The sequence below is a fragment of the Abramis brama genome, assembly GCF_963993115.1.
Source record: "Abramis brama genome assembly, chromosome: 2".
Taxonomy (NCBI): domain Eukaryota; kingdom Metazoa; phylum Chordata; class Actinopteri; order Cypriniformes; family Leuciscidae; genus Abramis; species Abramis brama.
Genome location: NC_139964.1, coordinates 11,007,097 through 11,079,185, shown reverse-complemented (window position 1 = coordinate 11,079,185; position 72,089 = coordinate 11,007,097). Strand labels below are relative to the sequence as shown.

The 72,089-nt window shown below is 40.8% G+C and overlaps 1 protein-coding gene across 2 annotated transcripts; it reads right to left on the bottom strand.

Annotated features, from left to right (window-relative positions):
• Nucleotides 1–13,888: 13,888 nt before the first annotated feature.
• LOC311078343 (B-cell receptor CD22-like) lies at nucleotides 13,889–55,247 on the bottom strand. Of its 2 annotated transcripts, none has more exons than XM_084107110.1 (11): nucleotides 55,180–55,247; nucleotides 41,416–41,751; nucleotides 41,069–41,317; nucleotides 34,000–34,254; nucleotides 18,596–18,853; nucleotides 18,261–18,503; nucleotides 18,072–18,177; nucleotides 17,892–17,937; nucleotides 15,708–15,785; nucleotides 15,567–15,633; nucleotides 13,889–14,647 (listed from the first exon to the last, which is right to left on the bottom strand). In XM_084107110.1, exons 1-10 carry the CDS (start codon nucleotides 55,241–55,243, stop codon nucleotides 15,601–15,603), a joined length of 1,668 nt encoding a protein of 555 aa, XP_083963236.1. In that variant the 5' UTR covers nucleotides 55,244–55,247; the 3' UTR covers nucleotides 13,889–14,647; nucleotides 15,567–15,600. The 2 variants fall into 2 exon arrangements, with proteins under 2 accessions (XP_083963236.1, XP_083963237.1); XM_084107111.1 differs by lacking the exons at nucleotides 34,000–34,254; nucleotides 41,069–41,317; nucleotides 41,416–41,751; nucleotides 55,180–55,247 and adding exons at nucleotides 20,659–20,907; nucleotides 21,006–21,353; nucleotides 25,907–25,979; nucleotides 26,249–26,299.
• Nucleotides 55,248–72,089: the final 16,842 nt, after the last annotated feature.

The window sequence follows — 72,089 nt, the reverse complement described above, 5'->3', positions numbered from 1 at the left end:
CAAGACATAGATGAGAGAAAAAAAAATAAAAAATATATATATATATTTTTTTTTCTTACAAATGTTTGCGGTCGTACTGACCCTTGTAAGTTTACATAGACACCTATAGACACCTTACATAAATATACTGTCGCCCTCTAGAGGAAGATTTGAATAATGCAGATTAATTATGTTCAGTGTCATTCGTCCTTCTATAGAGAAGATGAAGCCTGTATGAGCTCTCAGTCTCAGACACTGTAACCTCCACTAGGTGGCGCTCTTTCAGTGTGATTAATGTAATATTCAGTCAGTGCTGATGGTGGGAGGAGCCAGTAAAGCTGATCATTACTGATAAAGAGCTGAAGAAAGAGGAAGGAACTAAAGCAGACAGATGTAGAGACAGAGAGATTCACACAGAGAACATTCAGCATAAAGAAGACTGAACTCAACTCACAATGAAGATCCTCCTCATCTTCTTCACTTTCTCCCTGATCTCAGGTCAGAGCTTTTCTCTTTCATCACTGCAGTAATGATGCTGTTTTCTGTTCATGAGGTTTCTGATCACAGTATCAATCTGATTGACAGGTGCAGTGAGATGCGTCAGTGTCACTGGATATTCTGGAGGAAGTCTTCTTGTTGATTCTGGGAAAACATGGCTCAGTAACTCTGCTAAATATATGGCCAAATTACCTGAGTTTACAACAATAATAAATGATAAGAAACATGATAAATGGATTAGTGAAGGACGATTCACACTGTTTAAAAACAATGAGGGAAAACTCATGATCTTCATCAGAGAACTGAACCAACATGATGCTGGAAGATACGCAATTGAAGTCGTTCACAAGTGGCGTATATATATGACTTTGAATGTGGAAGAAGGTCAGTCATTTTAAGAAGACTTTGTGTTGTAAAACTATTTCAAAGTTTTTATATTCATAAAATAGATTTATTATGTGAATCACAGATTCCTGTTGTAAAGTGTCAAAGAGAGTGATGGTGAATATTGGAGAAACTGCAACCTTCAGCTGTGAATATTCACAGAACCAAATTAATGATCCCAAGATCATATTCAAAGAAGTAAAAGACTCTATTGAGACGATCTACAACACCTCGAAGAAGACCAAAAGATTCAGTGTTTCTGATGACAAACATAAAAACCTCTTCAGTGTGAGAATTACTGCTGTGACTCCAGATGATGGAGGAGTTTATTTATGTGGAGTTTGGATCAAGATGCACTTGTACAGTTACTCCATTATTAATACTGTTCAGCTTCATATTAGTAGTAAGTAAAACAAACTCTCAGTCAAATCTTTCATAAAAGTTTCTAAAATCAGTGTGTGTTGTACATTGTAACTGTCAAAGGACATGTTTTTGTTGATATGTGTATTTATGTTTTTTGTTATAAATTAATGTCAATTTGAGTTCATTCAATTTGAAACAATTGCGTTATTCAGAAGCCCATATTTATAATGTATGCCCTTTGAGGTGTTTAAAATTAGGGGTTCTTTAAGATTTACGTAGAAAACGTGATGTGTCATGTGACCCAGTCATTTTTGGGTCAGAACGAATATGGAGGCAGAGAAACGACATGTAGTCTGAGAAGGAATTGCGTGATCTGCATGGTTTGAGAGGCGCACACGTTTTCACGGTGTCTACGGTGTTTACTGAAGAGAGAGAGATACAAAATAAACTACAAAGACATCTGTATGAAGCGTGGCCTTTATTTCATCAGACCAATGCAGCTATAGTGAAAACGTGACGCCATTACAGTCGACAGCTTAGAGAGTGGAACGGCATCGGCTGGATGAGAAGAGGAAACGAGATCGCGGGCGCATCGCGTATAGAAGAGACGTCGAATACGAAGAGAAAGCACGATCGCGGGACTATCGCGTGGAGAGAGAAGGCGTCAGAGACGAGGCTTGCCGCTGTGCACGCAGTTATCACCGTCAGGGAAGTACCGCGACCCGACCAGTAGAGGGAGACATTTAACCGCGTAGACTACAGCTTCGCGAGTATCCTTTCTGCAGGCTTCAGAGAACAGTGTTTGTTTACTTCATTACTGGTAAGCAGAAGAGTGCTGCTCTGCAATTAACAGCAGGTTAGACTGTGCTGCTTTTACATCTTTATGGACATCAAAAGAAGAAGAAAAAAGTAAAGAAAAACTATTTGTATTCATATTGTTTGATTTTACAGCCTAATGGTGTATGCCTTATAATTGACGTAGTGGTGAATAGTTACAAGGTTTTTTGATCTGAGAGTAGTAGTTAAGTAACACTAAAGTACTTTACTAAAAAACTTTTGCAATGTCGGTTCGTGGAGAAAAATCACAATATGATGAATCAAGTGAACAAACTGAGTCCCTTCAGGTAGAGTTGACTAGCTTAACTGAACAGTTAAAATTTCAAACTGATGATGCTGAAAGGGAAAGATTAGAGTCACTCGTAGCTGATATTCATGCTAAAATACTTCAAATAGCAAAACCTACTGCTTCCACTTCAAGAAGAGATGAACCCAGGAAATCTTCACGAGAGAGAAAATTAACTCCAAAAATGCAAGAGCTTAAGCAGCAAGAAGTTTCTCAGAAGGAGAGTAAATTCATCAAGTTGTATGAAAGCTGGAAAGATCAAGTAAGAACTTCCCGTACCAAACTTAAGGATGAGTGCTCTGACCAAGACTTGGGTGACATGATGGACAGTGTTGAAGGGCTGGAAACTCAAGTAAAAAATGTGTACGAACTTATACGATCTCAATCAGTACCTTCAACTGAGATTAGAAGAAAAATTGATTCCTGTACAGCAGTAACAACAGATTTGATGGGGCTGATGAAAGTACGTATGAGTGAAGTGGGGCAGGAGGAATTTGATGCTAGTGCTGAAGATGCAAGAATTCGTATGGTGCTTGACAAAGAGTATGCTAAGTCAATATTTTCAGCTACAAGCTCCAAGTCTACAATTCGTAGTCACCGTTCAAGCTGCTCATCAGAACAGCAAAGCATCTCCGCAAAAAGAGCAGAGTTTGCCGCACAGTTGGCTGCAAAGCAGGCAGAGATAAAGATGGAGGAGGCTATTGCTGCTCAAAGACAAGAACTTAAAAGATTGGAAAATGAGCGTGATCTTCAGGTAATAGCTGCAAAGCTCAAAGCATACTCTGAAGCTGACTCCGGTGAATCTAATAACGAAAGTAGAATAGCACGCAGTGAGGTAGCTAATTGTCCTCCAGTATCTTTTAAGGAAATTAAAGAGGAACAAATAACCCATTCTGATAGGGAAGCCTCAGTAGTACAAGCCATACATAACACAATGGTTCTCAGCAGACTTCCTGCACCTGAGCCCTCAGTTTTCTCAGGGGACCCACTTAAGTTCTTAGAGTGGAGAACAAGTTTCAAGGCATTGATAGAACAGCGATGCACAAATTCAGCTGATAAGTTGTTCTATCTACAAAAATATGTCAGTGGTGAGGCACGATCTGTATTGGAAGGAAGCTTCTACAGACAGGATGATAAAGCCTATGATCAAGCATGGGAAGCTTTGAATTCTCGGTACGGCCATTCATTTGTAATTCAGCGAGCTTTTAGAGAAAAACTGAATAACTGGCCAAAGATTGGTTCAAGAGAATCAGTTAAACTGAGAGAGTTAAGTGACTTTCTGACTGCCTGCAGCAGTGCCATGCCACACATCAAAGGGCTTCAGGTGTTAAATGACTGTGAAGAGAACCGAAAAATGCTACAAAAACTCCCTGATTGGGTGACGTCTCGTTGGAATCGCCATGTTACAATGCAGTTGAGACAAACAGAGGAATACCCTAATTTCAAGGAGTTTGCTGAATTTCTGGCACAAGAAGCAGAAATAGCCTGCAACCCTGTAACATCCTTTCACGCCTTGAAGCTCTCTGAAGAACGTCCATCTAGAGAAGTTAAGCGCTCAAAGGCTAATGCATTCATCACAAATGTGAAAGCATCAGACAAACCAAATACAGTGCTGAAAACATACAGTGTTGAGAGAAGCAACTCAGTGGTTCCAAACAGACCCAATAAAGTAAGCGCAGCGCCTTTATGTTCATACCTAGTCACATGCAGGTGTTGTGGGGAAAGTCACTCCATACACAAATGTCAAACGTTTGCCAGTAAGTCTGTGGAGGACAAGAGAAAGTTCATATTTGACAATAACCTGTGCTTTGGCTGTCTTAGGAAAGGGCACAATTCAAAGGATTGCAAGAGTAAAGCTACTTGTAGTATATGCAAGAAACATCATCCAACACCACTTCATGAAGACCGTCCGTCTTCTGCAGCACTTTCTCATGTTATGCAAACAGAAGAAAACACATCTTCCCTTTCCTGTTGTGTAGACCGTAGTAACGGTGGGAGCACATCAATGATAGTGCCTGTATGGATTTCTTCAATTGACAATCCTGAAAGAGAGACCTTAGTTTATGCCCTACAAGATACCCAGAGTAGCAACACCTTTGTAGACCAAGAAGTGTGTGAGAGGATGGGGGTAGTTTCAGAGCCTGTCAAGTTAAAGCTTACTACAATGATGGGAAAGGATTCTGTCGTTCAAAGTGAAAGAGTTAGTGGGCTCAGAGTTAGAGGGTTTTCCTCTCATGGCCTAATTAATTTGCCACCGTCTTATACCAGAGATTTTATCCCACTTGAACATTCCCACATTCCTACCTCTGAAACCGCAAGAAGGTGGATACATCTGAATAAAATAGCACAGGAAATACCAGAGCTGTTGGATTGTAAGGTTGGACTTCTGATTGGTTACGACTGCTCAAGAGCTTTAGCACCTCGACAAGTCATCACAGGAGGTGATAATGAGCCGTATGCCATCAGGACTGACCTGGGTTGGAGTATTGTTGGTAGTTCACCAGAGGTTGTAAAATCGAGAGAAGTCACTGGTCTGTGTCATCGTGTATCTGTTAAGGAACTTCCAATACTGACTCCTGTTGCTGTCATCAGAGCCCTTGAATCAGACTTTAAAGATACAAACCCAAAGGAAAAGAGCATATCGCAAGACGATATACAGTTCATGCAATTACTGAACGAAAAAATTCATCAGAATACAGAGGGACACCTGGAGATGCCACTTCCCTTCAAGACACGCCCACAATTACCAGAAAATAAGCGGCTGGCTCTCGTGCGGCTGAAACGTTTGAAAGGAAAATTTGAGAAAAACCCCAAATTCAAGAGTGACTATGTTAAATTTATGGAAAGTGTCTTCAATGATGGTGATGCGGAGAGAGCTGAACATCAACCCAAGGCAGGAAACGTCTGGTATATTCCTCACCAAGGGGTGTACCACCCTAGAAAGCCAGAGAAGATTAGAGTTGTGTTCGACTGCTCTGCCAAGTATGATGGCACCGCTTTAAATGATCACTTGCTATCTGGACCTGATCTCACTAATGGGCTTACAGGAGTACTCTGCAGGTTTCGCAAACATCCAGTCACAGTTATTTGTGATGTAGAAAGGATGTTTCACAGATTCCATGTGAGCCAGGAAGACAGAGATTACTTGCGGTTCCTGTGGTGGGAAAATGGCGATACAAATTTAGAGCCAAAGGAGTATCGCATGAAAGTCCATCTTTTCGGGGCAGCATCCTCACCTGGCTGCGCAAATTATGGAATGAAGTACCTTGCATGTCAAAATGAAAGAGAGTATAATGCAGCAGCCAGTTTCATCAAAAAGAATTTCTATGTTGATGATGGGCTCATTAGTGTAGAAAATGTGGACGCAGCTATCAAACTAATTCAGGAAGCCCGAAATGTGTGTGCAAAAGGAAAATTGCGTCTACACAAGTTCATGTCCAACAACAGAACGGTTTTGGAGTCAATTCCTGTCAGTGAAAGAGCCAGCGAAGTTCAGGATGTGGACCTTGGTTCTGGTGAACTCCCAGTTCAGACTGTGCTAGGAGTAAAGTGGAGAGTAAATAGTGATACCTTTTCCTTTAAAGTTGCCCTGGATGAAAAACCAGCAACACGGCGAGGAATCCTCTCCACTGTGGCTTCTGTGTTTGATCCACTAGGCTTCCTGGCTCCCTTCCTCCTATTAGGTAAAAAGGTACTACAGGAGATGTGCAAAAAGGGCATTGGATGGGATGAACCTCTGCCTGAAGAGTTAATGCCACAATGGACATGCTGGCTGAACGAGCTGAAGAACCTGCAAAATCTCCAGATTATGAGATGTTTTGCTCCTGAACACCTAGGGACTGTTCAGAGGATCGAACTCCATCACTTTTCAGATGCGAGTAGCCATGGCTATGGTCAGTGCTCATATATCCGAGTGTTGAGTGAGGACAAAGTGCACTGCTCCTTTGTTATTGGCAAGGCAAGGGTTGCACCCACAAAAGTCGTGACCATACCAAGGCTTGAGTTGACAGCTGCGGTGATCTCTTCAGCGGTCAGTAGCATGTTGAAGGAGGAGCTGGAGCTCCAAATTGATGAAGAATATTTCTGGACGGACTCAAATGTAGTCTTAGGCTACATTAACAATGAAGCACGTAGGTTTCACGTGTTTGTGGCGAATCGAGTTCAAAGAATTCGTGAAACAACTGACCCTGCAAAGTGGCATCATATAAACTCGGATCAAAATCCAGCGGATCATGCCTCCAGGGGCCTCAAGGTGTCAGATCTGATTCACTCAAATTGGCTAACGGGACCCAAGTTTCTTTGGGAAAAGGATATTTTCACACCTAAGACAACTCCAGAGCTGCTTGTTGGTGATCCTGAAATCAGAACGACACAAGTACTACAAACAAAGGTAGTAGTAGATGAGAATTTTTTGGAGAGGTTTAAGCGGTTTTCAAAATGGCACACAGCATTGAAAGTTGTTGCTCGTATCCAGCAATTGGCAAAATACAAAACCGTTCAGCCCATAAATGTTGAAGACATGAGAAAGGCCAGTATCGTGCTTGTAAGATTGGCACAAAAGGATGCCTTTAAAGATGAGATGCAAAAACTGAGTCATGGCAAATTGCCACATTGTCATCCATTGTTCCAACTTGACCCAGTACTGCATGATGGTGTTCTGAGGGTGGGAGGGCGATTGATGAAAGCTTCCTTACCTCTTGACTCGAAACACCCAGCAATCCTCCCGAGAGATAGTGTAGTCACACGTCTTATCTTGGACTACTGCCATGAAAAAACTCAGCACCAAGGCAGAGGACAGACCCTCAATGAATTGAGAGCGAACGGTTACTGGGTTGTTGGTGGCAGCAAAGTTGTGGCAAATCACATTAAGCAATGTGTTCCATGCAGGCGAAATCGCAGGTCAACAGAGATGCAAAAGATGGCGGATCTACCAGCTAGCCGTGTTGATCCCTCGCCACCATTCTCTTATTGTGGGATGGATTGTTTCGGACCATTTCTCATAAGGCAAGGTCGTAAAGAGCATAAGAGATATGGTCTCATAATCACCTGTTTCTCCTCAAGAGCAGTCCACATAGAGATGCTGGAAGATCTCACAACTGATGCTTTCATAAATGCCTTGCGGTGTTTTATAGCTATCCGTGGAGCTGTAAGAGAAATCAGATCGGATCAAGGGACAAATTTTGTTGGGGCGAAAAATGAGCTAACAAAAGCTTTGAAAGAATTGGACAAGGACAGATTGACTGCTTACCTATCCCAGAAGCAATGTGACTTCATAATGAACGTACCTGATGCCAGTCACATGGGAGGGGTTTGGGAAAGGCAGATCAGAACAGTTAGGAGTGTTCTAAGCTGGGTTCTTTCGCAGAGCTCGGGAAGATTGGATGATGCCTCCTTGAGAACTTTCTTCTATGAAGCCATGTCAATCATTAATAGCCGCCCACTCACCACAGATACAATCAATGATCCCAAGGGGCTAGAGCCACTTACCCCAAACCATTTACTCACCATGAAAACCTCTGTTCCTCTGCCTCCACCAGGGAAATTTGTGCAAGAAGACCTGTACGGAAGAAAAAGGTGGCGCAGAGTACAATATCTGACAGAGCAATTTTGGAGTAGATGGAGGAAGGAATTTCTGACAAACATCACTCTCAGACAACGGTGGCATACTCCGAGACGCAATGTGAAGATTGGGGATATCGTCATCGTCAAGGAGGAAGGGGTTCCGCGCAATGAATGGAAACTTGGAAGAGTGCTTGATGTTTGTGAAGATGAAGATGGCCTAGTGCGAAAAACCACAATACAAATAGGAAATAGAAAGTTAGGGAAAGAGGGTCAGCGACTTACTAATCCATCCATTCTTGAACGTCCTATTCACAAATTAGTGGTACTTGTAGAAAACAATTAAATCTTATGTAATGTAACTAATCTCTTTACTCCTACACAAATTGAGAGTTTGAAGTATTAAGAGTTTAAATATTAGACTTGATGCCAAGAGTCAGAGAACATTCTATTTAGTTCTGAAATTTGGTTTGTGAAATTACTAAATTTATTCAAACTTTTGCAAGTTTACAAGTTCATAATAAATTATAGTAATTTGGTGGGAGTGTAACTGTCAAAGGACATGTTTTTGTTGATATGTGTATTTATGTTTTTTGTTATAAATTAATGTCAATTTGAGTTCATTCAATTTGAAACAATTGCGTTATTCAGAAGCCCATATTTATAATGTATGCCCTTTGAGGTGTTTAAAATTAGGGGTTCTTTAAGATTTACGTAGAAAACGTGATGTGTCATGTGACCCAGTCATTTTTGGGTCAGAACGAATATGGAGGCAGAGAAACGACATGTAGTCTGAGAAGGAATTGCGTGATCTGCATGGTTTGAGAGGCGCACACGTTTTCACGGTGTCTACGGTGTTTACTGAAGAGAGAGAGATACAAAATAAACTACAAAGACATCTGTATGAAGCGTGGCCTTTATTTCATCAGACCAATGCAGCTATATACATAAATACAGAAATATTGTATAAGCACCATAATTAATGTAAAATATTACTGTTCTTTGTTTGCAGTGGCTCCAGTAGTGAGACGTGAAGGAGAATCTGCTGAGATCTTCTGCCCTTATGATTCAATCTATAAATCAAAGTCAAAGTCTCTCTGTAAGGGGAAGTGCTCCACTAGAGATAGAAATACTCTCAATGAGACTGTGAGAGAAGAGAAAGAGACCAAGACTGACAGATTGACTCTGAATGATGACGTCACTGCAAGTGTCTTCACTGGGACCATCACTGGACTGACAGCAGAGGATGCTGGGAAATACTGGTGTGCAGTGACATTAGAGAGAGACGTGAATTATCTTTACACTCATCTGATCGTCATCATGAACGAGGGTGAGGAAGGTTTATACATCTGAATATGTGAAACTATGGCTGTGAATTGATGGTCTTATATTATATCATATTTCCAGAGCTGAACTTGACTAAGTATGAAGGAGACGACGTGTCAATCCAGTGCAAACATCATGATGAACATCAGAAATGCTTCTGCAAAGCACATGAACCCTCCATGTGTGTGAAGGATGGAGTTTCATTGGAGACGATCAGAGATGATCGATTCTCTTTCAGTGATGAAGCTTCTACTGGAGTCTTTACTGTAAACATCACTGATCTGAGAGAAGAGGATTCTGGGATATACTGGTGTGGATCTCACATCACCACTAAAGTGCATTTAAATGTCAACAATGATAAGAATAAAGGTAAGAGCGTTTATTTTATTTGCATTGTCAAATATGAACACTATTTTCTGCATTTGCTCAGTTTGTGTGTTATCGTGATTACTGGTAATCTCATAAAATTATTCCATACAATTCCTCTATTTAGCTCATTTTGTGACATTGCTCATGAGTGCAGGAGGTGTTTAGTGTTTGTGGTGAATAGAGTGTTTTCATTTCACATCAAAACCACAGAAATGAGCTGAAGGTTCAGAGTCTCAGTTTAGTTTAGCTCTGAAGAATTAACAGTCTTATTCAGGAAACCCACAGTGAGAGACATGAGACTCAGAGACAAGGCAAGGCAAGTTTATTTATATTGCACATTTCATACACTATGGCAATGCAAAGTGCTTACAGAAAGGAATTAAAATAATCACAAAATAAAAGCAAGGAAAATTAAAACAGTTATAAAAGAAATGAACAGAGATATATGATAGTTATAAAATGAATTAGAAGAGTAAAAAGATGATACATAGATAAACTTCAGATATCACGTCAGTCACACCAGATACTGACTGGTTTCCCCCTCCCCCCTCGGCTGGCATAGTAGCTAAAAGCGAACTCGCCATGCTTAGAGTTAATTTGCCTGTATCAGTATTTAAGCGAATATCGTTTATTATCTTTATGAGCGCTGTCTCTGTGCTGTGGTGCGGTCGGAAACCAGACTGAAATTTGTCAAAGTATCCATTTGAGATTAGGAAGTTGTTCAGCTGATTGAAGACAACTTTTTCAATGATCTTGCCTATGAAAGGAAGATTTCAGATTGGTCTGTAATTGCTCAATATGTTGTTATCCAGATTGCTCTTTTTCAGGAGGGGCTTGACTGCAGTTTAATACACTTTTGAAAAAGGAGGTGGGGATTGTGTCAAGAGTGCAGGTTGATGTTTTACATCAGACAGATAAAGTAGAAAATATAGTATGTGTAAGACTGCAGAATAGGGATTAAAATGTGCACATTTTTCACATAATTTAGTTTCATTCGATCAATCAATAGTCTATCAAACGTATTTCCTAATGTGTGAATGTTAATTAACACTAATATGTGTTTGTGTTTTATTTTCAGGTTTCTCCATGATCATCATTATTTGTGTGTGTGTGAGTCTGCTGCTAATTGGTGGATTCACTCTGACTATGTATAAATTAAGACACAAGAGACGAGGTGACGCTCACACACACACTTCAGTTCAGTCTACTGCACAGTTACCCACAATCCTCTCTGATGAGCTCCTGTACGCATCTGTCAGTTTCCAGAAGCATGAAGAGTCTCTCAGTGAAGCTTCAGTCACTGTTAGTAAGAACGAGCTTTACTCTGATTACGCCACGGTCAATCACCGCATGAGTCTCAACTAACTCACTTATAACAGTTCACAGATCAGCACACATTACACCAGTATTTAAACAAATAGACTATGATATATATATTTTTATATTTACGCTTATACTCATAGTTTAAATGAAAATGTACTTAATCCATAATTTAGTGTTAAAGAGATGTTTAACTGACAGGGTCGTTCAGTTCAGTCTCTTGAATCGTGAGACACTTTATAAATTCTGCTCATGTTTCTTCTTTCACATGTTTAAAATAGCAGTTGTGTCAGAGGTTTATTGGTGTGTGTAAAGCAGGGGTGGGCAAACTTTTTGGCTCAAGGGCCACACTGGGTTTTAAAATTTGTCAGAGGGCCGGCCCAGTAGCAGATTATGAAACACGATCTCATTAAATTGCGTATCTATACCACGAATTTTATTTCTCGTGCCATTTATACGCCAAAAATATATTTTTTTGCGTGCATATGCTGCGCACTGTAAACCCTTTGGTTAGGATTAGGGGTGCGGAGTGCGTGCCTATTACACGCCATTAAAGGGATAGTTCGCCCAAAAATGAAAATTCGGTCATCATTTACTCACCCTCAAGTTGTTTCAAACCTGTATGAATTTCTTTTTTCTGCTGAACACAAAAGAAGATATTTGGAAAATTTCGTTAACCAAACAGTTGATGGACCCCATTGACTTCCATAGTATGAAAAAAAATACTATGGAAGTCAATGGGGTCCATCAACTGTTTGGTTTACCCCACATTTTTCAAAATATCTTCTTTTGTGTTCAGCAGAAAAAAGAAATTCATACAGGTTTGAAACAACTTGAGGGTGAGTAAATGATGACCGAATTTTCATTTTTGGGCGAACTATCCCTTTAAGTGCGTATCATATGCACGCGAAAACTGCGGTTCATAAGAACTACAAATACAATTCGTGGTATTCGCACTTTCATGAGATCGGGCGAGGCAAACACATTTACGTTGTGGCAACGTCTGCGCGAAATTCAACAACTGAGAGACGACATTCTGACAATACATTTTTTTTATGCTAGATATCCCCCATTTAGCATGTTATGTTTTGAGGTTAATTTTTAAAAAACGAAAATTTGGAAAAAAACGAAATAAACGAATATACAAATTTATTTTAATAAAATAAAACATAAAAAGCAAATGCAGATCAGAACATTTAATGAACAAAACCGGGTTCTGTACATGGCAGACGTCAGGGGAGCGTAGTCGAAAGCCGGGCGATAAAGGTTTTGTAAACGGAATCAGTCAGGAGGATACATCCACAAATCCAGAGTAGCAAAACTAAATAGCAGAAAAATCAAAGGAAAAACTAAACGTGTGCAAGCGGTTACCAAACATTTTTTTTTCTGTGAGTTTTCAAAAAAAGGAAAAAACATTAACGTGCACCAAGTCTATGCGCTTAAGTTGCTGTCTGTTTGGTTTCCATGGTGACGCGTCTAGCTTGTTATGTGACACACCGCAGCCACAACAGCGCTGAATGAATGATGATCTGCTTTTATGTCATTTTTCCTTTTTTACATTTGTTAGCTATGGCATGAAATATCTGATATTCCGATTGTCAAATATATGCAACGCAATTTATACATAACGCAAAGTATTGCAAGAAAAAGGCAAAATTAATGCGATCTTAAGACAATTTTTTAAATACTCGACGGGCCGGATTAAACAGCCTAACGGGCCGTATGTGGCCCGCGGGCCGTAGTTTGCCCACCCCTGGTGTAAAGAGTTTGTCATCTCAGTTTATCTGAGGGTGTGAATAAAACAGGAAATAAAACCCACAAGTGACACTTCTAGAAAATACTGTCAAGTTTCCAGTCCAAATGCAGAGACACGTTTGTTAATAAAGGCTTTTTAACAGCAGCTCTTAAAGCAGTTTGGTTTACTGTTTCTCTTTCTCATCTCTCTGAATATTGATTGTGTTTGATCTGCTTTAGATTTGTACATGCAAGAGACTTTTGCAAATTTTTTCTTTTCTTTTTTTAGTTCATTCTTGCTCTGTTGGGACTGACGTCATTTTTCTGATGTATAGTTTTACTGTATTGTTTTACTGTACTGTTTTATTAATTGAAAAATAAACATTGGGAAACAATATATATACAGTGCAATGCATAAGTGAATACACCCATGCTAAAGTTGACTAAAAAGAGGAATAAAAAATCATATTTTGGAAATTGAACTTAATGCCTTAATTTAAAAAATTAGGAAAAATCCAACCTTTAAGGACACCAATTTTCTTTGTGAATGAATAATGTATCGTAAATAAATAAATGTTCTTCCTTAAAATACATGGTGCATAAGTGAGTACTCCCCTATGTTAAATTCCCATAGAGGCAGGCAGATTTTTTTTTTTTAAGTATTTTTTTATTTATTTTTTTAGGATACTATGCATCCTGATTAAGTTCCCTTGGCCTTTGGAATTAAAATAGCCCCACATCATCACATAGCCTTCACCATACCTAGAGATTGGCATGGTTTTATTTCAGTTAGCCTAAAAGCTAGTTTGATTTGCATTGAGAGATGATCTTATGGAAAGTACCCCATGCCAATTCTTGGCCCTATTTTGTTTTCCTTCTTCATGCTACCTTTAGGCTCAATATTCCAGAAATATAACATAAACTATCACTGTTACACTGAAGACCTCCAACTATATCTTCCAATCAAACCATGAAATGACTTTTCATTAGATAATCTCTTCACATGCCTCGATGAAGTCCAGACCTGGATGACAAATAACTCACTGCAACTGAATGAAAATGTAACGACAATCACTTCTGGGGAATAATTAACTCAGGAATATTCATGAGTTTATGAATATGATTTGCTTATCGATTAAATAACCCGAAAAGGGAATATTTGATCAATTTGTCAGGGTAACTTTTACCAGAATTAATTTCAGTTATCTAAACATACTGTTTGTCCCACAAACTTTATGTAAGATTTCCTTATCAAATATCAATAAAAGTACCCTTCTTACAAACTCCAAGAAAGATTAATTTTCTGGCCATGAACATTAATTTTCCTGTGTTCATAAAATTAAACTACTCAACGTAGTAAATAATAAAAGCTTTGTAGCTGAATCGTACTTCTCATTGACTTTGTAATATGAGCATTTAGACAGAAGCAATCAAGAATATAATGGTTTTAATAAAATGAAACTACGAATACAGAATTCTACATTTACACATGGAATACATGTATATACAGAGTACAGCCAGTAAGACCGTATTGTATGAGCGCATCACTAATACAACTGATCACTTAAAGGGAAAGTCACAGGAACACAAAGACAGAATAACAGAAGCTGATAATATTGACCATAAAATGATAGAGTGTCTGTTGTGAAGTGGCACAATTATGATTTTGTTCAGTATATTAGGGTAAAATGATCAATTATCATTTAAAGCTGAGAAATGCACATGTATCCACCAATGAACATCACTTTAGGTGATTTACTCCTCTGACTTAATTTTAGCATTTATATTTATATTTTTTTACAGAGTGACAATTCACCAGCTTTTAACCTTTATTTAATTCCACTGTTACATCATTTGTTTTAACTATACATAAATAAATCTATTTAGTGACTCATCACTGATGATCCCTGTCAATCATCAGTGGCTCCGCCCACAGAGCTCAGGATTGGTTCATTTGTGCTCCGCCTCTCACTGCAGAATCTTCCTGTTGATCTGAACAAACAATACGATGAAGAAAGACTGACTTAAAGGCAGGGTAGGTAGAAATGGTCTAAAAATTTTATTTTTCAAATTTGTTTAAACTTTATGTACATATCAATACATAATTAAAATGTAAGTACTCTGAAAAAGAAAGTATCAAAATCGAGTGTCTGTAGACCTCTCACGACTGTTTTAAAGACATCTCATTATTTCCATTCACTCCAACCCCTCATTTCTGTGCTTCTTCCAAAGCCACGCCCCCAAAACACATGAACGCGCGACTCCGACCGCTGAGCTAGAGGACGCATTATTTACCTGAGACAAGCGGAGGGGAAGGGGCATTTTTTTGCCTGGTTTGCCTTCACTAACTGCATATGCCGGTACTGTAAATTTAGATTGCTCTTTCTCTGCCATTGTTTTGGTATTCCTAGGTTCAGTGCCTTCTTCTTCTTCGATAGATTTTATTGGCAGCTTGCAAACATAGTGCATTACCGCCATCTACTGGACGGAGGTGTGATCAGGTTCCGTGCCTCTCGCACTCCTCAAATCAAACGGTCGCGCGCAAGTGGGCAGGTGCTGTGTGGCAAAAGGGTGGTTGCCATGGTTGCGAGAGAGTGACAGTCGCCTAAGCCAATCCTTTGATTCGTCCCGAATCGAAATAATGAGCTGTGTTTAATACAGATTAAACGGTCTAGAGTCACTTGATTTTTATACTCTTTTTTTCAGAGTTCTTACATTTTAATTATGTATTGATATATATAGAAAGTTTTAACAAATTTGGATCTTTAATTTTTAATAAATCCTACCTACCCTGCCTTTAAGTTCATCAACAACATTATAAACCCTTTCACAAGATACATAAAACAATCACACTATACTGAAGAGAGTGTTATTGATTATATTGAGAAGAGCTGCAGTTTCTGACACTTACTGATGGATTCTCATGTTTAGAAAAGCTCTGAGGATCAAGAGTCTTCAGGAGGTCTGTGATCAACGGTCTGTGTGAAAGAGAGCGAGAGATCAGTCATGTGATCATCAGTGATGGAGTATCTGACTTTGACGTCTCACTTACTGTGAGTGTGTCGTACAGGTCAGAGGTCGTGGACTTGAGCTCAAGAGCTGTATACGTGTCTTCATTGGGATCAGAGATCTACAGGAGAGACAGAAGGTCTTACACCACAAAATATCACAATCACAATAATAAATATACATTTTTAAAAACATAATCAATGATAAACTTTGGAATATACACAATTTTATGGAAACACTATCAAAAAAGTTCCCTGACAATGTTCAAAGTAAAGGGCTTTTTCATATGTTCGTAATTTTAACAGTAAAAAAACTGTAAAAAAGCAACGGAAAAGACATGTTAATTGCAGAGATACCCTTACTATATACAGTGAAAAACTGCAATAGCTCTCACAGGACATTTCATGTAATTTTACAGTAAAATACTGTTAATTGTACGGATTTTGGAAGTACACTGTAAGAAAAAAAAAAAAACCTTACCGTTGCATTTACCGTACCTTACCGTAAAAAATACAGTAGCAATTGTTATGTTTTACATCATTGAACAAAAATTTACGGTAAAAAAACAGGCAGCTGTGGTTGCTAGTACTTTACCGTAAAAAATACGGCAGTAATATTTTAGGTTTTATGGCATTGAACCATGTTTTAAAAAAAATAAAAAAATAAATAAATAAAAAACTGCCAACTGTGGTTGCCTGTAATTTAAAAATATTGTATTACAAACCAGTTTGTCATAAAAGTTATTATTGAGAATTAGCAGAGGTTTTGAAGTTGATGTTTTATTGAAAATAATACAGTTTGAAGTCACCATTATGGAGATCAGTGTTTGCTTTAGTTGGGCTCTTGACCCTTGATTTTCTAACGTCAGATTTACTCTGACTGCTTTAACTGTGTTTATAAAACACATTCGTTATGACATGAAAATCTGAGAGAAAATGTGATCAGGTGTTGATGGCTATTTATTGATGGTGACATAATTGTCATGTAGTGGCTGATCTCATAAAGAGTCTTATCTTTCATTATGTTTATTACTAATATATTTTTCATTTTTGAGTGTAATAGTTCTGTGTCACTACCACATGCGAGCCAGCAGTGACAAAGAAGTAATCTTAAGAACTTTAAAAACACATGGTGTAAAAAAAAGGTTTTGAACTACTGTATGATGTAGACCAACACAGACATCAAGAATCAGCGTATGAATCTCAACAATGGTGACAATCAACACAATAATCAGATTAAACTCTGAACATCACAAAACAAGCTACGAAAAAGCTGCAACAAAAACAACATCAAAAATAAAAGCAGATATAATAATAAAAGAAAATACTAAGGCAATTCAGCATAATTTATTCATGCTGCAATGCATGCTGGGAGATATTGATGAGTTTTGATTAAATGCTCCCATCATGCACTGCACTTTTATCATCACTGTTGTTGAGATTCTGAGTGTGTCTGAAAGATACAGTAGTTCAAACCTTTATTTTGCACAATGTTTTACAATTCTTCAGATTATCACAACACTGATGGATCACATGCTGTAGAATCTTAGAGCTACTACAGTCAATAATGTAAAATTATTAATATGAAAAACTTCTCCATTCACCTGAAGTGATAAGGTGCTCAGAAGTGTGAGCGTTTGCTGCGGTAATGAAAAATGGCGAGATGAGATGATTACCGAATAAATATTTTACTCCATGTTTCATGTAAGTAAAAGCTATATAAAATTAACAAAATAAAATAACATGAATTTCTTCAAAGTTTGGTCTTAATGTGGATTTTATAGTTTCTGCAGTTTTTCTCACTTTGCTTTCTCTTAATTTGAGCATATAGCTGAAACTAATTTAAGCCACGACACAGAGATTAGACCATGTTTTTTGACCAGATAAAATATAAATCAATGAGAAATGATTGCACATGAATGAAGTAATCTCTGATTGGTCATGTATCTTGTACAAAACCCTTAATGGCTTGAGTCATCATAAATCTAACAGTAAATTATAATTAAAAACTTAAGCAGATTGGTTAAATTCACTAAAAAAACTTCAACCAAGGCCATTCACAACTGCCCACTAAAATCACTAAAATCTTTAATATTATAGTACAAACTGGTTACCGCTGGATTGGGAAGGTTTGAATCCTGTCACTTTGTACATTTACAGTCTGAAACACAGATAACGGCTGATCGATTCATTCTCTGCGTTTGTGAAGTCATGTTTAGATGATTTACCTGTTTCACTGTGCGATCTTCAGATTTAACACTCCTTCGTTTCTTTCTGTTATAATGAAAGACATTAGCAGCATATGGATTTATTTTAAAGATTACTAATAATCAAACACAAATTAGCCATTTCCTACATTAGACCAAAAGTGAATTTATACAATTATTGCAGTTTTTTATTGAGCTCACATTATAAACAGGATGAAGATGATGAAGATGATGAAGATGATGATGATGAATAATCCTCCAGATGCCGCTGTGATCACAATCACATTCCCACCAGCAACATGATGAACTGAAAGAGGAAGATCATCATGATTAACTCTCCAAACTGATGAATGATGTGAAGATACAGGAGTGTGTTAATAAAAGCTTCACCTGTGACAGTGACAGCGTCTGATCTCTGAGATCCATGTTGATTGTGAGCCTGACAGTAGAAGCGTCCACTCTGTAGTGCACTGAAACTCTGTCCAGATCCAACAGCTGAGGGTTCATTCTCCTTAAACCAGCTGAAGTTCAGAGCAGGAGGGTTTGAGTCACTGATGCAGTTCAGAGTCACTGAATCTCCCTCCACTATTACACCAGATCCATTTATCAACACTGAGACATTCCTGGGAGGATCTAATAACAGACAAAAATGAAAATTCACAATAACTATTACAAAATTATGTGTTTGGAAATTTTAAACAATGTGCAGATGATTATTAACTCACACATGACGTTTAAAGTCACAGCATCAGAGAATTTCTCTCCATGTTCATTGATGGACTTGCACTTGTATTCTCCACTGTCATCAGAGCTGATCTTTGAGATGCTGTAGATTCTTCCAGATCCTACAATCGTTCCTCCTTTAATCCAGCTGAAGTTCAGAGCAGGAGGGTTTGAGTCACTGATGCAGTTCAGAGTCACTGAATCTCCCTCCACTATTACACCAGATGGACTGATGGACACTGAGATGCTCCTGGGTGGGTCTAAAACAGACAAAAATTAAAGTTCAGTGAATATGATGATGGCTGAGGTGTCTGAGCACCAGGTCCCTGTGTTCGCACAACTGATCTCGCGAGTGGGCCAAGAAGAGGGCGGCCTCCGCGACCTTCGTAAATATGCGGGGCGACAGGGAGGACTTTGTACTGGTATGCCCGTCCCTCGAACTCAAAGCGTAGGAACAGTCTGTGTTGAGGGAGAATTGAGACATTAAAGTATGCGTCCTTCAGGTCGATCGCTGCGAACCAATCTTAGGGGCGAACACATTTGAAAAGGTGTTTCTGCATTAGCATTTTGAACGGAAGCTTGTGAAGGGCCGATTCAAAACACGCACAAGATTTGATGTAACCCACCACTCTTCTTGGGAACAGTGAAGTAGGAGCTGTTAAACCCTGACCTCACAATCTCGCAATCTCCGCATGCAGAACAAGGGGCCACTACGTTCGCCGCTGTACTGAATCGCATAGCCAAATCTGAACGTCCCAATAAGCCAGCGTGACGGGCGCTAGCCAGGCTCCCAGCGACCGAACCAGCAGGACAAATGGGACCACAGACGTACCCGTGGAGGACAGGGACCCGTCCCGGAGTGGGGTCTGAGTGTGCAGTGCAACACTTACCTGGCTCCACAGTTTGGCAGGGGGTGCGTGAGAAGGCATACAGCTTGATAACTGAGACACTGCTTATGATTTATGGGGATTGAAAAAGGTGGTTGTGTACACACACTGCCGACACATTTATGTTCAAACACTGTGTAAAAGTTAATTTTGCATAATAGGTGCCCTTTAAAAACCTTGTTAAAAATCCAAAATACTTCAGAGCACAGACTTAAGTTTGGAATCTTTTTAAAGGGAACACTTCACAGATTATTGTAGAAATATATATTTTTTTTAAGTTGTATATTTTATATAAAATATATATTTTACAAAAAAATTTCAACTAAAACTTTAAGAAAATTAAAGCTAAATATCTGAACAAATTATGTGATAAAATGTAGGTTGATATCAAAAAAAAAAATAAATAAAAAAAATTCAGTATGATTTTTTGAGCGCAGTACCAAACTTTTCCACTAGATGACATCCAGACTCCTCTGGTGACCATATAATAGGTGCCTTTAAAAACCTTGTAAAATTAAAGTTTACAAAAACGTCATAGAAGTTTATAAAAATGTAAAATATATATTTTTTAATTTTATATAAAATATATATTTTACAAAACATATTTAACTCTAAAACTTCAAGAAAATCAAAGCTAAATATCTGAACAAGTTCTGTGACAAATTTTTGGTTGATGTCTCAAAAATATTTTCATCAAGTTTTTTTTAGCGCAGTACCAAACTTTTCCACTAGATGACATCCAGACTCCTCTGGTGACCATATAAAGACTCTTCGATTTCCATATATGGATTGAGTGATTTAACTACAGTCTGAACGCTTTCAAATGCTATATAGTTGGTCAAGATTACTTTAGGTTTAGACTAAGATATTATTGTTATAAATGTATAATGGCAAATGTCCCACGGGTGTCGGGGAGGGGCAGTCTTAAAAATAGTGGTTAAAACATTTTTATAAATCATAAATTCTGAAATGTATTCTTTGTAATGTGTGAAAAGTATTGATATTAAAAGTTCATTATTTGTACCTGATTGTAATTATTATCTTTTTTTTTTTTTTTTCATAGTGTGATTTTTGGGGAATTGAATACAATTAGGGTCAGTTTGACCTGGACCACACAGACTGTAACCAGAAATCTAAAGTGCATGAGGGTTAAAGAGAGAAAGTCAATCTGTACTCACACATGACATTGAGCTGAACAGCAGGAGAGATGTGAGTGTGTCCGTCTACAGCACAGCTATATCTGCCTGAATCCTCTCTTCTGACTGACTGCAGCAGGAGTTCATTGTTTCTGTCTCTTCTCTCAGTTAATGGCTGTGAGTTTCTGTACCAGATGAATGTTGCTCTGTCAGTCAGAGCGCAGCTGCTTTTACATCTCAGAGTGACTGAATCTCCCTCTGTCACTCTCTCAGGAGACTCCACCTGAAGATCTGAACACAACACACACATTATATCTAGTGCTGCTGTCATACACTGATTATTATTCAACATAATGCACAGAAGAAGAGATAAACCTCATCAAAGTCACCTGTGACAGTAAGAGTCACTCCTGGATCACCAGTATATCTTCCATCAGGTTTATTAGTGATGAATCTGAAATAGTACATGTGTGAATCCTTCAGTGTCACATGACTCAGTCTGACGGTGCAGTTCTGCTGTTTATCTCCCAGATACTGAAGCCTCTGACTGTATTCAGGGTCCTTAGACAGATCTAGAGGCTCTTCGCCCTTTTTTACAAAGCGTTTGGTCCAGAACACTTTCTTGATCTGATGTCCAGTAGGGTATGTATAAGTGCAGCTCATTATCACTGTTGAGTCCTTTAGTGCACAGATGTGTGAAGGATTGTAACTCACACCCCAATCATCACTAGAAACCCCTGAAACACAGAATTCATCAAACTGTAAATGCTGTTTTATCTGTTATATTGGGCCATGAAAACATGACAATACTTTATTACTATTTGAAAACAGCGACTTCCTCTTCCTCCTCTTATACTCACACTCTTCCTCCTCTTATACTCACACTCTTCCTCCTCTTATACTCACACTCTTCCTCCTCTTATACTCACACTCTTCCTCCTCTTATACTCACACTCTTCCTCCTCTTATACTCACACTCTTCCTCCTCTAACTCACACTCTTCCTCCTCTTATACTCACACTCTTCCTCCTCTAACTCACTCTTCCTCCTCTTATACTCACACTCTTCCTCCTCTTATACTCACACTCTTCCTCCTTTTATACACACACTCTTCCTCCTCTTATACTCGCACTCTTCCTCCTCTTATACTCACACTCTTCCTCCTCTTATACTCACACTCTTCCTCCTCTTATACTCACACTCTTCCTCCTCTAACTCACACTCTTCCTCCTCTTATACTCACACTCTTCCTCCTCTAACTCACTCTTCCTCCTCTTATACTCACACTCTTCCTCCTCTTATACTCACACTCTTCCTCCTCTTATACACACACTCTTCCTCCTCTTATACTCACACTCTTCCTCCTCTTATACTCACACTCTTCCTCCTCTTATACACACACTCTTCCTCCTCTTATACTCACACTCTTCCTCCTCTTATACTCACACTCTTCCTCCTCTTATACTCACACTCTTCCTCCTCTTATACTCACACTCTTCCTCCTCTAACACGCACTCTTCCTCCTCTTATACTCATACTCTTCCTCTTCTTATGACAACATTATCCACACCTTCCTCTTCCTCTTCCTCCTCGTTCATCGCCTCTTTCACACACTCTTCCTCCTCTTATACTCACACTCTTCCTCCTCTAACTCGCACTCTTCCTCATCTTATACTCATACTCTTCCTCTTCTTATGACAACATTATCCACACCTTCCTCTTCCTCTTCCTCCTCGTTCATCGCCTCTTTCACACACTCTTCCTCCTCTTATACTCACACTCTTCCTCCTCTTATACTCACACTCTTCCTCCTCTTATACTCTCACTCTTCCTCCTCTTATGCTCATACTCTTCCTCCTCTTATACTCTCACTCTTCCTCCTCTTATACACACACTCTTCCTCCTCTTATACTCACACTCTTCCTCTTCTTATACTCACACTCTTCCTCCTCTAACTCACTCTTCCTCCTCTTATACACACACTCTTATAGGTTACTCCCTTGGATCACGGCTGAACGCGTCTTCTCCACACTCACGCGAGTCAGGTCTAGACCAAGAAAACTCTCTCCGACCCTCCCGGTTTTCGAGATATCCACCCAAAACCGCTTCCCCCCTCTTCGCGAAACTGAACGCGATGCTGTGATCATCGGCGATTCCATCGTTCGACACGTACACGCTACGTTAGGTAAAAGTAAGGTGCATAGTCACTGCTTTCCTGGTGCTCGTGTTTCTGAAATCGCTGCTCGCGTTCCCGAGATTCTGAACGGTGACAAGCGTGTCGGAACTGTGGTCCTGCACGCGGTAGGGGCCGACATCAGGCTGCGCCAGACGGAGGTTCTGAAGAAAGACTTCAGGAATCTGATCGATACGGTACGCAGCACATCGCCTGAAATAACGATCATCGTGTCAGAACCGCTTCCCAGGTAACGACTTGGACGTGAAAAGTTTAGTAGATTATTCGCGCTAAATGAATGGTTAATATCATGGTGCAATGAGCAGAAACTGCTCTTTGTAAATAATTGGAATCTGTTTTGGGAGCGTCCTAGGCTTTACCGTGCTGATGGCTTACACCCAAGCAGATTCGGATCGGATCTTCTGTCGGATAACATCTCCAAAATGTTAAATACCTTTTGACTAGTAACCAAAAGTCCAAATCATAGTCTCTGCTGCACCAATTTAACTGATATAAATACTAGTGTTGAACATTGCATAGAAACTGTGTCTATTCCTCGTTTAGTGAGATCAAATAATAAATCTACTGCAGGATCTAGGAAAAATCTAATTGTTATTAAACCAGAAAATGTTGCTATTAGTAGCTAGGTCTTCTAAACATTAGATCACTCACACCTAAGGCAGTTATTGTAAATGAAATAGTCACAGATAATAGCTTCGATGTACTTTGCCTTACTGAAATGCAATGGTCTCATTTCAAAAGCATTGGTCAATATGCTTGCGTCGACTTCACTGTAGCCTATATGTGCCCAGCTTCCTTTCCGTGAGTTCTGACCGAAAAATGGAAAATATCAAGCGCTTCCGTTTCAGAGTCCCTGTTTCATGTTTGTTAGCCCAGGACATTTTACAAATCCAGACCAAAACGATGTTCTACGGCCATGTCCGGAATAAAGAGTAGCCTATCCATGTCACACAGTAAGATTTAGGATTTTGACCATATACCTCGCAGTCACAGACCATATCAACGTCAGTGAGCTATACTTATTGTATTTCGCCACAGGGTGTCACTGTGGCCTCAACCCTTTGCCTTTGCTTACTCTGAGCTCGATTGCTATGTCTGAGGTAAACCACGCCCTCCTCATTACCCTACGCAGGAAGAAATGTAGGAAGAAATAAATGAAGAAATAAATAAATGTAGAAATAAATAAATGTAAAAATAAATAAATGTAGAAATAAATAAATGTAGAAATGAATAAATGTATAAATAAATAAAAGAATAAATAAACAAATATGGAAAAATATATACATAAATAAGGAAATAAATGTATAAATAATTATTTATTTTCGTTTTTTTGCTTTTCTGTGTATATTTATTTATATATTTATTTATTTATTTGTATTTTTTTACATTTATTTGTATATTTATTTATGTATTTATTTATTTTTAATATTGGCAGCTTTGGAATTCCATACTACTGTTAGTGTTTACTATTAGTGTAAATGATACACACCTTGTAACTGCGTCATTATTTTACATAGCTCGATGAACACCAACACACCGCATTTTTTACAGTCTATGGTGCACGCGCGCTCTTTTGCATCAGTAAAATGCGATCGTTTAATTTGAGTGACAAGTTGTAATCACGCATTGAATCGAAGCAAGATTTTATCAGCTGTTTCATATATATAATATATAACTCGCGCTGCATATAATTTTGCCTCAGATACAGGATTACATTTGCAACAAGCAGGTTGTTCATTACCACGGCAACCGCTCGCGTGTCATACTGAATGCAAGTTTCATGTTTAAAAAGTAACTATACATAAGAGACAGAAAGATGATAACCATACATTATTTAAGGTTATTTATATTCGTTACGATATTGACATATGAACTGTTGTTGTCAAGTAAGCTTCATGCTTTCCCCGTTGCGATCGTGCACTCATCTAAACTGTAGGCTATTACGGGTGCTGCACTGCTCTAGTTGACTGCTGCGCCTTTTTCTCGAAAATATCACGTTAACAACAACCCTTTAGAAAACGTAATTCCTTTGTGGATCCTCTTGATCTGCTTTCTCCATGTTTCTTTAACAAATCTCATTGTCTCATGCATGCGAGTTAACCACGCCCACTTATTTGCGGTATCACAGAATAAAAAAATCTGTTATGGTTGACCTTTTCTACCGTGTTAACGATATATACCGTCATACCGCCCAGCCCTAATCCAAATTAATTGATATTGAATCAAGATCGGAATCAAATCACTAGAATTGAATTTGTGATAGAGATTGAAAGAATTGAAATCATGAAATTTGTGTCAAGCAATAATAATAATTAAATAAAACAGTAGCCTACCAGTCATTGTACCATGTAAACATTTTAAGATGTTGTCACTAAACTTCTAAAATTCTTCTGTTATTTTAAATAATACAATTCTGATGTTTTGACAATCACAATAAACTTATTGTGATGCAAGTTTTTTCTTTTCTTTTTTACACCCCATCAATCTCCCTTCCATAATTCTCCCTTTAAACTGAACTCAGAAGTTGTCCTACAGTGATCTTTTGATGAGCTTTGATGGAGGGTGTTGCAGAAAAGCAGAAGTAAATGTACAGAGACAGAGGAGTGAAGAGAGAACCACGAACAACATGATGCACTCTCAAATAATGAAATATATGACAAATAAGACGAAGAAAATAATCAAAGTTGATTTATTAAAAACCCAATGACATCAAAATATTAGTTTTGTGGCTTTTAGTTCTTATCTATCAGCTCAGAGCTCATTTATGCTAGTGAATGATAAATATTTTACATGTACACATTCACTTCCGAGAACATGAGCCAAACATATTCATGATCTGCTGCTAAAGTGATTTTTGTCCAATCAAATGCTCTGAACATTGAGAAAGTCCCTCCCCCTAAACCATGTGACACTGACTAGCAAGTAGCAAAAGACTATTGGACATTTCTAAAAGGAGCGTTTGACAAGTTCAACAGAAACTTCCTGTTTCAGAGAGAAATATGTGAGAACAGGACAGAAGAAAGTGCAGATCAGCCGCTCATGAGGCCTTAAATAAAACATCAGAGTGTTTCTAATGTGAATGTAAGAGAGACTCACCGTGAATCATGAGCAGAAAGAAGATCAGAGGAAGAGGAGGAGCCATTCTGACCCACATCAGCATAACATATATCTATAATACATATATACATATAAATATACATATACAATACACATCTTTTCAAAGCAGCTTTACAGAAAATACACAAGTCCACATTACAATTTAGAGTGATCTGTTATCAGAGGAAACTGTCTAAGATATGCATTTCAGAAATGTACATATACAAAGTCACAGTTAGCTAAAAATGTATTAATTTAAACAATGTAATAATTTCAAGCAGAAACAATGTTATATGAGCAATAATCATCAGTTTCATTTAAGCAAGAGTGTGTTTGTCTTACCGTGTTGAAGCTCATCAGATCAACAGCAACCAAATGACAGACTGTTTTAACACAAGCACTTTAGCTTCACTTTAGTGAAGGACGTTGTGACTTTGTGTGGTTAACACGGTTTATTAATAACCATCGACGGAAATATCACAGTCCCTCCCTCAACAAGAGAACAACATTACTGAACTAAACCTACTTAAAGAAAAATGATGATCTTTATCTGTAAGTTGAAGATGTATAATTGTGAAGATGAATGAAGATGAATGATAGTGATTTACAGGTGAGGCTCATCAAGGTTGATGTCAGACACAGGAGATGGTGACCTCTGGTGGCAGTTTGAGGGACTGAACTCAGTGCATATTTCTACTGAAATATATACAGTAGATAGATAGATAGATATAGATATATAGATAGTTATAACTGCCTAAAAAAAACGGGGTTGAATCTAAACATGTTCACCATGGTCAATGGGCTTTATGCACAGCTGCACTACTTCCTGAACTTCAGCCAGCACCTTTGTTTCCTGTCTGCCATTATTGGACAAACTGATTAATTCAGGTGTGCCTGATAAAGTCTAGAGTATTTACTAGCCTATGTAAAATCACATACTAGTAACATATAAGTCAACATTTTCAGTAGTATATATTGTGTTAAAGTGGATGTTGTTGTGAGGACTTTTATTATGACGGGGGGACAGAGAGGAGAGCAGAAGAGAAATTTAATCAAACACACCTGAACCAGCCAATCAATGTCTTCAGGATTACTAGATAGCTGCAGACAGGAGTTTATCAGGGTTGGAGCTAAACTCTGCAGACACCCGATTCGATTGTGATCACACGATTGAATGGGCGTTATCAGCGGTTATCAGCTGGGTGCTGCAGAGCTGTGGCCCTCCAGGACTGAGTTTGAAGACCCCTGATCTAGGGTATTAATCAGTATTTATCCTCCTACATATTAAAGGATTTGAATGATTTGTTCAGGCGTATGAGATTTACTTAGTTTTACATACATGTCTGTTTACTGGAATGCGCTCTCCATGTTTTAAAGACAGAGAGACACCCAACATGTGTTAAAACATATATTTAATCTTCTAGCTGAAGACATCCGAGGTCACTGGGGTCTTCAATCAGTCGCCTACGTGATCACTTCTTAGTTAAAGCATTTACTTTACTTTTAATCTTCAGTCACTAGAGAATAATGATGAATATTGTCTGAACCTCTCACTGAGAGAAAGAACATCATCATCATCATCATCATCAAAGCTTTATTAAAGGTGCTCTAAGCGATGCCACGCGTTTTTTAGGCCAAAACATTTTTTCCACATACAGCAAACATCTCCTCACTATCCGCTAGCTGCCTGTCCCCTGAACACACTGTAAAAACACGCGGTCTCTGTAGACACCACAGGCTCCACAAACAGCAAGAAAAACAAACTGGACTCACCCGTACCATGAAACACAGCAAACAGTGCTCCAGCCAATCACCGACAAGAAGTATTTGAGGGTGGGGTTTGGGGGGTTAGTGCGCGTGCACATGAAGTGGGTGTGGATTATGTTTGAATTTTGAATTATGGCCGAAACACGACCAAAGAGACGACGTTCCGAATTGCAAAGAAGAGGGACGAGGATAAGGAACGCGTGAAATACCGAATTTACATCGGAAAAACCTTTGAAAGGTGGCAAGAACTCCGGCGGCAGAACGGCTTTCGATCCGACATTCAGTTGCTCTGTTTTTGCTGAACAGGATAAATCCATATTTCTTTCTAAACTGACGTTCATATTCGCCAAACCAACACAAGGATGTAATTAGCTAGAACTATGCAGTCAGCGTTAACTTTGGTGAATACAACATATAACTTATGTTTCTAGCAGCTAGCGATCAATCTCTAACTTATTGAAAACCTCAATATTTAATGGATCTTTTGACTCCGTACAGTTCATCCAGAAACCTGAGATCCTCTGACCTTGGCCATCTTACAGTCCCTAAAGTTAAACTTAAAAAACGTGGTGATCGTGCTTTTGCCGCTGCTGGGCCGAAGCTGTGGAACAGCCTTCCTCCTTCTATTAGGCATGCTCCATCTAAGAATGGCAGAAGTTAAACCAAATTCTGTCATTGATTTACAAATAAAAACCTTTCACAAGGCGTTCGCTGGAAGAAAAAAAACGATAAAGGATCTCCGACCGGACCAACCCGATTTACAGGCCAGTGACAGAGGACGAAGCTAACGCTACATCCGGAGCTTCACCCGCGCTTGTTATGAGAAACGGAGGTGGCTGGCTTTATTTGCTTACTTGTTAACTTATGCTGTTCAATTCATTGCATTTTAATGTTCATGTCATGTATTTGTACTCAATATATAATCTAACTGTACATATCTGTTCTGTTACAGTTAGTAACTGAAGTGTAGATCACATTTGTACAATTATATGAAAAAAAGATGATTGAAATAAATGATAAACTCTAAAATGTCAACTTTTATCCTTTTCAGGTTTGATTCTAATCATAATGTAACATTATTTGAAAAAACAAAATTTCAGTACAAAAAAAAACATTTTTATTGTTAGAATTGTGATTTCATAATATTTAGATATGAATCCAACTGGAAAATCTTGTGAAAAGATATCTTTCAGTTAGTCAAATAGCATATAGTGGAGCTCTATAGCCATCTAGTAGCTAAAATCATCATTTTTTACTTTTAAAACTACATTTTACCAAATATAGGTAAAAAGTTTACACTAAACCATGTAAAATTATCCATGTTATCCCCATGAATGAAAGTTAGAAATATGGGTCTTTTATAAAGTGAATTTTACATAAAATGCTGTTTTTTGTAAAAAAAAAAAAAAAAAAAAGCCTATTTAAATAAATATTTATTTATTTAAAGAAATTTAAAATGTATCAAATCTTCCAAAAACTGCACAAATGTTTAGTAAAAACATTAATAAACAGTGTAAAATTACATTTGTAAAAAAAAAAAAATATATATATACATCCTCTTTTTCCTGGACATGTCCGGCCGTCGAGATCGTCCAAAATGTCCGGGATTCAGCTTTTGCTTTCTGGGGTCGCCATTCATTGTTTACATGCACACCTTTTGTTTCAATCTAGCTGAATTCATTTCGATTGGTGAATCTGAATGTAGTTTACATGAACGCTAAACAAGTGATCGGTTGATGTGCGTTTTAACATTGCTAAGAAAATTCCCGCTCCTCCGTGAGAGATTCGAGACCCGGCACGTCTCACAGGTGTCGCTCATCAGTAATCACGCCACCGGCCTCGCATCGTTCTCCCGCACCCCTCAGCCTCGTCCTGCTCGCCACAGTAAACATGATTAATGATTAATGACGACTGTAGAGCGGAAAAGCCAAATCCCAGACATTTTGGGCGATCTCGAAATCCTGGGCAGACTCGTCACGGAGACTCACGATAAAACGGTGTATTTTCAGTTTTGAGTCAACTAGTAGCTGAGCTGTCCTCTGTTACCGGTAGGCGTGGCTTGGGAGTGGCCTCGTAGGGCAGCAAAGCAAGTGCATTCTGGGAGTTGTTGTCTTTCATCCACATGAGCCAAAAATACATTTTCTGGCTTTTCTTAGAAAGCTCCAAATTCAAAAATAATTTCACATTTCTACTACATAAATGACCCATTTTAAATACACATTCCTCTTTCCAGAGGTGAAGAATCCCTTTAAGGTTTGTACAAGCAAATATGGGACAATTACAAATAAAACTGAACATTTAACGGGAGAGTTACAGGAACACAAAAGACAGAATAACAAAAGCTGATTGATTATATTGAGCACTTTGAGAGCAAAAAAAATATACATTTTCCATAGTGAATGTGCAGAATTATGATTTTGTTCAGTATATCAGAAAAAAATGATCAATTATGATTTAAAAGCAGGAAGATGTTGTAGAATGAGAGAGCATAGATTGTTTGCCACAACTGAACATCACTTTAGGTGTTTTGACTTAATTTTAACATGTGTTTAGACAATATCAATTCACCAGCTTTTAACTATCATTTAATTCCACTGTTACATCATGTTTCTTAAACTATACAGAAATTAATCTCTTGTGACTCATCACTGATGATCCCTGTCAATCATCAGTGGCTCCGCCCACAGAGCTCAGGATTGGTTAATTTGTGCTCCGCCTCTCACTGCAGAATCTTCCTGTTGATCTGAACAAACAATAAGATGAAGAAAGACTGACTGAAGTTCTTCAACAACATAATAAAACCTTTCACAAGATACATAAAACAATCACACTATACTGAAGAGAGTGTTATTGATTATATTGAGAAGAGCTGCGGGTTCTGACACTTACTGATGGATTCTCATGTTTAGAAAAGCTCTGAGGATCAAGAGTCTTCAGGAGGTCTGCGATCAACGGTCTGTGTGAAAGAGAGCGAGAGATCGGTCATGTGATCATCAGTGATGGAGTATCTGACTTTGACGTCTCACTTACTGTGAGTGTGTCGTACAGGTCAGAGGTCGTGGACTTGAGCTCAAGAGCTGTATACGTGTCTTCATTGGGATCAGAGATCTACAGGAGAGACAGAAGGTGTTACACTACAAAATATCACAATCACAATAATAAATATACATTTTTAAAAACATAATCAATGATAAACTTTGGAATATACACAATTTTATGGAAACACTATCAAAAAAAGTTCCCTGACAATGTTCAAAGTAAAGGGCTTTTTTTTTTTTTTAAGATTTGTTTTTATTAACATAATTACTTACAAGATGTAAATAGAGTGTACAAAGGATCTACAGTTTGATACATTACTTACATTAAGTACAAAGAATGAATAAGTAAAGGGCTTTTTCATATGTTCATAATTTTAACAGTAAAATACTGTAAAAAAGCAACGGAAAAGACATGTTAATTGCAGAGATACCCTTACTATATACAGTGAAAAACTGCAATAGCTCTCATAGCTCTGCAATTTTTCAACGGATTTTGGAAGTACACTGTAAAAAAAAAACCTTACCGTTGCATTTACCGTACCTTACCGTAAAAAATACAGTAGCAATTGTTATGTTTGACATCATTGAACAAAAATTTACGGTAAAAATCAGGCAACTGTGGTTTACTAGTGCTTTACTGTAAAAAATACGGCAGTAATATTTTAGGTTTTATGGCATTGAACCATGGTTAAAAAAAAAAACTGCCAACTGTGGTTGCCTGTAATTTAAAAATATTGTATCACAAACCAATTTGTCATAAACGTTATTGTTGAGAATTAGCAGAGGTTTAGAAGTTGATGTTTTATTGAAAATAATAAAAACTGAAGTCACCATTATGGAGATCAGTGTTTGCTTTAGTTGGGCTCTTGATCCTTGACTTTCTAACGTCAGATTTTCTTTATGGCATGAAAATCTGAGAGAAAATGTGATCAGGTGTTGATGGCTATTTATTGATGGTGACTTTATCATCATGTAGTGGCCTGATCTCATAAAGAGTCTTATCTTTCATTATGTTTATTACTAATATATTTCTCATTTTTGAGTGTAATAGTTCTGTGTCACTACCACATGCGAGCCAGCAGTGACAAATAATTAATCTGAAGAACTTTAAAAACATATTGTGTATAAAAAAGGTTTTGAACTACTGTATGATGTAGACCAACACAGACATCAAGAATCAGCGTATGAATCTCAACAACGGTGACAATCAACACAATAATCAGATAAAACTCTGAACATCACAAAACATGCTACGAAAAAGCTGCAACAAAAACAACATCAAAAATAATAGCAGATATAATAATAAAAGAAAACACTAAGGCAATTCAGCATAATTTATACAATGCATGCTGGGAGATATTGATGAGTTTTGATTAAATGCTCCCATCATGCACTGCACTTTTATCATCACTGTTGTTGAGATTCTGAGTGTGTCTGAAAGATACAGTAGTTAAAACCTTTATTTTGCACAATGTTTTAAAATTCTTCAGATTTTCACCACACTGATGGATCACATGCTGTAGAATCATAGAGCAACTACAGTCAATAATGTAAAATTATTAATATGAAAAACTTCTCCATTCACCTGAAGTGATAAAGTGCTCAGAAGTGTGAGCATTTGCTGCGGTAACGAAAAATGGCGAGATGAGATGATTACCGAATAAATATTTTACTCCATGTTTCATGTAAGTAAAAGCTATATAAAATTAACAAAATAAAATAACATGAATTTCTTCAAAGTTTGGTCTTGATGTGGATTTTATAGTTTCTGCAGTTTTTCTCACTTTGCTTTCTCTTAATTTGAGCATATAGCTGAAACTAATTTAAGCCACAACACAGAGATTAGACCATGTTTTTTGACTAGATAAAATATAAATCAATGAGAAATGATTGCACATGAATGAAGTAATCTCCGATTGGTCATGTATCTTGTACAAAACCCTTAATGGCTTGAGTCATCATAAATTTAACAGTAAATTATAATTAAAAACTTAAGCAGATTGGTTAAATTCACTAAACAAACTTCACGGCCAAGGCCATTCACAACTGCCCACTAAAATCAGGTTTATTTCATAATTTTATTATATTATAGTACAAACTGGTTACCGCTGGACTGGGGAGGTTTGAATCCGGTCACTTTGTACAATTACAGTCTGAAACACAGATAACGGCTGATCGATTCATTCTCTGCTTTTGTGAAGTCATGTTTAGATGATTTACCTGTTTCACTGTGCGATCTTCAGATTTAACACTCCTTCGTTTCTTTCTGTTATAATGAAAGACATTAGCAGCATATGCATTTATTTTAAAGATTACTAATAATCAAACACAAATTAGCCATTTCCTACATTAGACCAAAAGTGAATTTATACAATTATTGCAGTTTTTTATTGAGCTCACATTATAAACAGGATGAAGATGATGATGAAGATGATGATGATGAAGAATAATCCTCCAGATGCCGCTGTGATCACAATCACATTCCCACCAGCAACATGATGAACTGAAAGAGGAAGATCATCATGATTAACTCTCCAAACTGATGAATGATGTGAAGATGCAGGAGTGTGTTAATAAAAGCTTCACCTGTGACAGTGACAGCGTCTGATCTCTGAGATCCATGTTGATTGTGAGCCTGACAGTAGAAGCGTCCACTCTGTAGTGCACTGAAACTCTGTCCAGATCCAACAGCTGAGGTTTCATTCTCCTTAAACCAGCTGAAGTTCAGAGCAGGAGGGTTTGAGTCACTGATGCAGTTCAGAGTCACTGAATCTCCCTCCACTATTACACCAGATCCACTCATCAACACTGAGATGCTTCTGGGTGGGTCTAAAACAGACAAAAATGAAAATTCACAATAACTATTACAAAATTATGTGTTTGGAAATTTTAAACAATGTGTAGGTGATCAATAACTCACACATGATGTTTAAAGTCACAGCATCAGAGTATTTATCTCCATGTTCATTGATGGACTTGCATTTGTATTCTCCACTGTCATCAGAGCTGATCTCTGAGATGTTGTAGATTCTTCCAGATCCTACAAACGTTCCTCCTTTAAACCAGCTGATTTCTGCAGGAGGGTTTGAGTCACTGATGCAGTTCAGAGTCACTGAATCTCCCTCCACTATTACACCAGATCCACTCATCAACACTGAGACGTTCTTTGGAGGGTCTAATAACAATCACCAAATTATTTAAGACCTCTGACACATTTTTAAAATGATTAATATGAACCAAATTACCCAAAACAGAGAATTAGCATCTTATGTTTTATAATAAACTCACACATGACGTTTAAAGTCACAGCATCAGAGTATTTCTCTCCATGTTCATTGATGGACTTGCACTTGTATTCTCCACTGTCATCAGAGCTGATCTTTGCGATGCTGTAGATTCTTCCAGATCCTACAATCGTTCTTCCTTTAATCCAGCTGATTTCTGCAGGAGGGTTTGAGTCACTGATGCAGTTCAGAGTCACTGAATCTCCCTCCACTATTACACCAGATGGACTGATGGACACTGAGACGCTCCTGGGAGGGTCTAAAACAGACAAAAATTAAAGTTCAGTGAATATGATGATGGCTGAGGTGTCTGAGCACCAGGTCCCTGTGTTCGCACAACTGATCTCGCGAGTGGGCCAAGAAGAGGGTGGCCTCCGCGACCTTTGTAAATATGCGGGGTGACAGGGAGGAGTTTGTACTGGTATGCCCGTCCCTCGAACTCAAAGCGTAGGAATGTCATTAAAGTACACATCCTTCAGGTCGATCTCTGCGAACCAGTCTTAGGGGCGAACACATTCTGCATTAGCATTTTGAACGGAAGCTTGTGAAGGGCCCGATTCAAAACACGCACATCCAAGATTTGATGTAACCCTCCACTCTTCTTGGGAACAGTGAAGTAGGAGCTGTTAAACCCTGACCTCACAATCTCGCAATCTCCGCATGCAGAACAAGGGGCCTCTACATTCCCCGCTGTACTGAATCGCATAGTCAAATCTGAACGTCCCAATAAGCCAGCGTGACGGGCGCTGGCCAGGCTCCCAGCGACCGAACCAGCAGGACCAATGGGACCACAGACGCACCCGTGGAGGACAGAGACCCGTCCCGGAGTGGGGTCTGAGTGTTCAGTGCAACACTTACCTGGCTCCACAGTTTGGCAGGGGTGCGTGAGAAGGCATACAGCTTGAGACTGAGACAATGCTTATGATTTATGGGGATTGAAAAAGGTGGTTGTGTACACACACTGCCGACACATTTATGTTCAAACTATGTAAAAGTTAATTTTGCATAATAGGTGCCCTTTAAAAACCTTGTTAAAAATCTTAAATACTTCAGAGCACAGTCTTAAGTTTGGTATCTTTTTAAAGGGAACACTTCACAGATTATTGTAGAAATATATATTTTTTTAAGTTTTATATTTTATGTAAAATATATATTTTACAAAAAATGTTCAGCTAAAACTTTAAGAAAATTAAAGCTAAATATCTAAACAAATTCTGTGACAAATTGTAGGTTGATATAAAAAAAAATAATAATAATAATTCAGTATGATTTTTTTGAGTGCAGTACCAAACTTTTCCACTAGATGACATCCAGACTCCTCTGGTGACCATATAACTCTTCGTTCCCTTTCAAGGGAACTCGCGTTGCGTCGAGATTGACGCTATGGGGAACGCTTTGCGTGATGACGTCTTGAAGCACATGTAAAATCAGTCTAATGGTGTGGCGGAACGTCAGAGGCGGGTGACGTCACGTACCAGGAAGCTATAAAGCCTGCCCGAAAACAGAAAATGAAAGCTTTCTGAGTCTTCAGTTGCGCTCTGTGTTGAATCTGTCCTCGTTATTTGGTGTTGTCTGTGTATATTATATATATATATTCAGTATGGCGGATAAGCAGCAGCAGTTTAGAATGTGTGTTCAACCCTGCCCGCGTTATTTAACGGGTGGGGACACTCACACTCTTTGTGTTGTCTGTTTGGGTGAAGAGCATGCCCAGTCAGCACTCGAGGGTGCTGGCTGTGAGCATTGCGACGCGCTTCCATTGCGTACGCTCAGATCCCGCCTGGCTTTATTTAACCAGGAATGCGTTCCCCAGGGCTCTGGTACTGCCGCTGCCGAGGCACGGCGTCGATCTCAGACCTGGGGTTCGCAAATGGATCTATCAGTGGATGTTGAGACGGGCTCTGCCTTATCTCAGCCTCATTCTGATAGATCCAGTGCCTCTCATCAGGGTGTGGAAGCACGCGTTGCGGTTTCTTCCCCCCCGATGGAGGCACCAATACTGCAATTGTCCAGCTCTGAGGAGTTGGACGTTGTTAGTATTGACGCTGAGTCTGAGGATTCGCCACCTCAGTCTCATGCGTTTGAGGAATTACTCGACGTAGTTACAAGAGCTGTCGAGAGATTATCTATTGAGTGGCCAGAAGATAGGCAGGGCGCTCGCTCGAAAAGTAAGCTCGACGAACGTTTCCTGCCATCTCGTGCACAGCCTCAGCGCAGAAGCCTTCCGTTTTTCCCCGATCTCCCCACTGAGGTGTCGAGATCGTGGGGGAAACCAGTTTCATACAGAGTATATACTTCACAAACATCCCACTACTCCACTATACACAATTATAAAGAGCATGGGTATGGAGAGATGGCGAAGGTGGAGGAGACGCTTGCGAGCTATCTCTCTCCAGCAACGGCATCTTCTCTGAAGGCTCCTGCATTACCATCCAAACCAGTAAAATTCACTTCTTCCCTGGTTCATAAGTCGTATGCAGCTGCTGGTCAAGCTGCAGCGTGTTTGCACACCATGTCATTAATGCAAGCATACCAGGCAGAATTATTGGGTGATTTAGAGGAGGGCGGGGGTATTGGTCCCGACACTGTATCCGAACTGCGTAGAGCCACAGATTTGTCTCTCAGGGCCACCAAGGAGACGGCTAAATCCATCGGCCGCTCTATGGCAGCCCTGGTGGCCACTGAGAGGCATCTGTGGCTCAATCTAAGTGATATAAAGGACAAAGAAAAACATGTTCTTTTGGATGCTCCGGTTTCCACTGCAGGTTTATTTGGAGATGCAGTTAATAGTGCTGTAGCGAAATCACAAGAAGCTTCAAAACAGGCAGCTGCACTTCAGAAACTTCTCCCCCGCCGTTCTTTCTATGAGGCTGCTGAGCGGGAGCAGCCTCACTCCTCTAAAAAGAGCGCTGAGCACCGTGCCACTCAGAAACAGAGCGGTTCCTCCCGTGCTCCCCCACAAAAATCTCGGGGACACGGGAAGCACGCTCAAACCCAGCAGCCTTCGAGGGGTAGAACGGATCTGCGGACCGCCAAGAAGGCTGCTGGGAAAAAGTCCTGATGTCCGAGGGCTCAGGACAAATGAGGGTAGTCCCCCCCGAAGCAGAGCGGTCAACACCTCTTTTTACCTCTTTTTACGGTGCCCGTCTCTCTTCGGTGCCCTCAGGGGACCGTTCTGCCAACCCTGCCGCCTCCGGTGTTTCAGGGCGCAGCGGTCTCCGGCGAGCACATATCTCAAGGACCACCCGGAAACGTAGTGGCCTCAGGATGCCCACTGCCTCTGAGGAGGGTGTTAGAGCAGTCCGTTCAGTCGTTCCCTGCCGGTGCGCCGTTACAGGGCGACGAACCGACTACTCAACAGCAACAAAATCCAGAAACCAGTCTCGAGAGGCTGGTACCTCTAGTAGAATCTTTGACAGCGTGGAAGCTACTGTCAAATGTTTCTCGTTGGGTCCTGCAGACCGTAGGAAAAGGGTATCAAATACAATTCAAGAAATGCCCACCTCGGTTTATGGGGGTCCTACCCACAGTGGTGGGCCCCGAGCAGGTTCTGGTTATGGAACAGGAAGTAAACACTCTGTTAGAGAAAGGGGCCATAGAATATGTACCTCCCTCCAACAGGTAAACCCTTTTACAGCCGGTACTTCATAGTTCCAAAGAAGGACGGGGGATTGCGTCCCATTTTAGATCTTCGAGTTCTGAACGAGTCAGTCATGCAACTCAAGTTCAAAATGTTAACATTGAGACAAATCGTGCCACAGATCAGGTCCGAGGACTGGTTTGTCACGATAGACCTCAAGGACGCATATTTCCATATTTCCATCCGTCCATGTCATTGGAAGTTCCTGAGGTTTGCTTTCGGGGGCAAAGCATACCAACATCGAGTTCTTCCATTCGGCCTGGCTTTATCACCCCGCACTTTCACCAAATGCGTGGATGCAGCTCTGGCGCCCCTGCGCCTCCAGGGTATTCGCATCATGAACTACATCGACGATTGGTTGATTTTAGCTCAGTCGCATCAGTTGGCGGTTCAACATCGAGATGTTGTTCTCGCCCATATGAAAGAGTTGGGGTTACGGCTGAACGCTGAGAAGAGTGTGCTTTCTCCGCTCCAGAGGACCACTTTCTTAGGCGTGGTTTGGGATTCAGTGTCGATGCAGGTGCGCCTGTCACCGCCACGTATAGAGTCCATCCTTGCAGCTGTGAAAAGTGTAAAGCTAGGCCAGCTACTCACTGTCAAACAGTTCCAGAGACTGTTGGGTCTCATGGCGGCAGCTTCCAACGTGATACCTTTTGGACTGCTGCACATGAGGCCCCTGCAGTGGTGGCTCAGGACCAGGGGGTTTTCCCCGAGGGGCAACCCATTTCGCACGATCAAGGTCACACGGCGATGCCTGCGTGCCTTGGTTATGTGGAAGAAACCTTGGTTCCTGTCCCAGGGCCCAGTGTTGGGAGCTCCTTGTCGTCGCAAACTGCTAACGACGGATGCTTCCCTCACGGGTTGGGGAGCGATCCTAGAGGGTCGCTCATCTCAAGGTCTGTGGGAAGACCATCATCGTTCTTGGCAAATCAATCGCCTAGAGATGTTAGCTGTCTTCCGGGCTCTGAGGAGCTTTATCACAGATCTCAGGGGACACCATGTGCTAGTACATACGGACAACACGTCGGTAGTCGCCTATATCAATCACCAAGGGGGTTTGCGCTCGCGCCCATTATGCAATCTGGCACGCCATATCCTCTTGTGGTCCCAGGGGAAGCTGCTGTCACTCAGGGCAGCTTACATCCCCGGGGTCCAGAATATAGGAGCAGACGCTCTGTCGAGACAGGGGCAGAGGCCCGGGGAATGGAGGCTCCACCCCGAGGTGGTGGAGCTGATATGGAGGGAGTTTGGCCAAGCTCAAGTGGATCTGTTTGCGTCTCGAGAGACGTCTCACTGTCCACTTTGGTTCTCCCTCACGCATCCAGCTCCTCTGGGACTGGATGCTATGGTGCAGACGTGGCCGAGGCTACGTCTGTACGCCTTTCCCCCAGTTGCTCTGCTCCCGGGAGTTCTGGAGAGAGTTCGCAGGGACCGGGTTTGCCTGCTTCTTATAGCCCCGCGCTGGCCGGGCAGAGTATGGTTTCCCGACCTTGTGTCTCTCCTCGACGGGCCTCCTCTGGAGCTACCCGTCAGGAGGGACCTTCTGTCCCAAGCGGAGGGCTCGATATTACACCCCCGACCAGAACTGTGGAACCTGTGGGCTTGGCCTCTGAGGGGGCCCAGCTCATAGAGTCAGGTCTCTCAATTGAGGTTGTTGAGACCATTCTACAGTCCAGAGCTCCCTCCACGAGGAAACTTTATGCCCTGAAGTGGAGAGTATTCACTTCTTGGTGTAGTGACCGTCGGTTGGACCCAGTTAACTGCCCAATTGGTACAGTGCTGGAGTTCCTGCAGGACCGGTTCACTGCAGGTCTGACCCCGTCCACTTTAAAGGTTTATGTGGCGGCCATAGGTGCTTACCACATTCCTTTGGGTGGAATGTCTGTGGGGAAAGACCCCTTGGTATCTCGTTTCCTTCGTGGCACCTGGAGGCTGAGGCCTGCAGTTCGCTCTAGGGTGCCACCTTGGGATTTGTCCATTGCGCTGCAAGGCCTTTCCCTGGCCCCCTTTGAGCCCATTGAGGAGGTTCCTGAGAAGTTCTTAACTCTGAAAGCTCTGTTCCTTCTTGCTATCTCTTCTCTCAAGAGAATAGGGGATCTTCAAGCATTTTCGGTTGCTCCGTCATGCTTAGAGTTTGCACCGGGTATGGTTAAAGATTTTCTACATCCGAGACCGGGCTATATCCCCAAGGTCCCCACTAATGTGGCTAGACCCATTGTACTGCAGGCCTTCTGTCCTCCTCCCTTTCGAAATGCGGACCAGGAGGCGAATAATTTGCTTTGCCCAGTTCGGGCGTTAGACGCTTATGTCCACAGAGCTGCCCTGTGGCGTAAAAGCGATCAATTGTTTGTGTGCTTTGGGTCCCCTAACAAGGGATCTCCAGTGTCTAAGCAAAGAATGAGCAAGTGGGTGGTTGAGGCTATTTCGCTTGCTTATGAGGCAGCCGGGCAGCCTTCTCCTATGGCTGTCCGGTCGCACTCTACAAGGAGTATGGCGGCCTCTAAGGTCTTTACAGGACGTTTGTGATGCGGCAGGTTGGTCCTCACCGCACACCTTCGTCAGGTTTTACTCTTTGGACTTAGACTCTACTCCAGGGTCTCAGGTTTTGTCTTTCTAATGCTGCTCACTCGATTTCACACAGGACAGACATTTGTAGCTATGGTGGCGTTGGTATAGACGTTCCCCATAGCGTCAATCTCGACGCAACGCGAGTTCCCTTGAAAGGGAATGCCTCGGTTACGACTGTAACCTCGGTTCCCTGAAGAGGGAACGAGCGTTGCGTCACCTTGCCATATCTCCTTCATGCCTGTCAGCGACTACTTCAGACTTTACGAAGCTTTCATTTTCTGTTTTCGGGCAGGCTTTATAGCTTCCTGGTACGTGACGTCACCCGCCTCTGACGTTCCGCCACACCATTGGACTGATTTTACATGTGCTTCAAGACGTCATCACGCAAAGCGTTCCCCATAGCGTCAATCTCGACGCAACGCTCGTTCCCTCTTCAGGGAACCGAGGTTACAGTCGTAACCGAGGCGATTTCCATATATGGATTAAATGATCTTAACTACAGTCTGAACGCTTTCAAATGCTATATAGTTGGTCAAGTTTACTTTAGGTTTAGACTAAGATATTATTGTTATAAATGTATAATGGCAAATGTCCCACGGGTGTTGGGGAGGGGCCGTCTTAAAAATATTGGTTAAAACATTTTTATAAATCATAAATTCAGAAATGTATTCTTTGTAATGTGTGAAAAGTATTGATATTAAAAGTTCATTATTTGTACCTGAATGTAATTATTATAATGTTTTTTCATAGTGTGATTTTTGGGGAATTGAATACAATTAGGATCAGTTTGACCTGGACCACACAAACTGTAACCAGAAATCTAAAGTGCATGAGGGTTAAAGAGAGAAAGTCAATCTGCACTCACACATGACATTGAGCTGAACCTCAGGAGAGATGTGAGTGTGTCCGTCTACAGCACATCTATATCTGCCTGAATCCTCTCTTCTGACTGACTGCAGCAGGAGTTCATTGTTTCTGTCCCTTCTCTCAGTTAATGGCTGTGAATTTCTGTACCAGATGAATGTTGCTCTGTCAGTCAGAGCGCAGCTGCTTTTACATCTCAGAGTGACTGAATCTCCCTCTGTCACTCTCTCAGGAGACTCCACCTGAAGATCTGAACACAACACACACATTATATCTAGTGCTGCTGTCATACACTGATTATTATTCAACATAATGCACAGAAGAAGAGATAAACCTCATCAAAGTCACCTGTGACAGTAAGATTCACTCCTGGATCACCAGTATATCTTCCATCAGGTTTATCAGTGATGAATCTGAAACAGTACATGTGTGAATCCTTCAGTGTCACATGACTCAGTCTGACGGTGCAGTTCTGCTGTTTATCTCCCAGATACTGAAGCCTCTGACTGTATTCAGGGTCATTAGACAGATCTATAAGCTCAACATGGTTTTTGAACCAGAACACTTTCTTGATCCAATATCTAGTAGGGTATGTATAAGTGCATCTCATTATCACTGTTGAGTCCTTTAGTGCACAGATGTGTGAAGGACTGTAACTCACACTCCAATCATCACTAGAAACCCCTGAAACACAGAATTCATCAAACTGTAAATGTAGTTTTATCTGTTATATTGGGCCATGAAAACATGACAATACTTTATTACTATTAGAAAACAGCGACTCATTACAGGAAATATAAGATAAATGTAAATAAATAATCTCAGTATGAATTACTTTAAGACAGAGGAGTGAAGAGAGAACCAAGAAATCAGCCAAAAACAACAAGCTGCACAATTACAGTTTTTCTGAAGTGCTAAAACACATTTCTTGAAACCATCACTCACTTTCTCAAAACCTTAAACACAAAAGCAAATGTTCAAAACTCATTCAGAGAATCTCTGACTCTTCTGGCAAAATCAAACAATGCTTTCAGATCTTACACACATCAGTCAATATTAGAAACACTGCAAATCATTCGTTAGACACTACAAGAAAAATGGAGAACACTGAATCCAGAGCATGCAGTTACAGGAGAAATATTTATTTATATATTGTAACAAAGTAAACACATTTTGCAATTATGTAAAAAAGTAGTACTGACACCTGACAGTGGTGAGGTGAATAAATACTGTATATACAGGGGCGGAGTGGCAATCAGGAGAGTCAGGACTTTTCCCGGTGGGCCGGTAGTGTTTTGAGGCCGCGAGGGTCTGATAATAGTTATACATTGCAAGTTCTTAGCAACACCATCGGGTCAAACTGTGCAGGCTCTCTGCTCAACCCGTACGGCGGGCCACAGCAGCCTCTTATTTCAATAGAAACACAGGCTAATCAGAAAGCACTAACGAAGGGCAGGTCCAACCATGTCTAGGATTTTCAAAAAAATAGGGGGATCAGTGAGCGGCCCCTCCCCAAATGACATAGCCTGTCGGCCTATGACGTAAATTAACACCTCTTTTTTTTTCCTCGTAACGTTTTGTAAGTCTAACGTTAACAGACAGTGTGTGAGTGAGTGGGCTGTTTACACCTGGCCACTTAATGCGTTTTCTGTAATCGGATAGCTATCCGATCATAAAAAAACAGGTGTAAATGCCCTCCGATACGCATTCGAGACGGATTTGAATCTGAATCCGATCGCATCTATTCATCTATTCAAGCCAACGCGCAAACTAAGTGAATCAAAGTGAAAGTAAAGCCTGGTTCACACGGCAGGATAATTAGGCCGATTTTAGCCCCGATTCACCCCTTCCGACAATCTTAAGGATGCTCCGATTATCGTAAAATATTCTGATCAGATATTCCTGCCGTGTGTGGTGTGTTAAAGCTGCTCTCGTCTGCTCGGAAGGACGTCGGGACCGCTCCGATCTCAAATCGGGGATATCCAAAATGTTGGATTTATTTCTCCTCGTGTGTGTGGTGTCCCCAGGGAACAAACGAGCACGCAGCCTGTGGACTGTGGCGTGTAGCCAATCAGAAAGCGAGGTGACGAGGTGGCGAGGAAGCACCGGGAAACAAAATCAAAACAGCCGGCGGCATGGCGCACCAGAAAGTCCGGAGGACGTCGGAGATCATCGCCTTTTCTTTTGATAACGTTTTTTTTTTCGGTTAAAGACAAACTACAAACTATCGCCACTGCATCCTCTTCGTCCGCCATGATTGTTTACTCTGAAGTCACGTTTGATCTCAAGGGATTTTGCGAGATTTCCCGTCTGACCTGGGAATGCTCGGGAGTCAAATCGGTTCGTGTGTGATGTGTTGATTTTGCCGTGTGGCTGCGCACCACACACTGTACGACCAAAACTGTTAGATCTATGATTTTTTATCGCTGTGTGTGGGGTCTCTCAGGTTTGGAAAATCGATTGACAATTTTAAAATCATCCCGTGTGAACCAGGCTTTAGTCACAGACGCTTAACACAATCATCTTCATTAAAAGTAAAGAACTGAAATGATCTTACCAGGACTGTTGCCGCTCTCTTATTGCAGTCTTTGAGTTTGAATTTTTAGCTGATGATCAATGAAATGCAGTTCATATCTGTTGCTTTCGGTGACGTGCACTCCATTAAATCGCGTGGGAATTGAAGATCGGATTTAAATCCGTTTTGCAAAAACATGTTTATGTGACCAGGTGTAAATGGAATCATTTTGATAAATCAGATAGCTCTCCGATCTGAGAAAACGCATGAAGTGGCCAGGTGTAAACAGCCTCAAATGATGGAAAGACAAAAAAGAAAAGGTGGCGCTGAGAAGGTCAGACTCAATAGGCGAAAAATTATGGAGGAGGAGGCAGCAAAATGCTCCAAAATAACCGACATGTTCTGGGCATCAACGAGAAAAGTGTCACAGCTTAGCACAGATGGGAAATAGCACGAGCTACCATCCATCCAAAAGCTTGTGAAATTTGAAAGTAGCTCGATGGTAAATATGAGACAAAAATGAATGGTTTACTATTGAGCGGCTCTCTTTTTCTGTTATTATTGTATGTTGTTGTTGTTGACTTCAAGATCTTTTAAATAATAATAATTACACTTGGCATTTCACGTTGTGCAGTCATTTTATTGTGATTTTAGATTTCAGCACTTGCTTAATTTCCCGATAGATTTTTTGGTCCCACTCCGCCCCTGCTGTATGCACTGCAAGTACTGTATAGTATTGTACTGAATATTGTATAGTATCGAATGCCTGTATATTCAGCATTTGCATACTGTGAAATACAGTGACCAACTGCAGAAGCCCAAAAGGTTACAGTAAAAAACTGTAAATGAAAAGCATGTTACTGTAAAGTACAGTCAGAAGAGTTGAGCAACTGCAGAATCAAGGTCAGTGAGAGAGATTTATTCTGCTTCAGCTTCACGTCTTCATGTCGGTCCGGCCGGAGAATATCATCTCTGCAGGAGAAGAGAAAATCCCTGAAGCAGATCCAGCCTTGACAACATTCTCCACACCTTCCTCTTCCTCTTCCTCCTCGTTCATCACCTCTTTTACACACTCTTCCTCCTCTAACTCACTCTCTTCCTCCTCTAACTCACACTCTTCCTCCTCTTATACTCACACTCTTCCTCCTCTAACTCACACTCTTCCTCCTCTTTCACACTCTTCCTCCTCTTATACTCACACTCTTCCTCCTCTTATACTCACACTCTTCCTCTTCTTATACACACACTCTTCCTCCTCTTATACTCACACTCCTCCTCCTCTAACTCACACTCTTCCTCCTTTTATACACACACTCTTCCTCCTCTTATACTCACACTCTTCCTCCTCTTATACACACACTCTTCCTCCTCTTATACTCACACTCTTCCTCCTCTAACTCACACTCTTCCTCCTCTAACTCACACTCTTCCTCCTCTTATACTCACACTCTTCCTCCTCTAACTCACACTCTTCCTCCTCTTTCACACTCTTCCTCCTCTTATACTCACACTCTTCCTCCTCTTATACTCACCCTCTTCCTCTTCTTATACACACACTCTTCCTCCTCTTATACTCACACTCTTCCTCCTCTAACTCACACTCTTCCTCCTTTTATACCCACACTCTTCCTCCTCTTATACTCACACTCTTCCTCCTCCTTTTATACTCACACTCTTCCTCCTCTTATACACACACTCTTCCTCCTCTTATACTCACACACTTCTTCCTCTAACTCACACTCTTCCTCCTCTTATACTCACACTCTTCCTCCTCTAACTCACACTCTTCCTCCTTTTATACACACACTCTTCCTCCTCTTATACTCACACTCTTCCTCCTCCTCTTATACTCACACTCTTCCTCCTCTTATACACACACTCTTCCTCCTCTTATACTCACACTCTTCCTCCTCTTATACTCACACTCTTCCTCCTCTAACACACTCTTCCTCCTCTTATACTCACACTCTTCCTCCTTTTATACTCATACTCTTCCTCCTCTTATACACACACTCTTCCTCTTCTTATACACACACTCTTCCTCCTCTTATACTCACACTCTTCCTCCTCTAACTCACACTCTTCCTCCTTTTATACACACACTCTTCCTCCTCTTATACTCACACTCTTCCTCCTCCTCTTATACTCACACTCTTCCTCCTCTTATACACACACTCTTCCTCCTCTTATACTCACACTCTTCTTCCTCTAACTCACACTCTTCCTCCTCTTATACTCACACTCTTCCTCCTCTAACACACTCTTCCTCCTCTTTTACTCACACTCTTCCTCCTTTTATACTCATACTCTTCCTCCTCTTATACACACACTCTTCCTCTTCTTATACACACACTCTTCCTCCTCTTATACTCACACTCTTCCTCCTCTAACTCACACTCTTCCTCCTTTTATACACACACTCTTCCTCCTCTTATACTCACACTCTTCCTCCTCCTCTTATACTCACACTCTTCCTCCTCTTATACTCACACTCTTCCTCCTCTTATACTCACACTCTTCTTCCTCTAACTCACACTCTTCCTCCTCTTATACTCACACTCTTCCTCCTCTAACTCACACTCTTCCTCATTTTATACACACACTCTTCCTCCTCTTATACTCACACTCTTCCTCCTCCTCTTATACTCACACTCTTCCTCCTCTTATACACACACTCTTCCTCCTCTTATACTCACACTCTTCCTCCTCTTATACACACACTCTTCCTCCTCTTATACTCACACTCTTCCTCCTCTTATACTCACACTCTTCCTCCTCTAACTCACACTCTTCCTCCTCTTAAACACACACTCTTCCTCTTCTTATACACACACTCTTCCTCCTCTTATACTCACACTCTTCCTCCTCTTATACTCACACTCCTCCTCCTCTTATACACACACTCTTCCTCTTCTTATACTCACACTCTTCCTCCTCTAACTCACACTCTTCCTCCTCTTATATATTTATAATCTTCCTCCTCTTATACTCACACTCTTCCTCCTCTTATACTCACACTCTTCCTCCTCTTATACACACACTCTTCCTTCTCTTATACTCACACTCTTCCTCCTCTTATACTCACACTCTTCCTCCTCTTATACACACACTCTTCCTCCTCTTATAATCACACTCTTCCTCCTCTTATACTCACACTCTTCTTCCTCTTATACACACACTCTTCCTCCTCTTATACTCACACTATTCCTCCTCTTATACACACTCTTCCTCCTCTTATACTCACACTCTTCCTCCTCTTATACTCACACTCTTCCTCCTCTAACTCACACTCTTCCTCCTCTTATATATTTATACTCTTCCTCCTCTTATAATCACATTCTTCCTCCTCTTATACTCACACTCTTCCTCCTCTTATACTCACACTCTTCCTCCTCTTATACTCACACTCTTCCTCCTCTTATACACACACTCTTCCTGCTCTTATACTCACACTCTTCCTCCTCTTATTCTCACATTCTTCCTCCTCTTATACTCACACTCTTCCTCCTCAAACTCAAACTCTTCCTCCTCTTATACTCATACTCTTCCTCCTCTTATACTCACACTCTTCCTCCTCTTATACACACACTCTTCCTCCTCTTATACACACACACTTCCTCCTCTAATACACACACTCTTCCTCCTCTTATACTCACACTCTTCCTCCTCTAACTCACACTCTTCCTCCTTTTATACACACACTCTTCCTCCTCTTATACTCACACTCTTCCTCCTCCTCTTATATTCACACTCTTCCTTCTCCGGTCGGCAGAAAATATTTATGCCGCCGAATGCAAATCACTCTGTTTGTTCCCCGAGAGGCAACTGCAGACGTGTTTTTTGCTGGCCACGAGCACGTGGTACACGCCTGCAAGCAAACGCCAGTGTTGATAATACTCGCGCTGATTTTGTCTATGTATCTTCACTGTGGTCCAGTGGTAGATTCTTAGACTTGCACGCGGGCGATCGGAGGTTCGAACCTCAGGCCGGCCGGCAGAAAATATTTATGCCGCCGAATGCAAATCACTCTGTTTGTTCCCCGAGAGGCAACTGCAGACGTGTTTTTTGCTGCCCACAAGCACGTGGTGCATGCCTGACAAGCAAACGCCAGTGTTGATAATACTCGCGCTGATTTTGTCTATGTATCTTCACTGTGGTCCAGTGGTAGATTCTTAGACTTGCACGCGGGCGATCGGAGGTTCGAACCTCAGGCCGGCCGGCAGAAAATATTTATGCCGCCGAATGCAAATCACTCTGTTTGTTCCCCGAGAGGCAACTGCAGACGTGTTTTTTGCTGTCCACGAGCACGGCCAATGATGCTATATGTGTAGAGAAGATGCCCACTGCTAGTGCCCATTCCTACACACTAGCACATTCCTTCACACAGGGCCCGCGCTCATATATTCAACTCGGGTCGATCACGCACGCAACATAGTGAACGTGCCCACTGCCTAGTGCCCACAAACACTATGTTCTGCATGCCTTGTGGTTTCTGTGAAGACGAAACCTGTGTGCATTCACTCTGCTCAGACAGACAGTGCACTCATTGCAGTAACTGTGCCCGCTCTCCCGCGCCCACACTTACTCACGGTATTTCTGGTGTCCCGGCCACGGCCGATGGTGCTATAAATGTAGTGTCGATGCCCACTTCTCAGTGCACATCCCTACACATAAGCACAGCCCTGCACTTAGGGCTCGCGCAAATAAAATCGACTCAGGTCGATTGCGCTCCCCACATAGTAAAAGTGCCCACTACTCAGTGCCCACGAACATTATGTCTATCAGATCACAGGCTCTCTGTAAAAACGAGACCTGTGAGCGCGCGCGCTGCTTACACAAGCAGCGCGCCCCAAGCAGTAAATGTGCCCGCTCACAGCCCACATCTACTCGCACACATGAGTCCCACGGGACTCGCGCAGCCCCCCCTCACTCAGCCAAACACTGTTGTAAGGTCGAGGGCGAGCGCTCCGCCCGCTGTATTAAGCGCGCCCCCCGCCTCAAATGCCGCAGGCATAATGCCTATGTTTGTGAGCCCCGTAGCACCTCTGTCGCACGGCGAACAGAGCGCGCTCTGTATCCGGCCCTTAGCCAACCATGCAGATGCATGGGCAGCGCTTCCAGGGGTTTCGGACTGGGTCTTTAGGCATTATAAAGAGAGGCTTCTCGCTACAGTTTTGTCGACGCCCTCCGCGCTTCACAGCGCGCGTCGAAACTTTGGTTCCGCTGAATGTAGCACACCTACTTCGCGCCGAAATATCAAAACTGATAAGCAAAGGGGCGATAGAGCTTGTTCCCCGAGTTCAAAGCGAACAGGGGATATACAGCAGATACTTTCTAGTCCCCAAAAAGGACGGCGGTATCAGACCCATTCTGGATCTAAGACGACTGAACAGAGTATTAGTGAAACGCCGTTTCAAAATGCTCACAACCAGCAAAATTCTCGCGCATGTTCGCCGAGAAGACTGGTTCATGTCGATAGATCTGAAGGACGCGTATTTTCAAATACAGATAGCGTCACATCACAGGCGATTCTTGAGATTCGCCTTCGAGGGTCAGACATACCAGTATACAGTCCTGCCTTTCGGCTTGTCCCTGGCACCTCGTACATTTACGAAATGCATGGACGCAGCACTCGCTCCTCTCAGACTCAGAGGCATGCGAGTGCTGAACTATTTGGACGACTGGTTGATCCTAGCCCAATCACGATCTCAGCTCATAGAGCACAGAGCCATTTTACTCGATCACCTCGAGAATCTTGGTATCACGGTCAATTGGGCGAAGAGTTCACTGAACCCCAGCCAAACGATTCCGTTTCTGGGTATAGTTCTGGACTCACAGTCTATGACAGCGCGGCTGTCGCCACAGCGCGTGCTGAACATTCAGCGCGCGGCGATGTCTTTCCGCCGCGGCGTTTTCACCCCGCTCAGAAAATTTCAAAGGATGCTGGGTCTCATGGCCTCAGCATCGTCAGTTCTCCGGCTGGGCTTGCTCCGCATGCGCCCGCTGCAGTTCTGGTTGAAAGCGCGGGTTCCGCGCAGAGCGTGGGTGTCCGGTCATTACGCCTCAAGGTCGATCAGGACTGTGTCACAGCCCTGGTGCCTTGGATGGCGAACGACTGGTACCAATCAGGTGTAAGCCTGGGGACTTCCTCGAGGGTGAGGATGGTGTCTACGGACGCATCCACCTCGGGATGGGGAGCGCTGCTCGAGGGCAGACCGTCCTTCGGCCTATGGTCGGAACGGGAAAAGCTCCAACACATAAACTGCCTAGAAATGCTGGCAGTGCACAACGCGCTGACGCGTTTTTGTCCCCACATCAAGGACCAACACATCATAGTCCGTTCGGACAACATGGCAGTGGTGTCCTACATAAATCGCCAGGGCGGTCTGAATTCCATACCCCTGTACAGGCTGGCGAAACGCCTCCTGCTATGGGCTCAGCACAACCTGCGCTCGCTGAGAGCAGTACATGTGCCCGGGCTGCTGAATGTGGGCCCGGACAGACTGTCCAGGAACAACGTTCCTACGGGCGAATGGTCTCTACACCCACAAACAGTCTGGCTGTTGTGGGAGAGATTCGGCATAGCGGAGGTGGACCTATTCGCGTCCCGCGAAAACGCTCACTGCCCCGCATTCTTTTCAAAGACCGACAGCGCGCTGTCCCAAAAGTGGCCGCGCTGCCCGCTATATGTTTTTCCCCCCGTCTCCCTCCTGCCTCAGGTGTTGGAACGGGTCAGGAAAACGAAATGCCCAGTGCTGCTTGTAGCACCGTTCTGGAAGAACCAGGCATGGTTCCCAGTTCTGATGCAGTTAGCAGACATCGCTCCATGGCCAGTGCCGTTGAGGAGAGATCTCCTCTCGCAGGCCAGGGGCTCGATCTGGCACCCACACCCGGAACTATGGTCCCTTCATGTGTGGGCGCTCAACGGATACCCGTTGGTCTCGCAGAGGGAGTCATGAATACCATCACGGAGGCTAGAGCGCCGTCGACCAGGCGACTCTATGCTTCAAAGTGGTCGGTTTTCTCCGGCTGGTGTGCAGCTCGGAGCCTTTCACCCCTCGAATGTGAGGTAACGGAGGTTCTCTCCTTCCTACAAGAGCTGTTGGATAAGGGCAGATCCCCTTCCACGCTCAAAGTGTATGTGGCGGCTATTTCAGCGTTCTCCGGTTCAACGCTGGGTCAGTCACTAGGAAGGAATGATTTAGTCATCCGCTTCCTCAGGGGAGCTAGGAGACTGAATCCACCCAGACCTCCGTCAGTCCCTATGTGGGACCTTTCTACGGTCCTGGCGGCCATGAAAGGTGCCCCTTTCGAGCCTATCCAGTCAATCAGCCTCAAACATTTGTCTTTCAAAACAGTGTTTTTGATGGCTCTCGCTTCAGTGAAGCGCATAGGCGATCTGCATGCGCTCTCCGTGAGCCCGACATGCTTGGAGTTTAATAGCGCTGGCTTATACTGCCAAGGGCATTCAATGCCCGTTGGGAGTCAGAGCGCACTCTACGAGAGGCGTTGCCTCCTCGTGGGCTTGGTCCAGCGGGATTTCCTTACAGGATATATGTACGGCGGCAGGCTGGGCCTCTCCGTCTACATTTATCAGGTTTTATAACCTAGAGGTTCCCGCCTTACAGGCTAAGCTTTTGTCGGTGTAATACTATACCGACTATACTGGGCTGAACTGTGTAAGACCCACGTTTTCCCACATTAGTGCAGGCTCCCTACCCTGGCTATGTGATGTCATATTCGCGTCTGTGGACATGTCTATATAAGGACGGAGGAGACCCCTCCTGTCCTGTAGACTCTCCCTGTGAGGTCATGTTAAGCCTGCGGACGCTACAGTATAGGGAATTAAGGCTTCCCCCCCTTATTCCCTGACTCTGTGTGAGTCTATCTGGTGATTATGCACTGTATGCCTGAAATAGCTTCCGGTGATCAGTGTTTTTATCCCAGCACGCACGGCGTTTTGCAAGGGGTTCCCGTAGCGTTTTGATAAAACGCAGTACGAGAGAACTCTCGTAAGAGAACGTACTCGGTTACTAACGTAACCTCGGTTCTCTCTAGAAGAGGGAACGAGTACTGCGTTCCCTTGCCGTGCGTTTGGTTCACTCTGGTTCGCTTCGGCGATCAAAATCAAGTGAGTCAGCCTTCTCGAGCTCGTTTTATAGAGGTAAGCCACGCCCGTCTCGGCGGGAAGTGGCGAGGAGGGCGCGAAGCGCCCTCATTGGTCTGATGTTGCATCAGCCTGCGCTCGATAGGCTTATGCAGTTGCCGCAGAGCAGCCAATGAGCAGACAAGCCGTCTTGCTTCAGCTGTCTGCTGCTGCCGCAACGCGTTTTACATATATGAAAAATTAAAGGATAATTTTTGCTTCAGTGTTTCGTGAAAAGAGACTTTTCCCGTAGCGTTTTGATAAAACGCAGTACTCGTTCCCTCTTCTAGAGAGAACCGAGGTTACGTTAGTAACCGAGTACGTTTTGCAAAAAGAGTGCATGAGATTTGCAAACAGTGTTTTAACCTGAACTTGTTTAATGTTTTACAGAAAGAGTGATTTATTCAACAAATTGGTTAAGGCTACTGAGAATTTGGTTCAGAGAAGTGGGTTTTGTGTTTTAGCAATTCAGAAAAACTGTAAATCCTGGAATATGACTAAATAAATATGTAACATATACACATTCACTTCCGAGAATAAGAGCAAAATATATCACAATCTAGTGCAAAAGCAGAGCTGTGAACTTTCACACTTTCAGCCTGAGATTCTAATCGACACGTTTCACACACTCTCACGCCACACACACATTTTCTCACGCAGAGAAAAATCGCACTGACACTGACCAGAGGTGTATAGTCCAGGGGTCAGAAAGTAGAAGTCCTGCTATATGTTTATTCCACCCATGAACTCAGCAGCTGATACTGGAACAAAATACTGAGGAGGACTTTTACTTTCTGAACCTGGACTTTCCACCTCTGACACCAAAAGACAAGACAGAGCTGGTTACTTTTGATATGAAACAAATTCTCAGCCCTCAGATTCTGTCAATTTTATTTCGAAATTAAAACAATAAATCTCGTTTTGCCGTTGTAAATGTGAAGTGGCAGATCGTTGTAGCGCCTCAGTTCAAGCGGCACGTGAACTGATCAACAAACGAATGAACAATAGGTAGGCTATGTTGAAAGATACAGTAAAGCTTACTGAAATGTATATGCCTCTGTAGTCGCAGATTAAAATACTTGTGTATTGTTATTCATATGTTTTATTATGTATTGTTGGTTACCATTTAGTATGTAGGCTATAGATGTTTATGTTAACATCACTTAAACCTGCGTGTACTGGCGAGTGACACTAGGGGGCAGTGGTGAGCCGCAGGGCGTTTCATTTTTTGACATGGAGTCACACTGCCAGCTACTTTGGCCCTGTCCCAAATGGCACACTCCGGACTTATGGACTTCCTCAGAGTCCACACTTTGGTGACGTCATGTAGTGCAGACCTATAATATAATATAATATAATATACCTATTTATTGTTGTCTTTGTTGAATTTTCAGATTGTACAGCGTGTGACAGAAATAAAAATGATATGTGCCACCAGAAAACACAGCCTCTTCTGTGTGTGCAACACCTCACACATAATATCGATCAATCAGTGTTTTTCAGCTGCAGAAAGAAGTCAATAAAACAGCTGGAGAACAAGTATATCACATTACATTATAACGCTGGAGAAGCATAACATTACATTTACCCCAGGAAAGCCATTTAATGACCATAGCACGTTAATTGGCTAGAAAAATTTGCTATAGAGACCATTTGTTAAATATGTGCACTATATTAGCCTACATATTTATTATCTTTTTACCTATATCACTACTGTAACATCAGTGGGTTGAAGAAGACGACGAAGGTCAAGCGAAGATACAAAATACTCAATATTTATTCCATAGGCAAAATCCAAACAAACTTGAAACAGTGTGCTAGTTCACAAACACAAACAATAACCGGCCGTGAACAGAGAAACAAGAGGAGCTTAAATACACAGATAAATAACAAGACAACAGGTGAAGGAGATGATGATGAGTGAACACAGGTGCTGAGGATGATGATGAAAATGTGCAGGTGAAGATGATGATGACAGAGGATTCTGGGAAGTGTATTGCAGACACAGACGAAGACAGACGGTGAATGTGACAAGTACAATATTATAATGTTGTTATTATAATAAAAACATTATTTTTAATTAGAGTTATTTTTAACCTTTAATAATAATAGCTGACAGGGCTCTGTATGATTACAGCAATGTGTGAGATTAGTTTTTTCTTGAGAAAAAATGTACATGTATCTACTGTACCTTATATTATCCAAATTAATTGATATTGAATCAAGATCGGAATCAAATCACAAGAATTGAATTCGTGATAGAGATTGAAATTTGTGTCAAGCAATAATAATAATTAAATAAAACAGTAGCCTACCAGTCATTGTACCATGTAAACATTTTAAGATGTTGTCACTAAGCTTCTAAAATTCTTCTGTTATTTTAAATAATACAATTCTGATGTTTTGCCAGTCACAATAAACTTATTGTGATGCAAGTTTTTTTGTTTGTTTTTTTTTTACACCCCATCAATCCCCCCTTCCATAATTCTCCCTTTAAACTAAACTCAGAAGTTGGCAGCCCTGTCCTACAGTGATCTTTTGATGAGCTTAAATGTACAGAGACAGAGGAGTGAAGAGAGAACCACGAACAACATGATGCACTCTCAAATAATGAAATATATGACGAAGAAAATGATCAAAGTTGATTTATTTATTAAAAAACCCAATGACATCAAAATATTAGTTTTGTGGCTTTTAGTTCTTATCTATCAGCTCAGAGCTGATTTATGCTAGTGAACTCATTAGACATGATAAATATTTAACATGTACACATTCACTTCTGAGGCTACGTTTACACATGGATGGCTATTTTCATAAACGGACATTTCACCCCTCTTCGTTTTTAACATTTTTTTTTGTAACATTGTGCACACAAACCTGTGTATATGCTGTCAAGATCATGCCAAACCTGTAGGTGGCAGTGTAACGAGAAGCTGAAGACCACCTTAGCCAAACAAAATGCCGAAAATAGTCACATTCTGTGACGTCGCTGCCTAAATCTCCGTTTTTCTCAGTTTACATGCAAACGTGCAAACGAAGATTTTCAAAATGTCCACTCTGGCCGGAGTTTTTAGAAATAATCGGTTTTATTGGCGAATCCTCCGTTTGCGTGTAAACGAAGGGAGCAAACGAAGGGAAATGTCTCAGTTTTTCAAAATAACCATGTACATGTAAACGGGGCCTGAGAACATGAGCCAAACATATTCATGATCTGCTGCTACAGTGACTTTTGTCCAATCAAATGCTCTAAACATTGAGAAAGTCCCTCCCCCTAAACTATGCGAAAGACTATTGGACATTTCTAAAAGGAGCGTTTGACATGTTCAACACAAACTTCCTATTTCAGAGAGAAATATGTGAGAACAGGACAGAAGAAAGTGCAGATCAGCCGCTCATGAGGCCTTAAATAAAACATCAGAGTGTTTCTAATGTGAATGTAAGAGAGACTCACCGTGAATCATGAGCAGAAAGAAGATCAGAGGAAGAGGAGGAGCCATTCTGACCCACATCAGCATAACATATATCTATAATACATATATACATATAAATATACATATACAATACACATCATTTCAAAGCAGCTTTACAGAAAATACACAAGTCCACATTACAATTTAGAGTGATCTGTTATCAGAGGAAACTGTCTAAGATATGCATTTCAGAAATGTACATATACAAAGTCACAGTTAGTTAAAAATTTATTAATTTAAACAATGTAATCATTTCAAGAAGAAACAATGAGCTCATTGAAGTAATTAATATTTGCGTTAATATATTCATCAATTAAACAAGTATATGTAAATCACCCTATTCTTAACATTTCTCATGTAAAGACACGTGTGTTATATGAGCAATAATCATTTAAGCAAGAGTGTGTTTGTCTTACCGTGTTGAAGCTCATCAGATCAACAGCAACCAAATGACTGACTGTTTTAACACAAGCACTTTAGCTTTACAGTGGAGGACTTTGTGTGGTTAACACGGTTTATTAATAACCAGCGACGGAAATACCACAGTCCCTCCCTCATCAAGAGAACAACATTACTGAACTAAACCTACTGAAAGAAAAATGATGATCTTTATCTGTAAGTTGAAGATGAATAATTGTGAAGATGAATGAAGATGAATGATAGTGATTTACAGGTGAGGCTCATCAAGGTTGATGTCAGACACAGGAGATGGTGACCTCTGGTGGCAGTTTGAGGGACTGATCTCAGTGCATATTTCCACTGTCATCATCTGGGATCAGGGCATATTCCCACTGTCATCATCTGGGATCTGTGCATATTTCCACTGTCGTCATCTGGGATCAGGGCATATTTCCACTGTCATCATCTGAGATCAGGGCATATTTCCACTGTCATCATCTGGGATCTGTGCATATTTCCACTGTCGTCATCTGAGATCAGGGCATATTTCCACTGTCATCATCTGGGATCTGTGCATATTTCCACTGTCATCATCTGGGATCAGGGCATATTTCCACTGTCATCATCTGGGATCAGTGCATATTTCCACCGTCATCATCTGGGATCAGGGCATATTCCCACTGTCATCATCTGGGATCAGGGCATATTTCCACTGTCATCATCTGGGATCAGGGCATATTCCCACTGTCATCATCTGGGATCAGGGCATATTCCCACTGTCATCATCTGGGATCAGGGCATATTTCCACTGTCATCATCTGGGATCAGGGCATATTCCCACTGTCATCATCTGGGATCAGGGCATATTTCCACTGTCATCATCTGGGATCAGTGCATATTTCCACTGTCATCATCTGGGATCAGTGCATATTTCCACTGTCATCATCTGGGATCAGTGCATATTTCCACTGTCATCATCTGGGATCAGGGCATATTCCCACTGTCATCATCTGGGATCAGTGCATATTTCCACTGTCATCATCTGGGATCAGTGCATATTTCCACTGTCATCATCTGGGATCAGTGCATATTTCCACTGTCATCATCTGGGATCAGGGCATATTCCCACTGTCATCATCTGGGATCAGTGCATATTTCCACTGTCATCATCTGGGATCAGGGCATATTTCCACTGTCATCATCTGGGATCAGGGCATATTCCCACTGTCGTCATCTGGGATCAGGGCATATTTCCACTGTCGTCATCTGGGATCAGGGCATATTTCCACTGTCATCATCTGGGATCAGGGCATATTCCCACTGTCATCATCTGGGATCAGGGCATATTTCCACTGTCGTCATCTGAGATCAGGGCATATTTCCACTGTCATCATCTGGGATCAGGGCATATTCCCACTGTCATCATCTGGGATCAGGGCATATTTCCACTGTCATCATCTGGGATCAGTGCATATTTCCACCGTCATCATCTGGGATCAGGGCATATTTCCACCGTCGTCATCTGGGATCAGGGCATATTTCCACTGTCATCATCTGGGATCAGTGCATATTTCCACTGTCATCATCTGGGATCAGTGCATATTTCCACCGTCATCATCTGGGATCAGGGCATATTCCCACTGTCATCATCTGGGATCAGGGCATATTTCCACTGTCATCATCTGAGATCAGGGCATATTTCCACTGTCATCATCTGGGATCAGGGCATATTTCCACTGTCATCATCTGGGATCAGGGCATATTTCCACTGTCATCATCTGGGATCAGGGCATATTTCCACTGTCATCATCTGGGATCAGGGCATATTCCCACTGTCTTCATCTGGGATCAGGGCATATTTCCACTGTCATCATCTGGGATCAGGGCATATTTCCACCGTCATCATCTGGGATCAGGGCATATTTCCACTGTCATCATCTGGGATCAGGGCATATTCCCACTGTCATCATCTGGGATCAGGGCATATTTCCACTGTCATCATCTGGGATCAGGGCATATTCCCACTGTCATCATCTGGGATCAGGGCATATTTCCACTGTCATCATCTGGGATCAGTGCATATTTCCACCGTCATCATCTGGGATCAGTGCATATTTCCACCGTCATCATCTGGGATCAGTGCATATTTCCACTGTCATCATCTGGGATCAGTGCATATTTCCACTGTCATCATCTGGGATCAGGGTATATTTTCACTTTCATCATCTGGGATCAGTGCATATTTCCACCGTCATCATCTGAGATCAGGGCATATTTCCACTGTCATCATCTGAGATCAGGGCATATTCCCACTGTCATCATCTGAGATCAGCGCATATTTCCACCGTCGTCATCTGGGATCAGGGCATATTTCCACCGTCGTCATCTGGGATCAGGGCATATTTCCACCGTCATCATCTGGGATCAGGGCATATTTCCACCGTCATCATCTGGGATCAGGGCATATTTCCACTGTCATCATCTGGGATCAGGGCATATTTCCACTGTCATCATCTGGGATCAGGGCATATTTCCACCGTCATCATCTGGGATCAGTGCATATTTCCACTGTCATCATCTGAGATCAGGGCATATTTCCACCGTCATCATCTGAGATCAGGGCATATTTCCACTGTCATCATCTGGGATCAGTGCATATTTCCACTGTCATCATCTGGGATCAGGGCATATTTCCACTGTCATCATCTGGGATCAGGGCATATTTCCACTGTCCACCAACAGGTTTGCAGGGCTGACTCAGGCGACGACTGCCAGTCACTGAGATGTTCTCAGAAAGAGGAGAAAAAAAAGAAATTAACTCACATACTCAAAAGACAGCAGCCCTCCAGGACATATTTTAGTGTTTTTTTATATTATATACTGTGCATAGTTTTTTAAACAATATCTAATATCATAATCTAATATCCATGTGTAAAAAGTCAGTTTTTTATAAAAAAGTACAATATTTGCCTCTGAGATGAAGTGAAGTTGAATAACAATCTAAAGTACTTCAAAATGATACTTTAATCCAGAGTAAATGTATTTTGTTACATTCCACCACTGGTTATTTAGAAAATGAAACTAACAAATATGTATTGTCACATTAACAAATTGTTGCTAGCTGTGTCCCAGGAGTTATTCAATGGGACTGTCTGGTTTTGTCGCCTAGCAACTGGTGACAGCCGTTGTGACGAGCGGCAGTAACATTTGTACTGTAGGCTAGGCTACTTTATATAAAACTTTATATAAGTTATATATATATATATATATATATAGACAGTTTTGATCAACATTTGAACCTTTATTGTTTTTTTTTAAATTATTATTATTTTAATTTTTAGCATTGGACACATTAGATTACTCGATTCAATTGAAATACAGTACTTACATTTAAAAGTGTAATCTGGCCATTTCGTCTCCGGCGCGCAATGAATTCTGGGATAGGCAAAGCTGCGAAGGATCCTTATGATGTATCCTGCATTCACAGGAAAAGAAGGATGCATTTGCAGACCGCATTTTGAAGGAGCCTTCGAAGTACCTTCGAATTGGGACAGCATTTGTTGCGCCGTGATGACACAGTCGGCTATACTTACCCCTTTAAACGAGTCTCGGTGTGTCATCCGAAGGCCGCGTCGGCCTTCAAAGGATGCAGCCCCTGAATTGGGACACAGATATACACTCAATGGCTAGAGAATACCCACAATGCACTGTGAGAGTCGTTTGCCAAATGAATTCCTGCATCTGAACAGAAGATGGCGCCGCAACTGAATCATCCATCCATTTTCCAAACCGCTGGTCCAATGTCGCTACAGCATAATATAAAACAGGTATAAATTCCTTTTTTATTGATTATTAAATTGTTAAATTAAGGTTTATACATGCAAGTTTCCATGTTAAATTACATGCTAGTTTCTATGACAGAGTTCAAGGTGAATCTTTTCATTACTACTGGAGCAAACATGTTGAAGATTAGACGATGGGGTGTCGATTCATTAAATGATAAACTATGTCCTCACTAAAGTGGTTTATTCACTGTTACGAAGCCTCTCCTCCATTGACAACCATTAAGAAAATGGCCTCTGTTCTCCTTCCCAGCATAGCACAGCGTTACACTTTTTTTCGGCTAAGGTTGCAGGCTTGCCAAAACTACTAACCCTGACTTCACATTAACTATAAGCTCCAGCATAATAGCCAACCCCACCACTAAACCTGACCTTAATGCTGCAGTAATCTCCACGCTAACGGCCGGTCTGAGACTGCTGGTCTGGTGCTGCTGTGGCGTGTGGCTCTGCGCTGGGCTAGTATTGTATGAGTGCATCACTAATAAAACTGATCTCTTAAAGGGATAGTTCGCCCAAAAATGAAAATGCTGTCATCATTTACTCTCCCTCAAGTTGTTTCAAACCTGTATGAATTTCTTTTTTTCTGCTGAATACAAAAGAAGTTATTTTGAAAAATGTCGGTAACTAGACAGTTGATGGACCCCATTGACTTCCAAATGAATTGTAAATGGATTTGTCTGTCTTCGTCAAAATAGCCTATTAGAAAGATTACAAAATGTGCATACTGTAGGCTTATCTCCTATTGTTTATTGGGAGACAGAACAAAAATGGTTAATATGAACCTTTAAATTAAAATAAATTACAAAATATGTTTGTAACAATATGTACATAAGTTACTTGTCAGGTATTGTTCACAATGTTACAAGTTCTCCCCGTCTAGGGTTGGGAGAGCGTAACAGGATTAAATTAAATCAAAACTTAAACGTGGAGGGTTCCCTTCAGTCCCCTGCCCCAGAAATGTGAGCCAAAACTTGATACAAGCGTAAAAAGATTTATTGTGTATACGTTTCAATCTTCAGGAGAAGGTCGCCCAAACAACAAACTTACTTTACTTCTTTCTCAGGACTGATTGAAATATTTATATATAAACTGATCAATATTCATTTTAAATGCATTGTCATTATTGTGATGTGCAAAGACTTGAAAATGATTTTTAATCTGATCTTAAGTTTTGGTCAGAAAGTTTCTCATGAACACTGGAGGTGTTTTTGTGTGTGTGTGTGTGTGTGTGTGTGTGTGTGTGTGTGTGTGTGTGTGTGTGTGTGTGTGTGTGTGTGTGTGTGTGTGTGATGAACAGACAGTTTTTTCCGTCCAGCTCAAAGCCACAGAAAACATGTGAAGGTTGAGGGTCTCAGTTCAGTTTAATTAAACACACTTACTCAGGAAACCCACAGAGAGACACATGAGACTGAACAGAGAGACAGAAGATGAACAGAAGACAATAAAGACTAACAGCTGATCATTCAGTAATTCACCTTCAACATTTAATGAAAGTGATGAATTGAGGAAAAGACTGAAAAATGTTTATGATCAACAAATGATTTATGTGTGATTTGAGAATTTTTCTATTTTAAAAACAGATCAAACTAAATGAAAACAATGAGTCCACAAGTCAATGATACAGTGTGTCTGTGTTTAAAATGTAATACCTTTTTATTGTTTAAGTTAGGAATATTATGTTAATAAAATAAACAGCATCTCCAGGTTTACTGTAAGCCTATGTTTGTTAAAGACACTTGTTTGTGTCTCAGTCCTTTTTGTGTTTGCAGGGTGGTTTGACACTGAGGTCAGTGTGATAAAGATCATCATCATGAGATGTTCGTCAGCTTGTGGTTTTCTTTTGCTCTATTTACTTCATATTCTCTCGGTCAAACCAAAACCCTCGAGCCTCCTGAAAGTGTGAGAAAAACAGGAAATGTTTTTTAGCCCTAATGGACACAAACTTTTCTCTCCATATAAAGATGCTTTGAATGTGTGCATTATATGAAAACATGAATATTGTTATATCTCAGCTCTTCCAGGTTATCTGAAATAATAGAGGAAGCAGAGGCTCAAAACTATTTCTCACACTATTTGGCGTTAAGCTGCGAGTGCTCCTGAACGCCAGCAGAGGGCGCTCTTACCACTGACACTATCATTTCCCACAATGCTTTGTCTGTCATCTGTGTAATCATGTGCAGCTGTTTCCCATCAGCTCTTTATCCATGTGTCTCTTCCTATATAACCCTGTTCTGTTGTTTGTCTCATCGTGAAGTCTTGTATCGTGGTTCACTGCATTACTGAGTGTTTCCCCTGCTTTCTGTTTTTTGAGTTCTGCCCGTGTCCTGGTTTTCTCGTTCATGGCTTTCTCTCTGGATTTGTTTGTTTGGACTGATTTCTGTTCTCTGACTTTCTGCCTGCTTAGTGGACCACGGCTTTGGATTGTGTTATAAACTGCACTTGGATCTTCTCTCGTTGTCACTCAGTGCTTGCCACCACTTCCACGACACCGACTCATAACACTATTTTAGCTAATAAGTTGCATATTTGTCAAATGGTAAAGTCAAACTTCTCAACCTCACTTGTTTTACGTCGGTGTTCGCCTCTATTCCGTGATTAAAAAACAGCTTCATTATCGTACGCGGTGGATGAAGTGATGAGTAGCATTTACATGTGCGTCTGACTCTGTTACTGACTCTGACTCTGAGAATCTCCTCCACAGTTGCTCATCGAACCTTCAGTTCTTATTTATATTGTAAATATTCAAATATAACACCAACATACACGCCAGAGCCAATGAGGTTTAAGCACAGTTTTGACTCCTCCCCTTTATCCTTATATGGCACTGAGCGCTGAGTGTCCGTTTGAATGAAAACAAAGTTTGTGGTTGAATCGTCGTGTGAACAGGCAGTTCAGAGAGAAGGACGATTTTCTGTGAGTAATCAGTTAAATTTAGAAATGTTCTTCACACAGATCTGTTTTATGTCTTCAGAAGACTTGCAATTGCACACAACGAAGCGTATGGATGACGGTCGCGCTGAGGCTCACGAATCACTAAAATATCTTTACAAACTCAAACAACTAAGATAAATTATAGACATGCCTAAGTCTGCAGTATATACATTATTATTAAACACCGACCTCTAAAACATGCTGAGATATCAAAATTGACTAGATTTGTATATTTTCAGAAGAAAATGTGAATATAATGTGCTTGTGCAAAACTCCCCCACAATGCAATGGAGTGGTTGCCAGTTCTTCATGGTAAAATTGTGTAAATGTACAATCGGTTTATATCAAATGTAGTTTTACTAATCAAACTGCAGCCTTTCAGAATATAAAACATATCAAATTCATTGAGGGATAGTGTGATTTAAGGAGACAATAAAACACTGAACTTGTTTAAAGTCTATGAAAAGATGCTGTGAAAATCTCTGGAGAATCTCTCTAGTGTTTGTGATGTTCACCATTGCATTATTATAGATGTACAGCACCTTCAGTAAACACACACACAGCTCTCTTATTGAACCCTCTGGCTCCATCTAGTGGCAGATAGAAGTTCATGTTCTATTGATATTATAATTCCAATGACTAAACATGACATTTCTTGGTTTTATGTAATTGTGATGTATGGTAGTTGACACAGAACATAATTTTCTTTGTGTTCTGAAATCATGAAATGTAAATGGCACAGATTTACTCGCCTCCTGCATGTTCAAAAAGAAAGAGTGAATCATTGGAGGAATGAAACTTTGACCTAGTTTAATAAGTACATAGAGCCTTTGTCCGTGCAGATTGCAGTTTTTGATGACTAAATCAGAGATGAAAGGAAGGAAGCAGAAAAACTCAAGTTCACCTGTCATCAGTGATGCTGATGTTCCTCTGACAGCTGCTGTCCGAGGTGCTGAATCCACATCAAACCTTCATATTATTATTGTCTTTATGAATAAAGTATCCAAACAAATCCAGATGTGGTCTGTTTCCTCCTAAAAATATGTTAATGTTTCTTACAAGTGATAAAAATGTTAAGAACCCAAAGTACCAGATGGATTTTTTTTATACAGGCTCTAGAGAGTGAACTTACATGAAAATTATACTTTGCCCTCAAGGGGAAGATTTGATGAAGTAATGGTAGTAGATGAAAACAAGCCTCAGCATTTCACTGTTTGTCCAGTTTGTGTGTTTAAAAGGGTTAGTTCACCCAAAAAGGAAAATTCTGTCATTAATTACTCACAATCATGTCGTTCCACACCGGAAAGACTTTCGTTCATTTTCGGAACACAAATGAAAATATTTGTACTAAAATCTGAACGATTTCTGTCTCTCCATTGACATATGCACTAACACTTGAGCGGTTTAGTAAAAAATGTTAAGAGACTCGATCACTTTATGAACAGATTAAATTTAGGCTTTTATTCACATATAAACATTTATAAACTCACACATCAGTTGTGGTAAATGGAAGCTCAAGCAAGTTTGCTTGACGTGCGAGAGCCAATGAGGTTCATTATCGTGTGTTACTGACTGACAGCTGCTGTCCGTGGTGCTGAATCCAGAACTGCCTGTTAAAGTGACAGAAGCATCAAACAGACTCAGACTTCAGCTGATGATCCTCTGAATGAGATGTTCAGATCTGAAGACATCTGAAGACTTCTTAGAGCAAAACAAGTTACACAACTTATGGAAGTTCATATGACAACAGTTGTATTTAGAAAAATATAAGCGTATGATATTATTTTTATAGGCATAATGTATTTATCCTGCAGGTCATGTCTGTTTTTTACAGCTGATAGAGATGTCAAAACCTCAAAGTATAAATGTCAAAACAAAAGTATCAGATGCATTTTCGATTTCCCAGAGAGACAGGAAGATAACGCTATGTAATAAAGACATGAATTCACTCAAGATGTTCTCTGAGTTGATCAGCCTTTGTATCTCAACATTTCCTGATGTGTGAATTATGTTTTGTGGTATATTTTGAACTATATGTTATTTCTATAATTTAACAAACACACAAAAACACACATGCACTGATGCACACACGCACAAACACACAGTTCTGCTTATTGCTATTGGTTTTATTTACATATTTTTAAAAACAATGTATTATTCTAAAGTTATTCTAAAGTTAATCACTTTTTACATTTGGTTGATTTAATAAAATATTTTGTGAATACAACCTCTCTAAAGTTTTTTTTTTGTGTGTGTGTGTGTGTGTGTGTGTGTGTGTGTGTGTGTGTGTGTGTGTGTGTGTGTGTGTGTGTGTGTGTGTGTGTGTGTTTTAGTGTATATCAAAAACGTTTTGATAGAAACAGTTCGTCACATCCAGAAAAAAAAAACAATGATGGATCTCTATGGCCCTCTGCTGGATATATATGGTTATATTCTATAACTAAATCATACAGGCCCTTTTCTAACCAGCAGAAATCAGCCTCTAACACCCAGAAGCCACTCATATTTAATTTAGATCATCATTAAAGTGATTTTTAAAAATATCATACAAATATAATATTTTATATGCAAGCTAATGGTGTACTTTAGGAATTTTGTGGTAAATTGGTAAAAAAAAAAAAAAAAAAAGAAGAAAAGAAAAGAAATGTCATTTTTCTTACAATCACAATGTTTGCGGTCGCACTGACCCTTGTAAGTTTACATAGACACCTATAGACACCTTACATAAATATACTGTCGCCCTCTAGAGGAAGATTTGAATAATGCAGATTAATTATGTTCAGTGTCATTCGTCCTTCTATAGAGAAGATGAAGCCTGTATGAGCTCTCAGTGTCAGACACTGTAACCTCCACTAGGTGGCGCTCTTTCAGTGTGATTAATGTAATATTCAGTCAGTGCTGATGGTGGGAGGAGCCAGTAAAGCTGATCATTACTGATAAAGAGCTGAAGAAAGAGGAAGGAACTAAAGCAGACAGATGTAGAGACAGAGAGATTCACACAGAGAACATTCAGCATAAAGAAGACTGAACTCAACTCACAATGAAGATCCTCCTCATCTTCTTCACTTTCTCCCTGATCTCAGGTCAGAGCTTTTCTCTTTCATCACTGCAGTAATGATGCTGTTTTCTGTTCATGAGGTTTCTGATCACAGTATCAATCTGATTGACAGGTGCAGTGAGATGCGTCAGTGTCACTGGATATTCTGGAGGAAGTCTTCTTGTTGATTCTGGGAAACTTTGGTTCAGTAACTCTGCTAAATATATGGCCAAATTACCTGAGTTTACAACAATAATAAATGATACAAAACATGATAAATGGATTAATGAAGGAAGATTCACACTGTTTAAAAACAATGAGGGAAAACTCATGATCTACATCAGAGAACTGAACCAACATGATGCTGGAAGATACGCAATTGAAGTCGTTCACAAGTGGCGTATATATATGACTTTGAATGTGGAAGAAGGTCAGTCATTTTAAGAAGTCTTTGCGTAGTAAAACTATTTCAAAGTTTTTATATTCATAAAATAGATTTATTATGTGAATTACAGATTCATGTTGTAATGTGTCAAAGAGAGTGATGGTGAATATTGGAGAAACTGCAACCTTCAGCTGTGAATATTCACAGAATCAAATTAATGATCCCAAGATCATATTCAAAGAAGGAAAAGACTCTATTGAGATGATCTACAGCACATCGAAGAAGACCGAAAGATTCAGTATTTCTGATGACAGACATAATAAACTCATGACTGTGAGAATTACTGCTGTGACTCCAGATGATGGAGGAGTTTATTTATGTGGAGTTTGGATCTACAGTCACTCATACAGTTACTCCATTATTAATACTGTTCATCTTCATATTATAGGTAAGTGAGACACACAGTCATATCTGGTACAAAAGTATCTACAGTCTGTGTTTATGGCAGATTTTGGTTATATCTTATTTGTGATTGACTCCTGAGGGTCACTGTCCTGCAGAGTTTAGCTTCAATCCTAATTAAACACACCTGAACCAGCTAATCAAGATCTCCAGGATTATTATACAAGTTTTGGGTTCTTTCACACTGCAGTTTAGTTTGAAACGGGGCACGGGTCGCATGAAAAATTGGTAATGTGTGTGCTGCCATGCGGACCCAGGATCGCACCGGGGTAGCAAACCCGAGACTACCTGAAGGGTATTTAATTTTTCAAAGCTTTTAATCAATTGAACTAATTGCTTCGCAAAAGGATTCACTGTTTCAAAGCATTCGAAACGCCACACACTGGTGACTCCTGCTGGTCAAAACAGTGTAAATGCAACAAAAACTCATGCCAAACATGCATAAAAACACATTGCACGTCCGTTTGCAAGCAGCAGAAAACCACCTTTATGTGACACACACAGCAGACGCTAGTGTCATTCACTCTGCTTCATATAATAGCACCAAATTAATAAATAAATCCCATTATATTGAGCCGAGCGCAGGATTGCCCAGTGTGAAAACCCCGTCCGACAAGCTAAACAGGACAGAAGCAGGACTGGACACTTGGTCTGAAGAGACTAGGGGTGTTTAGTGTGTGTTGATGAACAGACTGTGTTTATTCCAGATCAAAACCACAGAAACGAGCTGAAGTTTCGGAGTCTGTCACATTCAGTTTTGGTTTCAGTTTAGTTTTCATGGACTCTTAGGGTACGTTTACATGACACAGATGTGCTTAAAATGGAGGAGTTTTTCTCTGAGTTTTCCACGTACAGACGACGCCATTGTCAAAACGATCCTCATCCACACGAAAACGACTAAAAGCGCTGTATTCTGCTGCCAGGCCATTAGATGGCGATGACACACTATAGACTGAACACGTAATACGCATGTGCATGGCGTCATCGTCTTCAGAGATTCGCGTTTTTGTCGTTTACAAGGAGACCGTTTTCAAAATTGCATTTTCAGGCTCCCAAAACGCTGTTGACATGTAAATGAATGGCCAAAACGCATAAGTTTTACGTTTTTAGTTGAAAACAGTGTCGTGTAAACAGCCCCTTAGGCCCTGTTTACACTAGTGCGTTTTCGTCTTAACACTGTGTTTTAAAATGAAAACGATCCTCGTCCACACTGGCATTTTAACTGTGTTTCAGAATAGATCTCCATTTACACTACACGAGCGAAAACGCATGTCACGTGAGCATTCATGCATGCTGGATATGCGTGTAGTGTAAACCGCTGCGATTGCTATAATGATAGCTCATCTCTTGCGCGTATAGTTAGCTTCAGTGCTATAAAATGCAGTTTAACTACACAATGGCTGCTAAAAAAGGATCACAAAGTCAGCAAAGCTTGCAGTTCCGTCTCCATGTTATTGTTTACACGGTCGTCGAGGCTGATCTGTTACAGAGCCGTTGAGAGAGACGGCTCTCTTATTGACGGGTTCTGGTAGTGTAATGGTCATGGTCATGTGACAGGCTTGACGTAATGGCTTGACGAATCAGGGAAGGATACACAATGATCCAGAAGATCCAATCAGGGAGTGAAGTCTCAGTTTTGGTCCATTTACACTGAAACACAACTCCAGAGTTTTCAGACTAAAACGCGATCTGCAGCATTTCCAAATGTCTCCGTTTTCAAGGGTCGAAAACTCAGGAGTAGTGCAGACGCCAGGCGTAACCATAGCAAAATGTATGCATTTTAAAACGAAAATGCATTAGTGTAAACAGGGCCTTAGTTTGTATAGCTTCCTTTCTGCTTCCTTGATTGTCATGGTTTCATTCTGTTGTCATAGTTACTCACTGTTTCATTTCACCTGCTCCTAGTTTAGTTCTCATAATCTGTATATATACAGTGAGGAAAATAAGTATTTGAACACCCTGCTATTTTGCAAGTTCTCCCACTTAGAAATCATGGAGGGGTCTGAAATTGTCATCGTAGGTGCATGTCCACTGTGAGAGACATAATCTAAAAAAAAAATCCAGAAATCACAATGTATGATTTTTTTAACTATTTATTTGTATGATACAGCTGCAAATAAGTATTTGAACACCTGAGAAAATCAATGTTAATATTTGGTACAGTAGCCTTTGTTTGCAATTACAGAGGTCAAACGTTTCCTGTAGTTTTTCACCAGGTTTGCACACACTGCAGGAGGGATTTTGGCCCACTCCTCCACACAGATCTTCTCTAGATCAGTCAGGTTTCTGGGCTGTCGCTGAGAAACACGGAGTTTGAGCTCCCTCCAAAGATTCTCTATTGGGTTTAGGTCTGGAGACTGGCTAGGCCACGCCAGAACCTTGATATGCTTCTTACAGAGCCACTCCTTGGTTATCCTGGCTGTGTGCTTCGGGTCATTGTCATGTTGGAAGACCCAGCCTCGACCCATCTTCAATGCTCTAACTGAGGGAAGGAGGTTGTTCCCCAAAATCTCGCAATACATGGCCCCGGTCATCCTCTCCTTAATACAGTGCAGTCGCCCTGTCCCATGTGCAGAAAAACACCCCCAAAGCATGATGCTACCACCCCCATGCTTCACAGTAGGGATGGTGTTCTTGGGGTGGTACTCATCATTCTTCTTCCTCCAAACACGTTTAGTGGAATTAAGACCAAAAAGTTATTTTGGTCTCATCTGACCACATGACTTTCTCCCATGACTCCTCTGGATCATCCAAATTGGCAAACTTAAGACGGGCCTTGACATATGCTGGTTTAAGCAGGGGAACCTTCCGTGCCATGCATGATTTCAAACTATGACGTCTTAGTGTATTACCAACAGTAACCTTGGAAACGGTGGTCCCAGCTCTTTTCAGGTCATTGACCAGCTCCTCCCGTGTAGTTCTGGGCTGATTTCTCACCTTTCTTAGGATCATTGAGACCCCACGAGGTGAGATCTTGCATGGAGCCCCAGTCCGAGGGAGATTGACAGTCATGTTTAGCTTCTTCCATTTTCTAATGATTGCTCCAACAGTGGACCTTTTTTCACTAAGCTGCTTGGCAATTTCCCCGTAGCCCTTTCCAGCCTTGTGGAGGTGTACAATTTTGTCTCTAGTGTCTTTGGACAGCTCTTTGGTCTTGGCCATGTTAGTAGTTGGATTCTTACTGATTGTATAGGGTGGACAGGTGTCTTTATGCAGCTAACGACCTCAAACAGGTGCATCTAATTTAGGATAATAAATGGAGTGGAGGTGGACATTTTAAAGGCAGACTAACAGGTCTTTGAGGGTCAGAATTCTAGCTGATAGACAGGTGTTCAAATACTTATTTGCAGCTGTATCATACAAATAAATAGTTAAAAAATCATACATTGTGATTTCTGGATTTTTTTTTTAGATTATGTCTCTCACAGTGGACATGCACCTACGATGACAATTTCAGACCCCTCCATGATTTCCAAGTGGGAGAACTTGCAAAATAGCAGGGTGTTCAAATACTTTTTTTCCTCACTGTATATATATATATATATATATATATATATATATATATATATATATATATATATATATATATACATGTTCAGTTCTTTGTCTGCCGTTGTTTGTGTATAGTGCACACTGTTTGTTTTGCCTCGTTTGGATTATCTGCTCGTTGTATTTTTGCTTAGATTTATATATTAAAGTTAAAAGTGCTGCATATTAGATCCGTGTAGCCTCTCGTCATCTTCCTGCCTGACTAAACGTTACAGTCTCAGTTTAATTTGGATGTGAAGAATTAGCATTCTTTATTCAGGAAACCCACAATAAGACCACACGAGACTCAATAGAGAGAGATGAAGCAGAACGTGCAGATCTGCAGACGAGAGACTGAAACACTCTTTCTACTGTAACTTTAATAATAAGTAAAAATAGAATGAATGAAGCTGCGCATGAAAACTCCCTCAGTGATGTTGGCCAGGTGATCAACAAATGTTACTAACATCTTTTTAAAATAATTTATTTAATACATATTATTTTATATGTATATAATTATATCATTAATTGTATTTTAGTGCGTATATTTGTATTTGTTTTGGCTCACAATTGCTCTATACTCTTTATTTATAACCCGTAAGTGTTAAAAGATATTTATGTTGGATATAAAAGCACACTGAGTTGGATTTCATGGTCAATTCTCAATATAAAACAGATAAAAACAAAGTAAATAATTAAATAGCCACAAAACCAGAAACACAGCAGCTTTATGTTTACAGATTAGACATCACTTTAGCTCATCTTATTCATGTTAACTATGTAAATTGGACCCGAGTGTCGTCAGTTTGAATATTTGTGTAGATATTATTTCATTCACGTGTGTCTTGCTTTCTATTTATTGTGTGTGTGTTTTATTTTCAGATGTCTCCATGATCATCATTATTTGTGTGTGTGAGATTCTGCTGCTGATTGGTGGATTCACTCTGACTGTGTGTAAATTAAGACACAAGAGACGAGGTGACACTCACACACACACTTCAGTTCAGTCTACTGCACAGTTACCGACAATCCCCTCTGATGAGCTCCTTTACACGTCTGTCAGTTTCCAGAAGCATGAAGAGTCTCTCAGTGAAGCTTCAGTCACTGTCAGTAAGAACGAGCTTTACTCTGATTATACCACGGTCATTTACCACACAAGACTCAACTAGTTGCTTTATAACAGAGATCACAGATCAGCACTTGTTATCATTAATGTACAGACGTCCTGCTCTCTGTTGAATCATGAGACACTTTAGAGTTTCCAGTGCTGCTCATGTTGCTTCTTTCACGTTTAAAATAGTTTGTCAGCTCAGTTTATCTGAGGTCGAGGTGAAGGCAGGAAATAAAACCCCTGAGAGACACTTCTAGAATACACTGTAAAGTTTCCACTCAAACGCAGTAGCTTTTGACACGTGTAGCGGATTTCACCCAGCACCACAAAAGAACCACCGACACCAGGCTCTTCGGGGGATCACGTCTGCAGTTTATTAAAGACAGGACAGGGATTAATACACTCGACACACTCTCAGTTCTGTGGTCTCTGTCTCGCTCAAATCCAAAGCTGTTCTCAGCATTTACTAATAAAACATTAACAAAACACTCTTTTTGTTTGTTTTCTTTCATAACATACATCACAAATTACATATAACACATCTCAGACACATATTCAAATCAAGACAATATATATATAATAAATGCATATAATAAAATGTCCAATGTATATATTTGATACTTTGAAAATACATTAAAATATGTTTCAATCTAACATTACAATGACATATGATTGTATAGTGGTATTTTCTCTGTTGCAATATTATATACCTGCAGTTTATTAAAGACAGGACAGGGATTAATACACTCAACACACTCTCAGTTCTGTGGTCTCTGTGAGGAGTGTGAAAAGATAGAAAAGTAAGGTCCAGTTCTGGTTTATTTATTTGCTCTTGGCTGACATGTGGCATTGCTATGGCCTGCTTGTGGCCCAGATCTGGCAAACAGGAGTGGGCCACCCAAGGGCCGTCATTCCACGCTGCATGTGGGCCAGATCCGGATTCCACAAGTGCCAGATGTGGGCCGGATCCGGGCCGAAACAATGTTGCTATCTGGGCTGCCCCATTAACACTGTAACTGCATCTGCTCTAAACTATTTCAAGTACACAGTACACAATACTAGACAGATAAAGACAATATACTTCAACAAAGGTAACTGCATGATATTATTTGAGCGTAATCCACCCTTTTTAATAATATTTCTGAACTATATTACTTTAGAAACCCGCCGTTCAAAATGGCGCGCGGGCGGAAATT

Coding starts and splice junctions, on each gene's coding strand:
- LOC311078343 (XM_084107110.1), bottom strand. CDS start 55,243: ATGCTGATGTGGGTCAGAATGGCTCCTCCTCTTCCTCTGATCTTCTTT. Junction 18,854..33,999: donor TGTGACTTTAAACGTCATGT/GTGAGTTTATTA, acceptor TGTCTGTTTTAG/ACCCACCCAGGAGCATCTCA. Junction 18,504..18,595: donor TGTGACTTTAAACGTCATGT/GTGAGTTAATAA, acceptor GTCTGTTATTAG/ATCCTCCCAGGAATGTCTCA.